The 72,089-nt window shown below is 42.0% G+C and overlaps 3 protein-coding genes across 17 annotated transcripts in view; 1 reads left to right on the top strand and 2 right to left on the bottom strand.

Moving 5' to 3' along the window:
- Nucleotides 1–2,624: 2,624 nt before the first annotated feature.
- LOC306926515 (uncharacterized protein) lies at nucleotides 2,625–7,257 on the bottom strand. 4 transcript variants are annotated; one of them, XM_079505858.1, is made up of 3 exons: nucleotides 7,186–7,257; nucleotides 5,300–5,324; nucleotides 2,625–4,310 (listed from the first exon to the last, which is right to left on the bottom strand). In XM_079505858.1, the coding sequence occupies exon 3, from the start codon at nucleotides 4,288–4,290 to the stop codon at nucleotides 3,205–3,207; it is 1,086 nt and encodes a 361-aa protein (XP_079361984.1). In that variant the 5' UTR covers nucleotides 4,291–4,310; nucleotides 5,300–5,324; nucleotides 7,186–7,257; the 3' UTR covers nucleotides 2,625–3,204. The 4 variants fall into 4 exon arrangements, with proteins under 4 accessions (XP_079361984.1, XP_079361985.1, XP_079361983.1 ...); XM_079505859.1 differs by having other exon boundaries at nucleotides 5,300–5,321; nucleotides 7,186–7,207; XM_079505857.1 differs by lacking the exon at nucleotides 7,186–7,257 and adding an exon at nucleotides 5,516–6,074 and having other exon boundaries at nucleotides 5,300–5,321.
- On the top strand, nucleotides 5,335–48,840 carry atp8b3 (ATPase phospholipid transporting 8B3). 12 transcript variants are annotated; one of them, XM_079505844.1, is made up of 32 exons: nucleotides 5,335–5,592; nucleotides 11,621–11,806; nucleotides 15,715–16,177; nucleotides 16,347–16,662; nucleotides 17,370–17,536; nucleotides 18,696–18,764; nucleotides 20,713–20,798; nucleotides 20,958–21,071; nucleotides 26,284–26,382; nucleotides 27,167–27,234; nucleotides 27,746–27,818; nucleotides 28,471–28,541; nucleotides 29,622–29,713; nucleotides 30,283–30,441; nucleotides 32,314–32,402; nucleotides 32,749–32,942; nucleotides 33,661–33,866; nucleotides 36,570–36,601; nucleotides 37,098–37,254; nucleotides 38,691–38,879; nucleotides 39,627–39,739; nucleotides 41,190–41,357; nucleotides 42,438–42,549; nucleotides 42,769–42,844; nucleotides 42,993–43,116; nucleotides 43,829–44,015; nucleotides 45,201–45,424; nucleotides 45,586–45,669; nucleotides 46,371–46,595; nucleotides 46,904–47,042; nucleotides 47,540–47,664; nucleotides 48,411–48,840. In XM_079505844.1, the coding sequence occupies exons 6-32, from the start codon at nucleotides 18,734–18,736 to the stop codon at nucleotides 48,669–48,671; spliced, it is 3,498 nt and encodes a 1,165-aa protein (XP_079361970.1). In that variant the 5' UTR covers nucleotides 5,335–5,592; nucleotides 11,621–11,806; nucleotides 15,715–16,177; nucleotides 16,347–16,662; nucleotides 17,370–17,536; nucleotides 18,696–18,733; the 3' UTR covers nucleotides 48,672–48,840. The 12 variants fall into 12 exon arrangements, with proteins under 12 accessions (XP_079361970.1, XP_079361969.1, XP_079361975.1 ...); XM_079505843.1 differs by having other exon boundaries at nucleotides 15,715–16,173; nucleotides 16,331–16,662; XM_079505849.1 differs by having other exon boundaries at nucleotides 15,715–16,173; nucleotides 16,331–16,597.
- Nucleotides 48,841–56,992: 8,152 nt separating this feature from the next.
- onecut3a (one cut homeobox 3a) overlaps nucleotides 56,993–72,089 on the bottom strand; it is a gene marked incomplete at both ends in the record, with an annotated part of 16,318 nt that continues 1,221 nt past the window's right edge. The window contains one exon of the mRNA XM_079505141.1: nucleotides 56,993–57,324. Within this exon, the coding sequence (XP_079361267.1) occupies nucleotides 56,993–57,324 (332 nt within the window). The remainder of the gene's footprint in view (nucleotides 57,325–72,089) is intronic.

A 72,089-nucleotide genomic window follows, 5' to 3' on the forward strand; every position in this document is an offset into this window, starting at 1 on the left:
TTGCCCCCGTGACATGCCTTAAACTATCCATCTCATATGCTTCTATTGATTACTTTTTATATGGCATATCTCAATTAAACCCAAGCTTGCAATGTATGATTTATAATATCCATATAATACATCCTTATGTATTTTATATAAAACCTACTGGATTTTCTATCAATTATTTACGGTGTCTAAAATGCAGCAATGTTCTGGTCACAAGGTTGCAAAACTGCAATAGGAAATTTATTAAAAGCCTACATTGTCATTGTCATTTCGAGTAAGATTTTGTTCACAAAATTTGCTTGAGGATTTTCAAAATTGTACAGGTTTGTTTGTGGGTAGAACTCGTTGGTAACATCTAAAATGACACAGATGCTTTCAGGTATGCTTTAAGGTATAAGGTATGTATAGGCTTTCCCGGTCTTAATGGGTTAATATAGCATCGATCATTTTAACCACTTTAACTACATTTTATACTTTTCACTATTCAAAAATGTCCGATCTATTGTACAAGCTCACTGAGCTATTTTAATTATTCAAATGTTTTTAATAATTTTAGAATCTTTTATAACACAAATCTTCTCTTTTGGGCCCTGGCACAAAATATTTTGAGATGGGAGTCTGCGGCCAAATACATTGGGGGGAGTCCTTAAAGGTTTGAAAACCACTGTCTTATGCTACATGTACATGTATGCAAACAATTTGAAATTTAACCCTGATATTAAACCCCCAATACGAACCATGGTAAAAACAACTTACCTACAGCGTGTTTTAAGTCACAGATGAGTGATGCTACTCGAGCTACAGTGGTTGTGGATCACCTAGAATCTAGATGTTGGATTGACTCTGCAAATGACAGCAGTCAAGCTAAGCATAGAAGGCCTAAACATTGTGAATTGCAATTAAAAAATAAATGTGCACTGCAACATACATATACACACTGTGAGCTATCTGAGGAGTATAGGCTCAGTAGTCTGTTTTGTTTAATATAAATAGCATATGGGGGGGGGGTTACATAATTCAATATTTTTACAGAGGTCGCAAAGTTCCAGCTTGTAATTTATTTGCTTAACTTTTTGTTTTGTTTTTTTGTCTTTTACTACTACTTTCTGTTCCACAACTTTGAATTGTTTAAAGCCTACAGTTAGGGCTGTCATTTAAACATTGATGGGGTAGAGCAGCTTGGAAGGGAAAACATCTGTAGTCAGTTCAGCCTGCTACCATGTCCACTCTTTATGTTGTAGCGCCCTCTGTTGAGTACTTGAAGAACATGCAAGTGACGGTCCTACTTTTTAATGGACGTTTCTCTTTTCAATAGAAAATAATTAAATGTCTTACTCTTAGACTTATTCAATACAATTCTGACTTGAATGACTTGAGAATAGCTGTTACTGTTATTGAACGGCCTAAGAAAATAAACCAAAGGTTGAAATAATTTTCTGTTTTTGCCAAATGTTTCTGTGAGCCTCATGGGGTCACACAGATTAATGTGTTGCTATATAGTTAGCAGGGGGCTGCAAGCTCGATCACCTCAATAGATAGTACTGTCCTACACCAATTTGTGATTTCTGTCGATATTGTGCATATATCTCAAGTTTCACTAGAGCCAGTATGATATAGCACGAATCAAAGAGATTTTTTTTAAATACCTAAATGATGACTGAACATTAAAAGCTTTTGCCTAGCTTCTTTAGTATTGAAACACTTGACCTTGAACGTGATCTAGGTCAATAGATAGTTCTTTCGTTTAGCTGTACTCGTGTGTGAGTCAGAGTGCATTCATTAAATGTTGTCTTTCATGTGATAAAATGGCTAGCAATATAATCAAAAAGGTCAACCAAAGTACAAGATTCCTGTAGGCCTATGCCCTACAGGATCTCCTCATACAAGGTTTCTTCGACTATGTATACACCCCATGGTACCACAGCACATCAAATGCCTTTAAAACAAGGCTCCAGACATCCCAAAACAAACTGGTCAGGCTACTATACTTGGCATAATTAACCCCCAGAGCCCACCTCACCCCGCTCATTTTGATAGGTTGGAATGGCTTTAGTTGTTACAGCAACTTTCAATGAGCCTGGTCTACAAGATTTGCAACACTACTAAGATACCCATACCTGGCTGTCAAAATAGCCACACATGCCTTACTTTCAATCTTCTAAGCTTATCTCCCAGCTATTAATTGTGCATCTTAAATTATGCAGCATAGAAATTAAATTCAGGAACATAAATATCTCACTTTCCAAATTAAAACTCCATAAATGTTTGTACCGGTAATTTCAAATGATTAATGAAGTGGCTTTATGGTATAGGTGCAGACTTGATCCCAACTGGCATGCTTTACAACAAAAAATGATTTTCTGAGATAAATAATATAATGTTGGACTAACCTACATTTATCCATTAAAATAAATCTATGGTGAGTGAAATTACGTGATGGGAATTCAAGGGGATTGCCAACTTAAGGCACAGGCATGCACTTTCATTTCATTAGTAGCCACTGTTTTTCACTTCACCACAGAAAGTCCGTTGGTCTACTCACCAGGTTTAAAATATTTATAAATTGCAGTGTGATTACCCTACAGTGGCTATACTATAGTTAAACATTTGAATACTAAAAGTGAGAAACTCAGATCTGGCCTTGCATGATTTTATTGTAGGCTACACAAATGTAAAATACAAATGTATTCCATTTGTATAATGCACACAATGTACTGTCTGATAGTCAAACACACACACAAACAAAGTAGCCTAATACAAATCCTCATTTGTGGTTATCTCCATATGCAAATATTAATGTGATTATGATCTTCAAAGATGCATTCAGGGTTTTCCTCTTTAAAGAGTAATCCTATCGTCACGCTGTGTATATTTGTGTTCCCTGTTACTTGTGTTTCAGTTAACCAAAATTCAGTAAGTAATTTTTTTAGGTATTTTATAATCATTTCCAATACTTTTACTTGAATTCCACTACATCTTGGATGCACATATTTGTACTTTTACTCCACTAGGCACTACATTTATGTGAAAACTTTTTTGGTACATTACAGTAAGTACTTTTTGATCCAATACTTTTGTACTTTTACTCAAGTACATTTTGAATTCCAGACTTTTACTTGTAGCAGAGTATTTCTATATTGCAGTATTGATACTTTTACTTAATTAAAGAATTTGGAGTACTTTTTCCCACCACTGCCAAATATCCTTCAACATGTCTCATGTCAGCTGACCCAGACACTGCCCCTGGTTCTGTATCTCCTCCATGGACATGTAGAAAGGAAGGCTGGAGTAGAGCGCTGTTGAACCCAGACATGGAGACCTCCAGGGTAAAAGAAGATTGCCTTGCACTGCTGGATGACTCAGCCGGGGCATCAGCCAACCTTGAGGTGGTTGTGGGGCGATAGGCAGGGTGGCGGCAGGGCGGAGAAAGGTGGGTGTAGGTAGAAAGGCTCGGGTGGAAGAGGCAGAAGGGGAAGATGCATGGGTGTTGCTTGAACGGTCGTTGCTGGAGGGGACCTGCCGGCGTGTAGCCATCTCTGCCTCGGTTGATCTCGCAATCTCCAAGGCACCCCGCGGAGAGAGGAGAGATGACGAGGAGAAGATCGGCGGCATTATCTGCAGGGAGCTTTGTTGACCTGAAGCAAAGCTGATCTGAGGACTGATTGAATCGAAATCCCCAAAACAACCTTCTGCTGGGGCTAAGGAGACTGTGGACCCCAAAGTTTGACTCATTATTTCGCCATGCTGGCCTCTCAGGAAAGAGGCTGGACTACACCAGTTGTTGCCCCACAGACCTGGTGGAAAGAAGACAGGTGTGGGGGAGTGTAGAAGAACTGGCCTGGGTGATAAGGCCAGGGTGGAGGCTATAGAAGCTGGGGAGGTTGCAATGTTAGCGGCTGATCTGCTGGTACCTCTCCCCACGTTGCGGCACTGCAGCGTGAGCATCTCCACCCTCAGCTGGGCATTTTCTTCACTCAGAGTCGACAGCTGACTTTCCTGCATCAGGTCTTTCAGTCTCCGCTTCTCTCTTGACCGCTTGGCGGCTTTGTTGTTCTTCTGACGCTTGTCCCAGTAGGTGGCGTCCTTCATCTCGGCAGGGGTCATCTCCCTCTTGCTGCGCACACTGGGTGGCAGGCGACTGCGGCAGGCCCGCAGTGCCAACAGAGAATACCGCACAGGGGGGGGTAGGAGTCCAGGCCCAGGCTCCATCTCCTCCTCCTCGGTAGCACTGCTCTCAACTGACAAGGAGGGCTGGCCCAGAAGTCCCTGCTCATGGTTCCGTCTGCTCCCTGGTGTTGACATACTGTACCACTGGCTGCAGACTACAGGGAAGATAAGGACATATTATTATGGATGATGGCGTTCAAATGTAAGTTGTGTGTGTGTGTGTGTGTGTGTGTGTGTGTGTGTGTGTGTGTGTGTGTGTGTGTGTGTGTGTGTGTGTGTGTGTGTGTGTGTGTGCGTGCGTGCGTGCGTGCGTGTGTGTTTTTCTAATAATTGTAGAGGAGTAAAATGTACAATATTTGCTTCTGAGATGTAATGGAGTAAAGTGTAAAAAGAAAAGACCTATGCTCAAAGTATGAGTAAGCCTACCCGTGAGTAAATTAATATAGGCTACTTTAAACATCTCACTGATTAAAATAATTAGATTTGGTTAAGACTATACAACCCAAATCAGACTATATGACAATATATGCAATATTTCATTTTTTAAACACATTGAACACATACCCTTGTAAACTCTTTAACAGAAAACCACCTCACCTTTAGCTGTGTCTTAAATGTGTATGAAGTGTCATAAGACATACAACCTATATTAATTCAATAATAATTCTATTTTGACATTGGAAGAGTTATTATTATTATTATTATTATTATTATTATTATTATTATTATTATCATCATCATCTTAACACCTTCACCTCCAACACCAGCACACCATAACTCAATATGCAAGAAGACTTTTGTTATAGGCTAATGGAGCTTGTTTTGGGGAACATAGGAGCTTGTTTTTTTATTATTAAATGGGAATTCTTGTAGAAATCTATTTCATATTTTAATTATTACTTTTAAATTGTCCGGTCAATAATACGTTTATTTCATTTTTAAATTAGGAGGCTTGTGGATTTCTAAAATATATATTTTTCCCTTTAACCTCCTATATGACAAAAAGCAACAATATACATTTCAATATAGACTAACTAACTTAACATTTCATTAGTGGGATGACAGGGAATGTTATATTTCTTTAAAGAGATTTGGTTGCTTGAAAATGTGAAGCAGCAATCAATTTGATTCAGGCCATTCTTACCTGTCAATCACGATGAACGGTGCTGCTGATGAGAGAAGAAAGGCGGTTCATAAATAATAGAGCAAAGAGAGAAAGTCAGAATGCAAAGTAGCCTATCTCAAATACACCAAGAAATCAATGTTCTGCAAAGAAGCCTTGTATTTGCATGTAGCCAATCCAATCAATGTCATGGTGCGCTCTGCGCTGGCTGCGGCAAGGAACCTCATGGAAACTTACTCGGGCACGGTGCTGCGCCTTTCCCTTGGAAAGCGGAAGGCCAAGTCAAGAATGCGGTAACGAGTAAAAACCAACAGGTGATATTGAAATGAGTCGATTTGGTTAACTGTCCTAGTTGCAGTAACGTTAGCCCTACTTTGCTGGTTAGCCTTCCCTGACTGCATGCACCTCGATTGTGGCTACTACTGTCTGAAGACAGTTCATTCAAGTTCAGTATGATCTGACTGGTGTGAAGGCAAAAGGCATGTTTGTGCGTAATGCGTATCTAGGCCTACTATACAAATAACTTGAATTAAGAAACCAGTGCAATACAGTATCTGTTTATAGGTCTACGCTTTTTAAACCATGGACCTGGCCAAGTCTATATCAGTTGGCTCAGAGACGTTTACACAAAATTTGATCAATTTAGCCAATGTGCATCCACTCAGGCTTGATTGTTCTCGGTGAGTTCGAGATGAGTGAAGTGTCGTGTCGGACGGTCGGGGTTTCCCAGATAATGCTGTTCGTGTAGGCCTATAGCCAGTACGAAATTCTACGAATCTTTCCCTTTTCTGACTAAACCACAAAAGCAAACACCATTGTGACTTGTAAGCCTCCAACACTGACTCACGATGAGCTGACAAAACTACAACCTCACATTCCCCTGATGATTCAGATTCCCCCTGATTTCATAAAGGCTACCCATGCAGGGGGCACATCCAAAACTTGAAATTAAGTTTCAATGAAGTTGACAACTTGACATAATGGCATTTTGTGATTAAGCATGTTGCTATTGATGTTTAATTCTCATCACCAAAATCCATAAAGCTTTCACCACTTGACACAAGTTACACTTTAATAAGTTAATAATCTCTAGTGCATGAGTTTTCAGAGTTTATGCTGCCTTGCTGTAGCTAGAAACTAAAGACTGTCCTATTTTCCTGAGGATGACTCATTGTCATGAAGTCTTTGTGGTGCATAATGGTGGGCCTATAAGTGTTAGCCTACCTCAGACAGTTTCTTATTGTCTCACAACACCACATCCTGGTTGATACTTGTTGTGAGATGATGTTCCTCTGTGTTTATCATACCGGTATATGTATCATCCAATGTAAAATGTAGGTTTTACAAGGACATGTTGTCAATATGGATGCTTTTGGTCAAGAAATGTGTATATTGTGCTGTATACTTTTAAGTCGGTCTGGAGTGGAGTCGGTCTGACTGACTGACCACTGTCTTACATGACCATTTTCATGCAAACCCTTTGTTGTTTCTGCCATGTACGTTTATTATCCAATGCTTGACATTATAAATGCCCCTCGGTGCCAACTCACTTGCCCGCTTGGCCTGTTAAAATATTGCCTTAAAAATCAGCATCAACAGTGCAACACATTGGGTGCAACACATCAAACACTAAATGCATACTAATGTTATCACAATATTCCTGTGATAACATTAGTAGAATTTTGACTATCTGTGCAATTGTCTCGTTAATTATGTTACACATCCTCAATGTTTCACAGTCGGGCTCTATGTTTCATAGTTGAAAGGCAGCTCCATGCCTGTAGTTCACTGCTGTCACTCCTGCAAGTGGCGTGCGCTCACCTCACAAAGAATGCTTTGGCCCTCTGGGCCACTTAACCGTAATGTCAACCCCTGCAGCCCTAACCCAAAGAAGAGCTGCTGCTTACATGTAGTTGTGTGGGCCTTCCTCGCTCACCTGTGTCAAAGGACTAGGTTTCTCCTCGAGAACCAGGTCACAGTTTATTCACAGGCCTACTGTGGTTTAAATCACCCACACGGTTCTTTCCGATAAGTTTGGGAGGATATGGGGTCCTTTCTTTCAATTCATTCAGAAATTGAATCAGTCTCTGCTTGAGGATGTGTGAGGTCTGCTGGACTTTTGATTTAAAAGTATACTGTGATTGGATTGCTGTGATGTAATGCAGATTATGGATGTATCATGTACTTATAATTGTTTGTAGGATGTTGTGTACTGTTGTTTTGTCTGTTGTTGTCTGCCTTTTATTTTTCAACTTTTATTGATCCTGTATTTAAGGTTTGTTTGTTTTGTTTTCTGTTGTCCTTTTTCTTTGGGGTGACAATTCAATGTATTTATTCTTGTACGTTATACTTGTGGGGTTTATTAAGAGAAGCTGTTAATGCCACCACTTATTATTTCTCAACTTCAGTATTTAAATAATGCTTCTGTGAAAAAAAGAAAAAAAAGTTTAAAAGAAAAAAAATCACCCACACAATTTATAAAACTGTGATCAACAGGTAACTCATAGTCGGGTGTACCGTGAAGATTTTGTTACCATAAACATTGTTATGCCAATCCATATCTCCCACAGTTCAACCTCCCTCTCAGAATTACACTCCTTCCCCCAAAACCAAGATCTACTTTTAAAGAGGCAAGCCACTGTCCTCTGTCACTACATTAAATTAGTCCACTTAACACTTCAATTGGAATACCTAAATACTAAAATCAGTGCTGGTTGTATGCACATATTTCATCATGCAATAATGCAGTATTCTACTCTGTTATTTTACAGATACAGTACTCTTCTATCATTAAACTGTGCATCTTTTGGGGGACATATGATATTAGTTTGTTTGAAATCTGGAGGCTGCCTCTTCTTGCAATATTGAACTTTGGTAGAACCTTGGGTTGTATAGATAGAGGGTATGCGTGTGACATCATCAGCATACCCGGAAGTTATGCGGGAATGCTTACTGAGTGGCAAAAAACTACTTTCTGGCCTTGACAGCCCATACATCCAAACAGAAAAGTGGAGGTGGGTTATGGGGTCATAAATGATTATCATGGATTAGGTGAAGCAACTCTGAATTTACGTATGTAAATTTATGTAATGTGTTGTGCAAATACTATAAAATGTACTTAATTTTATTTTGGAACTCATTGATATCCCCATAACTGTCTCTGAAAGCGACGGTTTGAACCCTGATTGACCAGTTGACAAAATGTGTTAATGTGACACATTCTGGTGGGAAACGCCCATGGACGATAAATCTGACACCACATGAAAGCACAAATTCCAAACATTTTCTCTTTAGGATGCCCATTGTTCCCAATGGGCATCCTTCCCAACAGGCAGCCTACTTTCCTAGCCTACTTTCTAACGAGAAACACTAAAGATCTTTAGGATGACAAAAATGACAACTTGAACTTGGGCTGCTGCCACAGCGTGTGACTGAATACCAGTTTTGTGTCCTCGTGATTGACCAAAGATTGGCAAGGATTATGGGTAGAGCTGGTATTATTATTCATGGAAAGAAGTGAGCTTTATGAAATAAAACACTAACTTTGACCTTTATTGGTTGTAAAAGAATTAATGAAATATGCTATACCTTCGTCAAAGATTATTAACTTGGCTGATGATATACAGTAATAGAAGTGCTGAGTCATTTTGAAAAAGCAACGGTTAATTGGGAAACTCCGACACTCAATGGCCAACCAATGGTGTAACTTCATTGTCGCCAACATTTGTCGTCGTTCTTTCTTCCCCCAACTATATCACACACTGCCATTGTTGTCACTGCTTTCACATTAGACTGGTATTGGTGACCTATTTTCTATGACGCTAGAGAATCTACATTGACGGTAATATAGCATGAATGCAGGCATTTCACTTTCTCCAAACTAAGAACTGGGATGCTTTTATGTATATATGGGAAGCAGAATATTGTTTGTTTGCATTTGTTTATGCTCTAAATGTGTGATTTTGAGACCTGTAAACTTGGCCATGCAATACGGTATAAAGCTCAATGACCGTAAGCTTCCGGTTTCACAATCACCACACACAGAAACAACAGACACAGATGATCCATAGTAATTGGACATACCGTATATCCGACTATGCCCCGGATCGTTACACAGGTTCTATAAAAGTTCATCATTGCTCGAGGCCATGAGCTCAGCTGTTAACCACTTTTCACAGGAGGTTGAGCCATCGGTGAGCTCAGAGTATTACCTCGCCTGTCAGCTGTAGTGTGACTGCTGTAGTCTGATCTAAGCTTACGGTCACAGCAGCATCAGTAAGCCCCATGTGAGGCCCTGCCTGTACCGAGCCTGCAGTGTATAGGCCTGTCTCACAGTAATGGATGAGGATAATCTGTGTAGAGAGGAGGAGATCCTACAATTTCAGAGTCATCACACTCATGTGTAACATACACTAGAACAGTTTTAGTTTTTCTTAATCCTTTTTTCTATTTTCCACCTGACACTAGGTGCGTTTCCATAAAGCCGTTTCTTTGCGCATTAAGGCTCTTGCGCAAAATCTCCTGGATGGAAACACATCAACATGCGAATAAGTCTCCATTTTTCGCAAAAACACTTTTTCGCTTGGAGGTTGCGGATTTAGGCTTTTTCGAAAAAAGGGAAATGCGCAAATAGTGTATGGAAACACTTGCGGAAAAGGTTTTTAATTAGAAAGCATTGAACTCGCATTATATCGCTTTTGAACAGTTGGGAAATAAAATAAAACAACGATGGGGAGGCAGTGGAGTGAACGGTGCAGTGGAGTGAACCTAAACGTGTAGGCTATAGGCTATATAGCCGATGAAACAAGTTATTCACAACTGTTTGCAGCTGCAATCAATCAATTTACAGTATAAACGACCAGTATGCTCCAATCGAGTCCCGTGACATATAGGCTACATGTGCCCCGAATATATTAAGACAAGCATTACACAACAAATCGTTCTTTGTACGTTCTTTGACTGTAGGTGTCGTCAATACTGTGAAAGCAGCAGACGGTCGGTCAGCCGCTGACCAGGGATCAGATTACAGCGCAGTATATGGGGTCCCGTCCGTTAAACTGAGATACATACAGCATACAGCATACATACAGCGCATCAAATCAATGGTGTGAACATCGATTAGGACTACTTTACATGAGCCTCACTTAACTGGCAAAACAGTGCAACCTACTGCACATTTCATGAACTTATTGCATATGCGCATTTTATCAGTTTAATGGAAACACCGACAATTCGCTTTTCTTTTTTCGACTTAATGAACATACGCTTCCTTTTTTCGCAAAGGCTTAATGGAACCGCACCTAGTGAAGAGTTTGACCGGGAGGGCATAACACAGGCGGAGGAAAACCGTATCCTTTACAGTTCGCGCCCTGCTGAACAGGTGCCCTGACCAACCTGTATCTAGCTCTAGTGCAGCGACAGAGGCACCATTGTACAATCTGATGGCTGTTGGCACAAAGGAATGCCTGAACCTCAAGTTTTCATCTGTGGGGAACGAGCCTCTTGCCATATAGCTTGTCATAGAGGGGATGGGAGGAGTTGTCCAGTGATTGTCCCTTGTCCTCTCTGCCTCCGGTCCAGCTGAGGACCGGCTGTTGGTAAGCATGTCACAGTAAAGAACAGTGTGCTAAAAGCAAACTGGTAGAACATCTTCAGTAGGCTGCTGCACACATCAAAGTACCTGAGTCCATTTTGTTCAAGTGCACACACAGCAACTTCAACATCCTGACCAGTTTTTTGGTTTTGTTCTCTGATTTTCATCTCCTCAGACCATCTTTTGAATATATATAGTATAGTGCATGACCTGCTAAGGCCTATTAATAGTCCAGCTTTCGGTGATGAGGCGACCACCTCTTCACCTAAATCTGCACTATGAATAGGGCTTAACACTCTCCCTAATTGGCTCATTTGAAAGTTTGGCCTGATGGGATGGCACTAGACTCTAGGGTAATATAATGTCTAAGGTAATGGGGCCAACATCGATACGTTTCTTCCTCTTGGGAACATGAAGGTGTAATGCAAATTTCATGGCATTCGAGTCATTATTTTTTTTTAAGATATACATTTGTGTTTTTCCTGCCTTTATTTGATAGTATACTCTACAGTAGAGTAGACTGACAGGAAATGGGGAGAGATGGGGAGTGACACGCAGGATTCAAACCCGTGACACGCTGGCATTAGCAGCCCAGATGGCCGGACTGCTACGCCAGCTGCTCGGGCCCCAGTTATTACTTTAAATATTAACAATTGTGCCCCCTTTAGTTGTTGTTGGAATTTGACAAGTACATTTAATTTGCACAGACCGGGAATTCATTGTCTGCATTTACCCATGCTTTTTAACAGTACCCGGAGTGTCTCGCTCAGGGACACTGTCTTCAACAGGAAGCCTGGAGGAGTCGAGGATCAATCTGCCGATCTTTCCGTTTACCAGAGGGCCTCTCTACCTCCTGTGCCACTTCTGCCCCAGCAAGATATGTTCGAGATATATGGTGGTCACAGATGAAGGAGAGAACAACCCCCTTGACACAGGTATAAGTGACAATCTTCGTTGTATGAATACTTTTTAAATGAGTAGAAATGAAGAAGAGTATTGTTGGATGTGATCGCAGTCCTGGGGTCCCCTTTTGCTCCTGACCCAAATGATTCATGAATGAAGTTTCATGATGCTGTTCAAAGCATAACATCAGTACTTCTGTGCACTCCACAAGTTTCATTCTTATTGTCCCCATTTGTTTTATTGTGATAGATCTCCTGCTGACTACATTTGGCCACATCTGTGAACAAATCTGTGGGTTTCTTAACGTGAAATGTCAGACACCCTCTCCCAGGTGACCAGGCCCCATATCTTGTCCAGTTATCATGTTTCCTTTTGATCCACAAACCAGCTATTTCAGCTCTCTCCATGGCACCTAAAATGGCCTTCCTGGTGCAGGTAATTATTGAACCTGTGATTAATTCGCTTCATTCACTCCAGCAGGGAAAAAAGCTGACATAACGACCAATCGTGGTCAGCTGCATTGATGCCAAGTTACCATTGACGTATTGCTTAATCCACACTGGCCCCATTTACATGCAGAACTTCATTCGGAATGAATGGATTCATTCCAGTCATCAGAATAAAAATGCTCATGTAAACACCTCAATTGGAATAGAATATCCCATTCCGAATGAATTTTCATTCCGGTCTGGATGGGTGGTATATACCGTTTGAATCGGTATAGATCACCATATAAACACTTTATTCCGAATGCTACTGGAAGTTTGGAATACATGTATTATTTTACACATGTCTGCCCTTAGTAGACTATAGTGCTTTATGCCCATGTCCAAGCAGGGATGGCCATTTGGAGACATTTTATGTGCGCAGAAATGCGCTATTTACCCATTAGCACATTTTATTATGGGGGGGAAAAACGGGTGTATTTGTATTTTTCTATTTACAAACCCATCGGCGAATTACAGTGCCATTGCCAATTGCAGTGTATGGGTGTATGGATGCTGTGTTTTTTATTTCTGGGTTGTTTTGGTATGGTTGTAGGGACTGCGTTTCAAAATATATTGTTATTTTATTTTATCAGATAATAGCCGTTAGTGTTTGTCGGTTATTCATGTCTTAAGGGATAACGGTTATGGGTTGGCCATCTCTCTAGTCCAAAGTTATATTCCGAATGAATGCTTTGGTCATGTAAACAATTGAGGAATAGGAATACTTGTATTCAGGTTCCATGTACAGTTGGGTATGAATCTCTGTCCGGAATGAATTCATCCATTCTGAATACATTTTGTGCATGTAACTGAGGCCACTGTAAATGAAAAGGGTAGGGTTGAATAGCATAGGGAACTGGTTAACAGCAAGAATTTGTTTTTCTTTCTTTTACGTAACAGTATAGGAATTGTGGTGAATGAGAAGTGGAGTGGAAATGGTGAAACAAAAACATGAGTGTTTGACGCTCCCGCTTCACTGCGTCATTGAAACACTTTGAAACCTGTGCTGGGTGTCAGTTTGTAGCTTCATGTCACCGACTTCCACGTAACATCTCTTGTAGCCTGTTGCTTTGTCACTGCCACTGTGAATGCAGCATGACAATGCACAATGTGACAGGCACATTTTGTTATTTGGTGCATTCTGAGTTTCAAATGGATAAATTAACTTTTACTTTATTTATCCATTTGTGGTTACTTTTATTGTGTAATGTGTACCGTGGGTGTGTGTGTTTACTCCCCTGCAGCATTCTTTAACCTGGCCCTCATGTACTTGACCCCCTTAAAGGAGAATTCCATGCTAGAATGCTTTCTTACCTTTCTTTGTAGTTGTTACGTCCCCACCAAAGAGGTCCAGGTGTTCTTTTGTGCAAAAACTCATTATTGGCTATTTCACCTACCATAAGCCCTCAATGAATTGCATTGCATTGAATGGGAATTGAATGGGGCTTTGGGGTGTTATGCTAATTCGCTTATTTCCATCGAAATAAGTAGTAAAGTGTGCCGCTTGGGATATTATTTACATTATGAAGAGATGATATATATACAAAATAATAATTTTGAGCGATGGAAATAAGCGAATTAGCACAACACCCCATAGCCCCATTCAATTCCCATTCAATTAATTTAGGGCTTATGGTAGGGGAAATAGCCAATAAGGAGGTTTTGCACAAAATAACACCTGGACCTCTTTGGTGGGGACGTAACAACTACAAATAAAGGTAAGAAAGCCTTCTAGCATGGAATTCTCCTTTAAGTCCACTTGTTTCACATACAGTAGATACTTTATTTATAAATGTTTGCGCACACATACACTGTCACAGCAGATGGGCAGTATTTGAATAATTTGACTGATGGAAGTCTGTTTTCCACATTCATATTTTACCTTTGAAATATAAAATGTCTATTTTCATAATCAAAGCAATTTTCATGCATTTGTGACAATTACAGGTTTTGTTTTTGCTCCATTTCTCAGTTGGACCATTTTCAATGTTTCTGTTTTACAAAAAAGGAAAAATCAGCACAATGCTGTGCAAATTCCTCAGTCCTAATCTAAATCTGAGAGCACCTTTTTAACTCTTCTGACTTAGATGAATGTACATATGCAGACAAAAAAATAGAGGTTTGCAACTGACAATAAACACAAGCACCAAGAGTCTTTGTTTCAGAGCGTTGGTGGCTGTGAGGGTTGGCAACCGTGCTGGGCTACAGTTAAACTGTGGTGGGAAAAACCTGGCCTTCCGCATAGGCTTGCATTGTATGCAGAGGTCTAAGATCCCCCAACGCAACGCCACATCTCACTAACCACTGCTGCACAGACAGCCCAGCTGTAAAAATAGATAGGAGAGATTGCTCTAGATATGCACACACACACACACACACACACGCACGCGAGCGCGCGCGCGGACACACACGGACAACCACACACACAAACGTGCAAATACTGAGTTTGATGCAGACACATCCAGGTGTTGAAATGGGGCCTTTGTGGGGATGCTCTCGCTTACAATGGTAAAGGAGAAAAAAGCAAGACAAAGTGAAATTAAACCACAAATGGTGAAAATGTAACTGACATTGAGAGTGTTTGTAGATTCACTGAACAGCCTTTTGTTGAAATCCTTTTGACCTTGGTGTAATTATTAACTTGTAGTGTATGTTTTCCTCCACCAGGTGGCATTGGATTCATAAAAAATTACAAAGCTTTGGCAAATGTACACATTTACTAGAAATTGAATGGTCATTTTAGGTGAAACAACATGGAAAAGGCTGAAAGCTTAAAATGGACACACATTTGTTCTATACATAAATTGTTGATACTCTCCAACCATTTAATAATGGCTTTTTAAACATCTGTTCCTTGATTATACCAAATGGCTTCGTTTTCATTTTAATATAAATGATGTCAAACCTTTTAGCCAAGCAATACTAGAATAATCTTGTAACATACTAATAAGGCCCTAATCACACTTCATATTGGTCACATACTGTACACATTTCTCTGTAAATGCACACATTTAGAGATCTAGGACAGGGCTCCTTTTCTTGGTACAGCATAATATACATTATATTATAACAACCACATTCCAGTGACACAATGTCATTTCATTATTTGTCGTAATGAAGATGCAAGTCAAAACATTGATATAAATGTTTTCATTGAGGCTTGAGGCTGCAACTTTTTTCCTGCAGCATTTTTCTATGCCCCCCCCCCCCCCCCCCATCCATATTGTAACAAACATCAATAGAATGCAAATCTTACTAGTGTTACAACTCGTTATGATTAACGAGACTGAAAACTGCCACCGGTAACTTTAGAAATAATAGCAGTTATAAATGGTTATTGGTAGAATTTACAAAGATGCCCTTTGTGAAAACACTGTAAATTGTAGTTCCCTGTGGAGAGGGCTGATAATGCTGTCCTGGGATGAATGATGTTCTTGATGTGTTATTTACAGTCTATGCTCAGCAGGCATCAGGTCCCCTACAGACCCCCTGCTGCTTGGCATGCACTAATAGGCCTGCTGGATGGATGGATGGATGGATGGATGCAGCCAGTAGCCATGTGGAGCACAGAGGGATGCCCCGAGAGACTGGAGTGACCACAGGGACCTTTAGGACAAGAGGGTGGATAGAGAAAGATCGGACAACATAGAGAAGTGATTAACACTCTTGTGCAGCTAGACAAAGTGACTGAAAAGACTGCTACTTAACTGTAAATTGGAGTCGGGAGGTGCTCGGTTCAAATACAAAACACTTTCAGTGCCGCAAAATGCCTCTCTGCAGATACTCCCACTACTACCCAATACTCCACAAGGCTATTATGTTTGGAAGAATTACCATACTGTAACAAAGAGGAACCTACTGGATAACTGTTTTCCGGGGTGACTAAAATGTCATGGCCCACTTCTTCATAGGTATGTGTTCATTAGTTTTGTGTCGTTTTATTACTTACTCTGTACTTTCAATGGAATATACATATACTATGTCTCTTTCTCACCCACGTAAACACCCCCTCTCTCTGTCTCTCTCACTCTCTCTGTCCCCCTCTCTCTCTCTCTCTCTCTCTCCCAGGTGAGGTTCATGGGAGTGTGTTGCTATATTCTGAGCCTCCACCTGGGATCAAAGGAGGCGGAGCCATGGAGCATTGGCGCAAAATGGGGGGGACAGAAAAAAGAAGACAGAAAACAGGTTGTCCTTCGAGAGGCAAGGCAGACAATGGTTGGAAAAACACACCTGTCTGTGGTCAGTGGTGCCAGGCATTGATGGCCCGAGTTTACCTGGCTGCAGGTGTTGTTTAACGTCAAAGGACTACGGCAGGAATCCCAACAGGTACTGTAAGTAAGTTACACGATCGAGCATCTGCATCAACGGTTTGTCCTCGTGACGTTGCTGAAAAGGAATAGGTAAGCGCGGTAATTTGTCTTATTGTCCAAACCTGTAGACTCATCAAATTTGTTTGTAGAGGAAACAATTTGGAGGATTCCCAGTGCTTTCAGTTATTGTGTGGGACCTTCAACCCCATAACTCGTTTGTTTTGGGTTTCTTATTTCACCTCAGCTGAACTTTATTGTCACATGATGACGTCACAGATTTACAGGTGTACATTTGGCTGTGTGAAATGTTTTGTCTTACAAGCTCCATCAAATGTACAAGCAATATTTAAATTGGATGTATTATTATTATTATTATTATCATTGCTGTTTCAAAAAGGTGGAAAGAGATGGAAAAAATAATCACACATGAGCAGTGTAAAATACATGAGGTGCAATTATATATTATGCTGTATGTATGAATGAATGAATGAATGACATTTTTATTTCCGTGTCATGCCACCATTTTGGCCAATCCCATATGGGATTATGACACATTATACAAAATAAAAAGAAAACAACTGACATTAACAATCCTTCCCGTTTATATTATATATATTATATCCTGCCTTATAACAGTTACATAACACATACATAAACATACCTACAGTATATGAACAAAATAAGAACAAATAAGACTATCTGTAAGATGTGTAAGACATTTAAAGAGAGTGCTTTGGGGCAGTAAATAATGTAAATAAATGGTTTCAGAGCATTTTCTGAATGCTCTTCTCTTCCAGGAACGGCACGTGAAAAGGAGTGTGGTTGATACAGCTCTGTACTGCACAGTATACGGTGTAACCGTCTAGATCCACCCATTCGGACCAAATGGGTGGATTTATTCTTTCTCATCGTTGACTGTTCATCCAAGGACACCATTTCGCTTAAAGAGAAATGAACATGAACAGTAGGTGCTTTTCAAAAATATGTACTCATTTGGAAATGTAATATTAACCCCATGTATTTACTTTTTATAGTGTTTATCTTTATGTGACTCGCTTTCTGTACTTTGAGTGGTAAAGGGAGTGAATTATTATATATTATATTATTATTTGGCAAATACATGTTAGCACAAACTTGGAATTTGGATCTCCATTAGGTGGCACGGGAATGCCAGTCTTCCTGGAGGCTTTTCAACAAACGTATAATAGGAACAAAATACTATTCCTTAGAGTAAACATAACTACAACAAATTCAGAACACCTGCTCTCCCCGGTGGTGGTCCATTAAATACTTTATTAGTCAGAAATGTAAACGGCACGAGGTACAGTCGGACATGAAGGCTAAAAGGATAACACAAAAATAGTCCTGGGGACTTGTTAGTGACATGTACTGTATTAACAGTAGTTAGTCCAAAGTAAAGCTATCAGTAATGGAAACACAGTAAGAGTGAAAGTAGGGACACATAAAATAAATCAAATTAAACGTACAGTAAAATACGGGAAAAACGGGAATACCAACATTAGTTTGCTAATGGTTACTTTTTACTTATAATAAGAAGAATTTGTTTCAACTGTCCTCTAAAACTCCCTGTTTCCCAAACAGTGGGTCGGGAGCCATCTTTAGGTCGCGGACCAATTTCTATGGGTCACCAGTAAATATCTCCTTTTGTCCTATTATGTTGCCTACATTAAAACATTTAAAATATATCTATATATTTCAAAAGATTAAAACTGTTTCATAATTAAATGAAAAAATAAATAAATAAAAGTTTAAGAAGAAGTGAAAATAGCAGAGCTAAAAGCTTGCGTCGCATTGTGAGCTTGTATCTGCTATTTTCACTAGTTTGGGTCCTGAGCAAACGTTTAATTTGGGTCTTGAGCTAAATTGCTTTGAGAACCACAGTTCCAAGTCATATTAACTTTTAAGGGCAGTGGTCAGCCAGTCTCATGTGTGGCTTGAGTGTGTCCCTAACATGTCTTTTGTAAATGATTTGTAGAGTAGATTAGAGACTATTAACTTGGTGTTGTGTTGCGTTCTGCAAGTAAGCATGGAAACAATGGAATAGGTGTGTGGGCCTGATTAGAGGGGCTTCAAACATCTTTGTTTTTGTCTTGACCTTCTAGAGTAACCTCAACAGTCTGAGTTTGAAGTCATCACCACCATGTTCAAAAAACGCATTACGAACGATGAAGGTATGTCTCTGTCCCATCTCTTTTTCATTCCCCATCCTTCTTTTTTCAGTGTGGCTCCTATAAGGGCTGAGCCATGTAGAAGAGGGTCTGTCTGTCTGTCTGAGGACAGCTAATCTCGCAAACCACTGAGCCAATCGGTGCCAGATTACTTTTTTTATGTTACCTTTTTATTTGTCTTACCAACTACAATTATGGTACCCCCTATTGTCTTTATGCCAATTCATTCCTCCCCCCCCGATTGTCACTGCTGTTAACTAAGCATTATGTTATACTTTAGCTATTGAAAAATAGCAGATCTACAAGCTCATAGCGCGCCACCGAGTGGCGCGCTACGAGCTTGTAGGTCTGCTATTTTTGAAAAATCGTAAAAATGCGGCACAAATATATATTCTTTCAGAGCGTTTTTTTTATTTCGACGTCGGACCTAAATGGGTTAAAGCGGCGCCTATACTTGCTCACCTGCCAGCAAGGAGTCAACCGGGTGTGATGTTCACCATTCACCTGCCAGCAAGGAGTCAACCGGGTGTGATGTTCACCATTCCGGGTGTGATGTTCACCATTCCCCGCTGACAGGTGCCAGGTTTCTTGTGCACACTGCCAGTAGACCGTCAAAGTCAATCCCTGAATATTTCTCACTTATTTTTCTTTACTTTTTAGAACTTTCAATCGAGGCTGAAACCTTGCCCATTACATCATAGATTGGCCACATGACTTCCGAGATGACATGGGAGCCACACTGTTTTTAGATCCTGTCTTTGTTTTCCCTGCGATGTCTTCTCTCTATTTTTAACTCGCTGTCTTTACAGCTTGGACAGAATTCAGTCTTTATAAGAATGTGGTATCGCTCACCCTCAGCAGGCAGGTTCAATAGCTTAGGCTACTGTACATATGTTTTCCTGTTTCTGTTTATCTCACACACATACTATTAGTACAAGGGAATTTCGCTTTTCGAGCAAATGTTGTTAGTCGCCTCCATTAACGTGCAGTCGTGCACTGTCTGTGCAAAATTTGGGTAGTGCACGTGTCACCTTTGACCTAGATTGAAAATGGCTGTTTTAAGGGAGGGATTGAGTTACGCTGGCAGATGCTGCTGGGGTCACTTCTGCCTTCTTGAGGCTCTGAATGGGGGGGTAGGGTATAAGAATACTCTCTGAGGAATAGTTAATATGGATACAGTATATGTATACAGACAGACACACTTAACACGCAGAGTCGCAGACACTCAGACACGCGCGCACACGCACACGCGCGCACACGCACGCACGCACGCACGCACACGCGCACATGCGCGCGCGCTCGCACACACATACACACACACACACACACACACGCCACCAAAACGGTAGAGAAATGAGAGAGTTACCATGTGGGGGTCCCCGGAACATCCAGACCCCCAGGAACACGCCCAGGGGGCCGGGCCAATTCCGGCGGTTGAGAAATGACAGTTACCGTGTGGGGGTCCCCCAGGGAGTCCCTCTACTGTACTGTCACTGAACTGTACTACTGTACTGTCACACCTGAAATCAACATATACAGTTAATATGTGTGTGTGTGTATGTGACACTTGGTTGTGAAAACCAACCAAACGCAATTTTTGTGCTCGGACACACATAGATACTTAAAAATACCTCAATTGTACAGTAGTACAGTACTTCAGTAAATGTACTTAGTTAATTTACACCACTGCACGCCACGCACACATACACACGAACACAAGGAACACAAAGTCATCCTATTACAATAAGTGTTCATTTATCCATTAGTAAGTCTGACAAGTGTACAAATGAAACCAAATGGACCCTTACGGTTCCACGTGTACACACTCGGTGTTAAATCAACACTAAGGACTTTACTGTGTTGAGCCCGTCTGCTCCAGTCTGTGGAAAACGATACACCAAAACACGGTGTGTCTCCAGGCCCGGCTAACATGACAACATGTCTCTGACAGATCTCACATGGGAGGTGCGAGCCAATGACAGCCACAAACACAAACAGAAGAAATCTTTCATGTGTTTCCGCTGGGGCCAACATGCGGTGAGTGATTCACGGCCACGGAAAGCTGGTAACCTAACACCTGTTGGCACATTGATGCACTCCAGAGCGGGCTAACTGATAACACTCATCTCTCCCTTGTGTTTCCCTCCCTCTCCCCCTCTCGTATCTCTTTCATCCTCCATGTTCGTGGGTTGCCAGGACAATGTGGTGCGCAGCTATAAGTACACCTTCCTGACCTTCGTGCCGCTGTCACTATATGAACAATTCCAGCGCTTGGCCAACCTCTACTACCTCTTTTTATTGCTGATCCAGGTTAGATCTCTCTCTCTCTCTCTCTCTCTCTCTCTCTCTCTCTCTCTCTCTCATTGTCTCCGCCAGGCCGAAGGCATGACAGAGACTATGTTTTTCAACCTTGTTTGTCCGTGTGTCCGTCTGTGAACAACCAATCTGGGAACCCATCGGTGCTCCTTTTGTTGTAGAGCTCTTGAGAGATTAGTGAACAGCTAATCTCCAGCACTGTTGGCTTGATCACAGCGAAACTGTGCACACACAGAGACTGGATGCCAGAGCAGAACCTCTGCCCTGACCTTTTCACTTGGGCCTGTCCTGGAGGACGATTTTTGCAAAACACATTTTCTGACAGAATTCCTACAGAAGTTTGTCCAAATATCACGCACATTGGTACACAGTATCTCTATAGTCATTAATGAAATGGGTCTTTCAGATAGTTCATATTCCATCCTGCTTGTCTAAGATTAGCTTCCAAAGTTGCTCCGTTTTGAAAATCTCCATAGCAATTTCCATAGCAATTTCCATAGTAATTTCCATGAAATTTTGCTTGCACATTCCCACCAGGCTGAGGTAGAAATGCTACTTGAACATTTTCAAATCAGCTCCATGGTGTCGCCATAACAGGCCAATTCGTGTTTTTACGTATAACTACACCGATCTGTGTAAAACGTTGTATGCGCACTCCCTAGAGGCCATGGAAAAACCTTGGATTTTTATATTTTATAGCGCCATCACATTATCTCTATAGTCAAGCGATCAAGACGGATCCATCCGATTTTTCATATTCCATCCTGATTGGCGATTTGGCGAATTCTGAGCATTGCTGGCTGGCCCACATAAACCTGCCTAAAAAGCATTTTGCTCTTACTTCATCCCAAGGCAGGGCTACCTACTCAGTTGCTTACTCATACCAAGGCTATGTATAGAAGGAACAGACATCTTCTAGTCATGGCATGCACCATTGACACACCTGGGAGGCAAACTGGAGCCTGAAGTTCGATGGAATGCATTGACGTCAATGAGAGCCGGCTGACGGACCAACAATATTTTTAAATGATTGTGACCTTTGTCAGATAATTAAGTAGGTTTCTGACTTGATAGGTTTCTGACTGGGCGGTGTGGGTTGTCATCGCGACAATTGGTTGATAGGCTGTCCATAATTGACAGTCTTGCAATGACAGCTGTTACACTGCTTCCGGCTCGGCCAAAGCTGCTGCTTGCCAAGCAGTCGTCTGCCAGTCTGTGCACACTGCACACTATCATTTTATTGGGGTATCTAAAGAGCTCAGAGTATGTTTCTGACTCTGCATCATCGTGAGAATTGGTTGACAGGCTGTCAACGATATACAAATTTGTATATCCTTGGTTCATTATTACCGTTTCATTGATCACATTCACATGGTGGTCATTTTGGTATTGTGTCATACCAAGGCTATTTACAGAAGGAAGTGAAATCGGGGTGCATAAGTTGGTTAGACGTTCGACAACACCGCCGCTCCTGACATGTGCTGCTGGTTAAAACTACTTAGTTTAGACTAGCCGACAAACGACAACCTCAAACCCTAACCTAACCACAAGCACGGGAGCAGCGCATGTCTGACATGCGGGACGCATGTCGGACTAAGGCGCGATTCATACTCCGAATAAAAGTCGGTTCGGCTCTGTAGAGCCTACAATGTGACGTCATTTGAGGTTCGGGGGGGGCGGGTACCGTCCTAAAGTCGGCTCTTCGGTGCTACTGAAAATTTCTGACGAGCCGAAATCATTTCGGCACTACAGCGGTAAAATAGGAGTATGAATCGGCCCTAATGCTCCGTCGGAATTACGTGCGGATCCCCCCGTCCTGATTATGAATTGAATAATCTAATGGAAATATTTTGTGTTATCTTTTCAGCTTTCATTGCGTGCGTATAGGGACGTCTCTGATCATTTGGTTGCCCTACTCGCATATATTTGTGCTACCCCCCCTTCCGTGGAGAGCGCTGCGTTTCCTCATTCAGGCTACTTTCGGCGTTTGCGAGGACGCACACACGGGTGCTCACGGCGGAGCCGCGGAGAAAATTGTTATTATGCGGGTCGGCTTTGGCACTTTCTGTCACATTTTGTTGCCCCCCTCTGCCTTTTGCCCTACGAGCAGTGCGTATTGCACGTATACGTAGCGACGGCGCTGCTTACGTAATTGTACTTCCTGCACTGTTTGCAAAAGTACTAGAATCTCGTGCGTCGCACTCTCGCGTCTCGTGTTGTTGTTTCTCCGTGCCACGCGTGTGTGTCGCAGTGCGATCAGAGTGTGTGTATCTTTGGCCACTGACTGTGTTTTCCATGCTAGGCAGGTTGTGTGTTTTTGTTACGTGTTGTTTCTCTGTGAATGTTGTGTGCCCACTGCTCCGTGTTGTTGTTGTTTTCCGTGAATACCGTGTGTCCGTGCCGCTGTCCATGTATGCCAGCACATCACGGAAAGGGAAACCACGGAGCTGGGTTGAAGACGCAGGGGTCGGGTCGGTGACTTATCGCTGCCACGGACGACGGGCGTAGGCGGCGCCTCCGCATGCTCAGCATGCGTCATGGTCTATGACTTGCCGAACTGAACTGGGCATGAAGTGTGCGTGGCTGCGTGCGCTCACAACTTGTTACAGTCTCAAATGTAACTAGAAAAAGTGCCCTTCTGGGCACAGGTCTCCACCAGGAGGATAGGACTGTGTGAGATGTTTGGCAAAATGTTTAGGAGTAATATAAACATGTTTGCCTTTGATGGCAATTGGATGACTTGAGGCATTTTGTTCCAAAAAAATGTTTTGCAAAAATCAACCTGTTGGTGGCGCTATAACAGGCCAATGTGAAAAGGGTGGGATATATTCCTCAGCCTAGTAAGAAAATGTGTGAAAGATTTCACGTAAATTGCATGCTGCGTTCATGATTTGAGGCTTTTGTTCAAAACGGGGCAATCTTGCAAACTGTGAAAGCCAATTATAGCCAATTAGGATGGAATATGAAATATCGGACAGATCCGACTTGAGCACATGACCATAGAGATAGTGTGTAACGATTTGTGAGATTTTTGGACAGAATCTGGAGGAGTAATATCAAAAAATGTGTTTTACAAAAGTCGGCCTCCTGGTGGCGCTATAAAAGGCAGATGCGGAAAATGCAGGTCAAAGGTTTGTCCTTGGCCTCTAGGGAGTGTACATGCAACGTTTCACACAGATCGGTGCAGTTTTAGGTAAAAAATGTGAAAAGCTGCCTCATGGTGGCGCTATAACAGGCCGTTCTGGAAAATGCGGGGCAGAGGTTCATCGTTGGCATCCAAGGGAGTGTGTGTGCAAAGTTTGGCATCGACCGGGTTTACGGTGCCAGAGATTAGCTGGTAACGGACGGACGGAAGGACGGACGGACACACACACACACACACACACACACGGACGGAGTGCAAAACATACTCTCTCCCCATGCCTTCGGCCTGGTGGAGACAATAATAGATTCATTCAAAAATGTTCTAGCCAAGGAAAACTGGAGCTGGAATTTGATGGAATGCATTGATGTCAATGAAAGCCGGCTGGACCAGCTTATGAACAAAATATTTTTTTATGACTCCGACCTTTTGACCTGTGTCTATTTGAGGAGCGCTAGCCCCTCCTATATTCAGCTATAGTGTAGATTTTTGTCCTAACACAAACATTAAATGACAATGAATGGAGAATTTTACGTCATACTGACCTGTGTCTATTTGAGGAGCGCTAGCCCCTCCTATATTCAGCTATAGTGTAGATTTTTGTCCTAACACAAATTCTCATTGACAATGAATGGATGACATACGATGATAAGAGCGCCCCTCACTTCACACGGGTGTGATTTATTTCTTCTATACTTTACACTATTTTAAACTAAACCATCTACAAGACATTTTTAACACAAATGTTCTTTTATGTGGTTCCCACCATTTTTTTAAGATGAGGAGGTCTGCGTCCAAATACATAGCCTTGACAATGTTTGAGAACCACATAGTTAAGACAAGTACACACACGTCTGTTCAGGATAGCTTATGTTTGAGGTTTCTGTGGCAACCAATGTTACTTGTGAGACCACTCTTGGTACCCTACAAACCCTCCCGCTCACTCAGATCAGCCAACGCAGGGAAGCTGGAGGTACCTTCACTAAAAACGCTGGGACAACGCTCCACACGTCCCAAACTCTTCTCCCTTCTGGCTCCAAAACTATGGAATGCACTTCCCATTGCAGTCAGAACTGCAGCCTCACTCCCAATCTTCCGCCGTAGTCTGAAAACCCACCTCTTCAGACTCCACCATGGCCCGTAGCACTTGCCCTAGCCTAGCCCCTTAGATAGCACATTATGTAGACTTAGATAGTATTTTAAACAGACTTATAGCTTGTTATGTAGACAGCTCTAGAATTGCACTTTATGTAGTCATAGCACTTTATAGTACACATGTATAATATATTATATAGTATAGTATGTATAGTTTACATAGATACTCCACTGTTACGTTCTTAGTTTACGCATGATTCATGATAACTACTTTTTATACATGTGATGTATGCCATGCTTTTTGTTTTTGCTTAATGTAAGTCGCTCTGGATTAAGAGCGTCTGCTAAATGCCTAAATTGTAAATTGTAAATTGTAAATTGTAAATTGGTATGGTCGGTGTGTGTGTGTGTGTGTGTGTGTGTGTGTGTGTGTGTGTGTGTGTGTGTGTGTGTGTGTGTGTGTGTGTGTGTGTGTGTGTGTGTGTGTGTGTGTGTGTGTGTGTGTGTGTGTGTGTGTGTGTGTGTGTGTGTGTGTGTGTGTGTGTGTGTGTGTGTGTGTGTGTGTGTGTGTGTGTGTGTGTGTGTGTGTGTGTGTGTGTGTGTGTGTCAGAGATTAAAATAGGGTGCATTTTGCATCCCAAAACGCAGTTTATATAGTTAAGGGACGCAATAAAACAACGACCTCAACGAAAACAACTCGAAATGGGAGTTAAATGCTGCAATTTGTAAAAATGGCAAAATATGACTCCTAACGTCGTTGAAGTGGGACTCCCTGGGACTCATCTAAAAGACCATCCCTGCATCCTGGGACTCATTACATTGAAAACCTATTTACATCACTGGTGTGTGTGTGTGTGTGTGCGTGCGTGCGTGCATGCGTAGGCTATTTGTCACCTAGTGTTTGCAGTTTGCACTCTTGTTTTTATTCTGCAAATAGCATATGTGCAACTTGTGCATGGTGTGTTCCAGAGTATTCCTGTCATCTCAGCTGTCCCCTGGTTTGTAGCAATCATCCCTCTACTCGCTGTCCTGTCAGTGAGAGGACTGAAGGACCTGCTCAATGACCTGGTGAGATTATCACACACACACACACACACACACACACACACACACACACACACACACACACACACACACACACACACACACACACACACACACACACACAACACCCCACACACTCATCATCGCTGAGAGATGTATGACAGTGTATGCACACACTCACACATGCCCTTAAATTAGCACTCACTCAATCGCAGGGCCGGCCTGGCTCTGGCGCGCTCAACAACACGCCGTTGTTGAGCGTGCCCTTCTCTCCCCCCATCTCTCTCCCCCGTTTCCTCTCCTTCATCGTCCTCATTGACTCCTTGTCCTCTCCTCATTGACAAACCAGTCATCCCAGTAGCATTAATTTTCTCTCCTATCATTAAAGCTTTTCCTTTTTAAATGCAGGCGTGATGTTTTGCATGGAGAATTCTCTGGTTAAGTGCATCACTGAGTTACGGTCGTTAACAGCTTTGGGTGAAACGCTTGCTTGACCCCTCTCTATTGACTAATCATTTAGTGGTGGGTGTAAATCTCCCGGCTGGTGTCACTGTAGAGCCCTGTAATGGCGTTTTCCCCTTTCTCTCCTCTCCAGTTCAACCTTTCATGGCCAACTCCCCCGCAACATACATTTGTGCGCACACATACACACATGCATGTACTGTATGCACACCACCCCCTTGTACGCTCTGTCTATCACTCTTTGTCTCACTCCCTTTTTTCTCCATCCTTGTACCTCTGCTCAATCTATCTCCCTCTTTCTTCCACCTTCTCTCTATCTCTCTCTCTCTCCATCTCTTTTTTCCAGGCGAGGAGACGCAGTGACAAACAAATTAACACTCGAAAATGTGACATCCTCAGCACCAAGACTCAGAGGTGAGCCCAAAGGCACTGTCTTATTCTCTCAGGACTCAACTCGACTCCTTTAGAATCAAATCCCTTAATGAGGCACTAATGAAGTGTGGATGACTGAGTCCCTAGACGGTCACTTTGTGCTCCCATAAGAGGAGGGAGAAAGACAACATGACTGTGAGCTACAGCCATGTAGTGTATAACTTCTGAGAGTATAAAAAGGTCACCAAATGGACCCTGTTACATTTGTATGCTCTCAGAATTACAAATGGATACTCTAAAGAAAATCACTATTGGGAATCCTTGACCTTTCGTTTAACTTGAATTTGCTTGTTTTGATTCATGCTGCGTCCGATGAATGAAGAGTAATGATAACGCTAATCGCTGTTATAAATACACACATGCATCCTCTCTTGCATGCATATTCAGTATATATGTAACTAGCAAATGATATGGGCTTTTACTATATCAAATTCGTATTGATTGTTCTCGTATGTCGGCCCCACCCCTCTCTTCTCATTTGTTGCCGGCTCAGCTTCCAAACAGCAAAATGGAAAGATGTGAGTTTGGGAGATGTGTTGCGGATCCACAAAGATGATGTCATCCCGGTAAGCTGCTCTGGCTTCTGTGTGTACACTAACCCCAGAAGCCAAAAACACCAAAAGGGGTTCCCGTCCTGAATGGGAGCCCCAGGGATCCTTCAGGGGGTTCCTTATAAAAAAGTGCTGATCTGATCTACAAGCTCACAACGCATTGTGAGCTTGTAGATCGGCTATTTTTGGTGAAGAGGTTTGGTGTAGAGGTAAAAAAAAAGAAAACGCAAACCAAGTACAGAACCAAATGTCAAGTTAAGTTTTGATGGTAATAAATATAGAAAATATATATTCTGTAAATTAACAAACAAAAATACTCAATTTACACAACACTGATGATAGAGCTGTCAAACAAGTCTATAAAGCCAAGTTGACTCTGCAACACAATTTTAACATGTAGTGGGGGTCCCTGCTTCATCTCCCTCTCAGCTAAGGGGTCCTTGGACTGAAAAACTGTGTAGACCCCTGGCCTAATGCATATCAAACTGGTCTCTATTTTAAATGGAAATAGATTGAGAATCATTGATATACAGCATACAGTGCCACTGAGAGAAGTGCACAACATCAACATTCAAATACAGTGTGATTGTATAATGTTTGATTAATTCATCCTCTCCCCTCTGCCTTGTTTTCTGTTTTGTGCTGTGTCCTATTTCCTCATTTCCAGGCAGACATTCTGCTCCTGTGCAGTTCGGAGGCTCACAGCTTGTGTTATGTGGAGACAGCTGATATTGATGGGTAGGGACATAACGCCAGCCAGTTGAAACCCCAGGAATTGATTGTGAAATTTGATTCACTGCATTAAACACTTGTCCATGAGCGTCACAGTGGACCCATGAAGAACATGTTTTGCTTCACCTGCAGCTGTGCAATACTATTTGTCTCTTGTCGGGTGGAAACCTCAAATGTAAAAAACTGTTACTTTTCAGGTAGCAGATCTAGTAGGACACCCAGTTACTTTTAAAAGCAGGTGCATAGGCGACAAAATAATAGATGAGAAGAATCTTAAAAGATCATACCCGCACATTGCCACTTGCAGGTTCAAGAGAAGTTTAAGAGACCAGCAACGTTTTGGTCATGTAGACTTGAGGAATGTAAGACCACTTTTGCAGAGGTGTGGGTTGTGTAGTTACCTTGCCATGATGTAACTCCAAATGTGGACAAGAAATAAAAAATAATTGCTTCAGTGATCATTCAAAATATGTCCGGGTTTTCTTGAAGTTTCTTAAATGTTAACATGAAGCATTTTTATAAAAAAAAGTAAAACCACATGAGTTTTGGTGATGTAATTTGGAAGTATAAATCAGTGTAAATCAGTCTACTCTACTCGTTCTTGGAAAAGGCTATAGAATATATAGGGAAGTATTTGGACATTGCTACCAGTTTCACCAAGACTGTGTCTTTTGGGAGAAGAGCACGTACTCTCCAGATCGAAGATATGGTAGAAATAGTGTCATACGGATGTTGGCAAGATTAAATAATAATGAGGGCGTAAAATGGAAATGGGCATGTGCTTTTTTGCTCATAGTAGGCCTGTAAGCATATTACTGATGATAAAAAGAAAACATCTTGTTTATGCCCAAAATGACTGTTCAAGCATGTTCTAATCAGATATAGTTTACATTAGTAAGACAATCTTCCAAATATAAACTTTTTTGTATTTGGAAAACATCAAGGTGCCCAATCTCCCTTGGTCCCCACTGCCCACTCTACCGGATACCATTTCCATCACATGTTTTGCATAGAAGGCTATGAAGTATGGCTACAGTTTTTATTCATTCATTCATTCATTCATTCATGAATTCATTATCTGTACAGAGAGACCAACCTAAAGTACCATCAAGCCCTGACGGCTACGCACGAAGAACTGACCACTCAGCCCTCAGAGAAGAGCCTTGCTGCCTTCAACGGTAATGCACTCACAATCTGATAACCTTTTTATGAGATAACCAGTGTGACATAGAAATACTCTGTTACAAGTAAAACGCCTGTATTCAAAATTGTACTTAAGTAAACCTATAACATTGGCATCAAAATATATTTACAGTGCCAACGTGAAAGTACTCGGATCTTTCAAAATTTGTCAGAAATATTAGCCAATCTACAAGCTCACATTGAGACTTATAGCCGAAGTATAAAATAGGGCTTTGCTGCGTGTGGACTAGGCTTTAGTGTTTGCTTCAAGCAAGTCGTTGCTGTTGGGTACAAACCTCTTATCTCCATATTTTTTATGCCCTATACTTGATCATACTACAGTGTCACACAAAAGTATAAAAAATAACAGATCAGGCTCAAAACGTATTAATCTGCCATATTTGCTATGTTTTTATATTTGAATCCTGAAAAGTTACAGTTTTGGAGATATGACGTTTCCAAGATAGATACAGTAAAAAGTAAACCAATGCAAAGAACAAAAAAACAAAAACAAAAATCATCAAATACAATGAATTCTGCAAAACAATGTTCCTGCCCCATGCAGGTGTTGTGATCTGTGAGCCGCCCAACAGTCGTCTGTACAACTTCAGAGGAGAACTGCACTGGGGAGGACAGAGTCTGCCGCTGGACACGGGCCACATCCTGCTGAGAGGAACGACGCTACGCAACACAGAAAACATCTATGGCCTGGCCATTTACCTGGGTACTGCTGGAAGAATGTGTGAAAAACACGGTTAAAGTTAAGAAGAAGCAAGTTAAACAATCAGTGTCTATTTGGGTCCTAACTGGCAATAATTTAGCTGGTGATGAACCCCTGGAACTCCCATGTTGAGAAGCAGTGGTGTTCAAAGAGGATGGGACACGGAGATGGAAAGAGAGATTAGCGGTTTCATAACAGTGAGCTATGCTGCTTATATCCTTGAGCAATTTGTCTTGCCATGCGTTCTGTCCATTCCACCTTCTGAATTAGCCTCCAGTCATTTCAATGACAAATTTGTCTTTTTTGTATTCATGGTACTGCTAATTATGAACAGTACTAACTCTTGTGTCCGTGTCCTAAATGGAGGCCTATGCTAATATCAAGCTGATGGCAGACCGTCCCTCTCCCTTTTGTCCTTTAAGTAATCATTGATCGGATATTACTGGATTGGTGAGAGGTGTCATGGAGCCTACAGCAGTGACCCTTTCAGTTCTGGTAAGGTGGATCAATAGATCAAACGCATGCAGAGAGGGGTTTAATACCAATCATCAGAAGCTGTCTATTGGTGTGACCCCAGTTCAGCCCCATAACTCTAACCCTTATCACATTCACTGACACGGCCTGTTTGGAAGTCGCCATGGCCATGGCTGACATACAATTAAAAGACCCTGAAAAATGATTGTCGTAGGAGGCCTGTAAATCGGCAGGCTCAATCCCTCTGTCCTTGAGGAGCCCAACGATAAATACAGACAAAAGGCCAGTACTTTCAGATTTACTTTTGCTGTTGTAACAATCCCTCTTAATTTTAATAATTTATATATCAAGGTTGTACTTTATTGTTACGTCTTGTGTACAGGTACGTAAGAGTAAAACCTATTTTTGTTTGGCTTCCTTACAGACAATGCAGCAGCATATAGAATTAGATGGCATAACATTCAAACAACAAAACACAGAAAACACATGGATAGAATAAGAGTGCAAGAAAGAGCATTCAAAGAGTACAAAATCAAATAGTAACATATGTGCATGTGTCCCTGTAGTAGCAAAGTTAGGTAAACTTTATGTGAACAGCTTCATAGTATAACACAATTTAGTTTAAGAAGGTGCAATTTGAGGTTATGTTTCGTATACACAGCAATTTTAGTTTAAAAGGTGCAATTACAGCCTGATAGAGCAAGGAGGGGGGGTGGTCTCGTTCATGTATCTGATTGTTCGGGGAAATAAGCTTTTTTGCAGGCTGTTTCCAGTCTGCGGTTGGGATGGCTTGGGTCTTTCATAATTCCACGAGCTTTGCTGACACAACGATAGTCGTACAGGGCTTTGATGGGGGGGAGATCACATCCGCTGATGCGTTCGGCTGTTTGCACAACCCTCTGCATTGCTTTGCGGTTGAGGTCGGTGCAGCTGCCATACCAGGCCGTGAAGCAGCCAGTCAGAATGCTCTCTGTGGTGCCTCTGTAGAAAGGACTTTGGAGCCCATGCCAGCTTTCTTGAGTCTTCTCAGGAGGTAGAGGCGTTGTTGTGCTTTCTTCACCACCCGCTCTGTCTGTACTGCCCAGGTGAGGTCTTCAGTGATGTGTACTCCCAAGAATATGAACTCTCTGACCCTTTTTCTACTTTGTTTACCAAGGTCCCCAGTGGCAGTGATCTGTACTTGGGCCCCTCTTTTTGTCCCCTCTAGACAAATATATCCGATCTACAAGCTCACAACGTGTCTCGTTGTGATGCATTGGGGGCTTGTAGATTTGCCTATTTTCACTGAACATTTGCCTATTATATGCCCAGAAGAGGAAAGGTAGGTATCATTGGATTAGTATAGAGATCGCATCAATGAAATGACAACATAATAAGTACAGTACATTTACTCTCTTTTAGGCGCCGACAGCAAAATCTTCAAGAACGGTGGCAAACTGAGATTGAAACGGACACAAGTTGAACAGATTCTTAACAAAACAGTAATTGGGGTGAGTGAGGACATGCGTAAATGTTTTCAAATCATGATTTTTAGTGCAAAAGTATTCTACTATTTCTTAGCTGTCAAGTTCGTATAGTATGTGCAAGTGTTATCTGTGTGTGTGTGTGTGTGTGTGTGTGTGTGTGTGTGTGTGTGTGTGTGTGTGTGTGTGTGTGTGTGTGTGTGTGTGTGTGTGTGTGTGTGTGTGTGTGTGTGTGTGTGTGTGTGTGTGTGTGTGTGTGTGTGTGTGTGTGTGTGTGTGTGTGTGTGTGTGTGTGTGTGTGTGTGTGTGTGTGTGTGTGTGTGTGCTTCTGTGTGAGCATTCTGACGTGGGTGTGTCTCTTATGCACCTTCAGATAGTAGCCATGATACTGTCGTCGGCCCTGCTCATGTCTATCGGCTCTGGGTGGTTTGAGAGTAACGTGTCGTCCAGGATCGAGAGTCTGTCCAGCATGTGGGTCAGAAATGATCCCATCTTCACCGGCTTCCTCAACTTCTTTAGTTACATCATGCTGTTAAGCGCTGCTATGCCCATAGCACTCTATATCACGTTAGTTGACCAACCCTTATGTGCCGTTGTTTACGTGTGTGTGTGTGTGTGTGTGTGCGTGTGTGCGTGTGCGCGTGTGCGTGTGCGCGTGCGCGTGCGTGTGCGTGTGCGTGCATGCAATAAAGTATTATTAGGTCTGTCACGATTACAAATTTAAGTTGACGATTAATTGTCACACATAATTGTCATTAAAGGATTTTTTTTTTTTTTTTTAAGATATTTTTTTGCGGCTTACGCCTTTTATTGGTTTTTGAAGGGACAGACAGTAGGCTGACAGGAAACGGGAGAGAGATGGGGGAAGACATGCAGTAAAGGCCGTGTCGGGCTCGGGAGTCGAACCCGCGGCACACTGCGACTGGATTACCAGTCGGGTGCCCAGACGGTTACGCCACCGCCTGGGCATCATTAAAGGATTTAATTGTGTTTTGGCATTGGAACATTCTGAATAGAAATTACACATTGGCGTTTCCATTCCTAATCAAAAAGTGCACAGGGCAGATACAGGTATGACAAATAACTGAAATATACCAAGAAATTACTGACATTTTAATCAATTTTATACTTTATACTATACATTTTTATACAAACAATTATGTAATAATTGTGACAACCCTAATTATTATACGTGTGTGCGTGTGTGGTTGCAGGCACATGCACTTCATACGTTTGTATTGTAATTTGTGCACTTGTGTGAGTTGACATTTGTGCATATCCACAGGTTTGACATAATCCACGTGATACACAGCAAGTTCATTGGCTGGGATGTGGAGATGCGCGTACATCCTACGGTCCCTGCTCAGGCCAGGAACACATCCCTGAATGAGGAGTTGGGCCAAGTTGGTCACCTGCTGAGCGACAAAACAGGGACACTAACGCAGAACAGGCTGCTCTTCAGACAGTGCTGCATTGCTGGAGAAATCTATGGTATGAGATCATGAGGAGCTTTGATAATAATCTTTATTGTAGAGCTTTCAAACATAGATGTGGTTCAAAGTGCTGTACAATGAAACATAATAACGGCAATAAAAGGTAGGATCTATTAAAAGGTTAAATAAAAGCAGTAATGTTATGAAAGGATAAAATCAGTTCAAAGGAAATCAATTAAAAGAGAAGTCATGAAAGAGGCAGAAGCTTTGCCTCTTAAAAGAAGCAGAAGTGTTGCCTCTTAGAATCAGAAGCAGCTTTATTGGCAACTTTAAGGCCACTTGAGATAAGATGAATTAAGCTTAATTAAAGGAAACCCTGAGCTGATTTTGTTGTTGGTTTTCCAGTTCAGGTTAAAAACTACAGAACATTCAATTTCATCTATTTATTTCATTTCATTTATGGGATTAGTGGGTTTTGTAAGCAATCCAGGTTCAGCTAATATTAATAATGGGTGTGTTATATTTCAGGGGGCTAATGTGCAAGCAGACAGTACTTTTGACTTTATGCTTGCACATTGGCACACCTACTGTATATCTAACACACCCAATGATTTGTTTTATTAGCTGCCTGCCATGTTTTACTCTGCTATAGTTTTTAACCTATAGAATAAAACATACTACAACATCAGCCTAGGGCAGTGGTCGGCCTTGGCTGAGTTTAGATCCATTCGATCATGTCCCAGAACATACCTTATAAAACATTTACACCTTAGTTATAAAACATTTACATAATAAATGAGCTATAGGTGGCATAATGAACTAGATGGATAGATATACCTTTATTGATCCTGCGGGGGAAATTCAGTTGTAGTGAAAACGCCATTGACAGGCCACTTGTTTATGATTGTTCAAATCATCTAATCGAATCTGTATTTAGCTGCAGACCACAATCCTTTTTTTTACAGATTGGTCAAAGTTACAGATTGGTCAAAAAAATAGCAGAAACATACAAACAAACAAAACAAGAGACTTACAATAAAAAGAGACAAAACATAACCGTCAAAGAAAAAGACGAAAACAATAAAATAATAACTGACATGGCTGATGACTACACCGCACTCCGAGGACAGAAACAACATCACAATAAATTCTAAAAAACATTTCTGATATATACATGTGTACCCACAAAGACAATATAAACATACATACACAATCTTTTTTAATTCACAGACAAATGAAACTACGGACTTGGGCTTGAATGCACGCACGCACAAATGCTGGGACTGTTCTTGCGTAGTCGTTGCTCTTTCTCTTTCTCTCTTTTCTGTGCGCTTTGGCACCACCCAAGCACTCTTGAATTTATGCAGGGATGTAGCTACTTTTGTACCTACAAGAGTATATAGGATTTTGTTACGGCACCTGCAAATGAAAAAGAAATACACAAAAATGTCTGTCTTCCTGTCATGGCTTTTTTCAGAAGTGGACATGATGCTGTTCATGTGCGTTCCGAATTTTGCACATGTGCAGTACAGGTGAAACCATAATGTGGGGCTTCCAACTTGGACATTTTTGCTTTTAAGCCATTTGGTCCTGCCCAATGAGCCAAGAGCCATAACATATGAAAATGTTCACCACTTTTGATGCGTGTGTGTGTGTAAAGTTGCACCAGTTTTTGGCCCTCAAAAATGCAATTTATTTGTGCATAGAATAATAAATCCTTCCTTGCATTTCAGCAGGGTTTCGCACTGGTCCAGTGCTCATGTTTTTTTAATAACACTACTGCTACTATCCACAAAAGCACAATGTCTCACAGAGAACAATACATTGTCATTGTTGCCCCAGCTTGCTCAAGCATGCTTATTTGACACCTGCCCGTGCACGTGCATACTTGTACAACTCGTGGCTCCAGTTACATGTTTGTTTTGGCACCCAAGACTGTACCATAACAGCTGACCTCACTGATGTGCCTCCTAAAATATTTACGCAGACACTCACATAAGTGTGAGATCAACAATAATGCACCGAATCTTCACTTCTCCTGTATAATATGGAGCATAGCACAGGGAACTGCACAGCAAAATTCGCCATGTTGACATAACCTTCCCTTGCATTGGTTTTCATAAATACAGAGAGTAACATGTGCGTCATTTACATTATTGTAACTAAACCATTAAGAAAACAAAAGCTTCAACAGGGAATTTATTCTTGTATCCTCCTTGTGAGTTTGTTCTTCTATAGCCAAGCCTACAAGCCTTGTACATTAGGCTAACATGACCATGCAGAAGAGAATAAAGATTACACCCATACTAGGTATCCTCTAAAATGTAGTTACCATGGGCAGGGTTTGGATGACAATATAGCCTTTGCAAAATATAATTTTAATAATTTGTATCCTCAAAAACGATTACTGTTAGGAGTGCACGATTATGAAATTATGACCAATATCCGATCTCTGATTATTTGTAGGGTCATATCTGCTGATACCGATTCTGATAATCTGGATTATTTTTAGACTGATCCGATACCGATATGGCATTTCTATCACCGATATGGCCGATTTCGATATGCTACCGATTATATTGTGCATCACTAATTACTGTATTTGATTATTCTGACCCATCCCTAGGAGAGATATATACCCCTATATTTTTTTATACTCTTTTCGAATCATTCTTTTCCTTCTCTTCCCATCATTGACTCCAGACCATTTAAGAAAATGTAATTTCAGGCACCTTTTAATGTTTAATGTGTGTTTTCACAGGTGATGCGTGCATCAGTGCTGAGAGTGTAAAGGTAACAACTCACATTGTTACGCACTCCATGACATCCATAGGAAAGTTGCATAACACGTATGGTTTATTTTGAACATTCTCTACCCCCTTTTTCCACTTTTATTGGTACTTTGTGCATTGTAAACAGTAATTTCTGAAATTGTTTTGGCAAAAACAAAACCGTTTTTGTAAACATAAATTCAAAAGAAAATCACGTCTAGTGGTCTGGTCACCTAGGCTCCAAGTAGCCTGGGTTCGAGTCCCCATCCCGACGGCCTTTGCTGTCATTCCCCATCTCTCTCACTCCCCCTTTCATGTCTTTTGTCTGAAAATGAAAGATTTACTTTCTTGTTTTGTTGTTTGACATACGTTATATATGTCCTGTATACTGTCCCTGGCTTGTATGAATTTATGGTGTCATTAGCTTATGTCTGCTGACCATACAATATAATAGAATTTCATTCATAAAGTGACAATCATCTGTCAGTCCTAAAGGTGTCATTCCATCCTGTCCCTAGCCAATGGACCTCAGCTGGAATACCTACTCCTGCGGAGGTATGGCCTTCTCAGCTCCCACCCTGGTGGAGTGTCTGAGAAAAAATGAGTGTCACCTCACTAGAGAGTTCTTCAATGGGCTGGCTCTTTGTCACACTGTCATGGCCGAGTGGAAGAAAGGTGAGTGCTCATGTGTACATGTGTATTTCATGCATTTAGACTAGAGTTCGACAAAAGGAGTTTGTAAATTCTGCACAACTCTCCCCTATACATGTGATGATTTGAGCTGTGTAGTTCTCCTTCAGACACTGAACCAATAGAGCGTCGCAGTCCCGCCCCCGACGAGGGCCCAGAAAATAATTCCCCTCATTTCCCCATAGACTTTTCAAAAAGTATTTATTTAAAGACGTTTACGCCGCGGACAGAGCCAACTCTTGTTGTGACAAATCATGACAATCATTTGGGCAGATCAAATAATTAGTAAGAAGAAGAAAAAGGCAGGGTACAACACTTTTTGTTTTGTTTTTCTTCTTTGTGTTTATTGTCATGATTTGTCACAACAAGAGTTGGCTTTGTCAGCGGCGTAAACGTCTTTAAATAAATACTTTTTGAAATGAATGGTGAATTATTTCCTGGGCCCTCGTCGTTCTGAAAGGGGACGGGACTGTGACGCTCTATTTTGAGACACATTATATTTTTATTTTTTTATTTTTCTACCCATAGAGTACCCGTTGTACCCATCTGTCTGTGTCCCTTTTGTGCCCATATACAGTATAGAGATATCTGTTTCTGTCTGTCTACCTGTATCCCTATGTCCATATGGATATCTCTATTTGTCAGTCCTTGTCCCTTTCATGCTCATATGGAGATACCTGATGTCATCAGTATATGCCCATACTGTATATTGGAATGCCCATATATTGGCATATTGGTCGGAGTATCGGTTCTGGATAAGTGGATATCCGAAATACTGGACGGCAGACACCGCACTCCCTCGAGTCCTTGCCGCTGCCTGCATGCGCTGAGTATGAAGTCCACGGTCCCATACAGTATGGGCATAGCATATCTGCGGCTCTGGACAAGCGGATTGATTGACTGATTGATTGATTGAAATATGTATTAACAGTTTGCAGAATTACAGTACATTTCAAGCACAAACTCAATACAAAGACTGTTAACTGTGAGTGGACGACCCAATTAAGCATTACACTTGTTTACAAGAGGGTCCACCATGTTCAATTCATCAAAACATTTAGAGACGTACAAATAGACACTTCTATATAGTCAAAGAACAGAAATCAGGATCTCTGTATCCGTATTAGTCCTAGTCTCTTTTATATGAAGACCACTGATGTCATCAGTTATGGGCATGCCCTCTTTTGTGCTCATACTGTATGGAGCTGACGCAATGACGATGAATTGAGGTTAGATAAAAACAACACTCCATATTTTGTCTTAATAATCTCCATTGGGAACTAGTAGTTTTATTTCGCTTATTGAAAGCAAATCAAGAAGTACACTGCATCTGCTTTTGATATGAATCAGTAGAACATACTGTAGGCCGTAGGTGTAGGTAGGCTGAATCCATGGCTATACTGTACTGTATATTGTTCCAGGGGCACCAGTCTACCAGTCTGCATCCCCTGATGAGGAGGCTCTTGTTGGGGCAGCCAGGGAGCTGGGCTTTGTCTTCCTCTCCAGGACCAGAGAGTCACTGACCATCAGTGAGATGGGTATCACTAAGGAGTACCAGCTGTTGGCACTGCTGGACTTCACCAGCCAGAGGAGGCGCATGTCTGTACTGGGTGAGAGAGGACCTAGAACACTGGTTCCCAAACAGTGGGGTCGGGACCCATTTGTGGGTTGCGGACACATTTTTATGGGTCCCTTTATATTTTGTTTCCTACATTTTGTTTTTAATTATTCAAAACATTTTCGACTATATTATTGTTCTGGTGTGTTTCCTTGCAGAATGAACAATAATTGGTATAATATTAAATACAATTATTACATTACATAAGTATTAATCTGTACATCATTACACTGAATGTCTGTATTATAATGTGGTGCAAGGCATTAACAAACATCTCTTGTTTTAGTGAATTTATTATTATTAATTGCATTCATTAATAATTAATTCATTGTTACAATTTCCTGAGTTGGAATGCAACCAGACATTATTATTGGGTTGATGCGCTAACCAATGTAGTACCAGTATACGAAAGGCCTTTATTGGTGCATTAAACAAGTAAAGGCAACATTTTGAAAGCATAGGTTAAGCATGTAGGGGAACCAGGTAAGAAGAAAACTGCTGCTCGTTTATAATATACAATATTATATAAATAAAATACTGTATCCTACTGTGTTTTCACAGACAATTTTAGCGCTACTACCGTACTTTAGAAAATTGTCACATTTCTCTCTTCTAATCTTTGATCTCCCAATCATGCTAATGCACCCCTCTCTCTGTCAATCATCTTTTGCTATTGATGAATAGTCCATAATGTATTGATGTATACCAGCGTGACTGGTGCTCTGTGCATTGTTTTCAGTGCGAGACCCAGAGGGACGGCTGAAGCTGTACTCTAAAGGGGCTGACCTAGTGATTCTGGAGAGACTGCAGATGGACGATCCACATCGGGAGAGCACCGACAAATTCCTGGAGGTATACCAGGGATCCTCAACCTGTTATGCAATATATTCGCACAGCGGCCATCTTGCCATTAAGTTAATGAAATGCCATCCCGTTGCCACCCTGCTTTTTCAGTGCAAAATGCCAACATGAATATGGTCTATTTCAAGTGGGCCCCCAAACAATTGGCAAAACACATAAGATTTGAATGATGTAATTAAAAACATGAATGTTGTAGGTGCCAATGTCCCCAAATTACCTTGCACGTCTTTCAAAAAAAAATATTAAAACAAAATAAAAAACTCCAAAAGTGGCCTTGTGGTTAGAGTGTCCGCCCTGAAACTGTGAGGTTGGGGTTCGATCCCCGGCCAGGTCATACCAAAGACTGTAAAATGGGACCCAATGCCTCCCTGCTTGGCATTCAGCCCTGCTTGGCATTCAACATTCAGTTGGATTGGGGGGTCAAATCAACTAAGCCGACCGTGGCACGGCCACTGCTCCTTGGCTGCGGCTCACCGCTCCAAGAGATAGGTCAAATGCGGAGAACAAATTTCACTGCGTTAACGTGTGACAAATCGTACGACTTTGAAAAGGTACCTAAACAGATTTTCTCAATCTAATAATTACAGCAGAAAAACATTATGCAACGTTACATTAGGCACAGTTCACAATTTCACATACTATATAATTTGGCTAAACAAAACACTGAAAATACAAATAAAGTATACCTTGTTACAAAACAAAACAATAAGTAAATAATTCTCACACATAGCATAATGTTTTCACATGCATGATCCCACAAATGTAGATAGTTTATTTTTTCTTCAAAACCTAGGAAAGAAAATGTGTTTTCATTCTGATACCGATAAAGTATACTGGTTGTTTTCATTTTGATAGCGATAAAGTATACTGGTTGATCATTGAAATAAAATCTACAGATACATAAAATGTATCTGACCACTCAAATGCTTTTGAGATTTAGTGGTTCCTGATCCATATATATATATATATATATATATATATATATATATATATATATATATATATATATATATATATAATGAGCATCATCATATATATATATAATGAGCATCATATATTATCTATAATGAGCATCATCACACTCTTATGGTACTTTCCATGTACTCTTCTTTGAGCTTGAAGCTGAACTAGTCCTGCAAATCATAGCCAGCTTGTCAATCATCACCTGAGAGTATGAAACGCCTAATTAAGGATCAGTTAAAACTTTTACGTCACAATCAATACAATTTTGAAGCCCAAGATGAGGCGTGTAATCCCTGATCAGCACTCCCACTGAGGCATTTGATGCATACCTGCATAACATATTGAAGATCTATCATGCGGTGTTGGTTTTTTCCCCTTTCTATTGATAAAACTCGGTACCTCGGAGGAGATCCCACAGTGTAACCACAATTTACAGTTGTAACATATCAATATAAATGTGTTATATTTCTCGTGTCAGTTATTCGCCCAGGTCTGCCTGAGGACGTTGTGCGTGGCGGTTCGATCCGTGCCTGAGGCATTGTGGGGGAAATGGAGCAAAACCCTCACCTCCTCTATTAACATGGTGACCTCTGACCGTGAGAAGACACTGGAGGCGCTGTATGATGACATGGAGAAAGACCTGCAGGTAGCTTCATGCCCATCGTCAGATAACATGTCTGATGCTCATCTGTGGTGTGTGAACCCTGCATGTGCTCAGCTTACAGTACTGTGCTTTGGTCTTATTATTAAATATAGAGTAGGATGTGCAGACCCAGTGGTTCTCAAACATTTTCATGTCAAGGGCCCCAAATTGATGTGTACCTGTATTTCAAAGATAAAAGTTTGGCCGCAGACCCACACCCACTGGCATAGGGTCCATTGGGCCATGCGGGCCGTGGCCCAGTCAGTTTAGAGCTGGCCCAGTCTAACTTCGACACCTATCGCATCGCATCTCCGGATGCGCTACACCCCCCCCCCCCCCCCCCCTTCGATGCTAATTTGCCCAGTCAATCATTTGACCCATGCTACACGCCTGCCCACACCGTCGAAGATGTTCTGCCAGGGACCCCCTTAAAGAGAAGATGTATGTTAAAATCTGATCTACAAGCTCACGATGTGCACATTGTGGCATTGTTGTATCAAACTTTTGTTATTGTTTGTTTTTAGTATAAGACAAAAAAGGTAGGCACTATAAGCTATGGCTTCAGCCTACATCTTTGCAGTCCAAATATTGTTTGTAAAGTTTGTTGTGAATAACCCTATACATGGCAGTGGATCATGGGTAGAGTGGCCGGATGGTAACCGCAAGGTTGCCAGTTCGAACCCGGGCTCCCCCAGAGTTAGTGTCGAAGTGTCCTTGAGCAAGACTCTGAACCCCTAATTGCTCCTGATGTGCTGGCTGGTGCCTTGCATGGTTTCCGCCGCCATCTGTGTATGAATGTGTGTGTGAATGGGTGAATGTAATGCACAATCTATGTAAAGCGCCTTGGATAAAGGCGCTATATAAATGCACCATTTACCATTTTATTTACCATGGTTTAAGACCAAAATAAACTATATAGAAATGCATTCCTTCATTAATTCATTAATTCAAAAAGACCCATCGAAAAAAAGAAGATGCCTGCTGCTCATATACTTTTTCTTTTCAAAGTTGCTCAGCTGATGTGTGAGGAACAAGGAAAGGACAGTAACACAAAAACATCTTGTTGTTTGTCCTCGAGTGTAGTTGCTGGGAGTGACGGCCATAGAGGACCGGCTTCAGGAGGGGGTTCCTGAGACCATCGAACTACTCCGACAGGCCGGAATAAAAATATGGGTGCTGACTGGGGACAAAAAAGGTACTGTAAAGAAGCAGGAAGGAGGAGCACACGAGGGGAATAGGTTTCTCAGTCTCAAGTATCATTATACAGTGACCTCCTGTGTCTGAACATACAAAGTCTCTTTAGCCTTTCTCTCTCCTTGTCTTCCTTTTCTCTCTCTCTCTCTCTCTCTCTCTCTCTCTCTCTCTCTCTCTCTCTCTCTCTCTCATTTCCCACTCCCTCTGTCTTTCCACACAGAGACGGCGGTGAATATTGGATACTCTTGCAAACTACTGGATCCTGATACCAGATTACTGGAAGGGCAGGAGCTGAGGTTAGCAATGATAAAAATACACACACACACACACACACACACACACACACACACACACACACACACACACACACACACACACACACACACACACACACACACACACACACTCACATTCACATTGATCTTGGTGTGTTTGCTTCCACAGACAGATCCTCCAGTCCTCAGACCCTGGGGTCAGTTTGTCTAAAACCCGGCAGACAGAGATGTGGTCTGCAGACAGGGAGACGGCTGCGGAGAAGACTGCTCTCGTTCTCACCGGAGAACAGCTGGTAAACAATGAGCTTCAAATAGCCTATACTGCTCAAATGACTCCACGTGATAAAAGTCAAAGTCACTCATGATATATAGTTAACTAAAACTAAAACATTTCAGATGACAAAAATATGACTAAAACTAAATAAAGAAAATCTGTAAAAGCCAACACTGCTCTGATGACCCCCTGTAGTTAATCTGAGGACCCACTGGGGGTCCCGGAACCCCTGTTGAAGAAGATGTTATAGAGCAGGGGTGCCCCAAAGGTAGATTGCGATCTACCAGTAGATCACAAAGGTAGACCACATGACATGCCCCTGAATTGATTGATTGACATCAAGAAAGACTTATTGTCAGCTCAACACAATGCAACACAATGCAATTCGTTTTCAATGGTGTTGCTAACAAACTTTAGTACCATTACAAAGTTATATATAAAAAAAAAGCCCTTGCATTTGTTTTGTAATTTATAGAATTTCTTAGATATTTATTTTTTCTTCATGAAATTACTGAAGAAATCTTAAGATTTCATGAAGTTTTGAAATTATATGTAGGAAACCAAAAATAAAGGGACCTATGAAAATCCATCCGTGGCCCACAAATGGGTCCCGGCCCACTGTTTGGGAACCAGTGAGCTAAACGGCCCACCCATAACTCTACTATTTTTATGTGCTGTCCCAGGCAGTGGCCCACCCATAACTTTCCTCTGTCTTTGATGCGCTGTCCCAGATGGATTTCCACCGCCAACCAGAGTGGGGTGCCCGCTTCATGCGGTTGGCTCAGCAGTGTCAGTCGGTTGTGTGCTGCCGGGTGACTCCTCTACAGAAGGCTGACATCGTTACCTTAGTGAGAAAACACACCAAATCAGTCACCATGGCCATCGGAGATGGTGCCAACGATGTCAACATGATAAAGAGTAAGTTGGATGATTTGGATCAAATGTAATTTATGGTGCGGTTGTTTTTTATTTTGTGTTCTCTCTTCATATGACCACCGCGCTCTGACTATAGGACTGCACCACCCGTTCAAAACATATCAAAATAAAGGGTAGTGGGTCGCACACACCAAGACTGAAGTATTAATATTTGGCCCACCATCTGACAGAGCACGTCTCGAAATTAGCCTCTGCCCCCTACGTCCCAATATCAAACCTGCAGCCAGAAACCTGGGTGTCTTTTTGGACTCCGACCTCTCCCTGGAGGGTCACGTAACAAAAGTTGTCCAGTCTTCATTTTTTCACCTTAGAAACATAGCAAAAATCAAACCCTTTCTCTCCCGCCCCGACCTCACTACAGTTATCCACGCTTTAATTTACTCGTGCAGACTACTGTAATTCCCTATACTCCTGCCTCTCAAAAAAATCCATCAACCGGTTACAACTCATTCAGAATGCTGCAGCTCGCCTCCTAACAGGCTCCAGAAAATTTGATCACATCACCCCTATCCTGGCCACCCTACATTGGCTGCCTGTCTCATACAGAATCAATTTTAAAATACTTTTATTCACTTTCAAAGCTAGATCCGCACTTGCTCCATCTTACATTTCTGACCTACTCGACCCCTACGAGCCAGCACGGCCCTTCTCTCAATCAAATCAGGCTGCAAAAAAACTGTAGGCGACCGGGCATTCGCTATCCGTGCACCGTCTCTCTGGAATGCCCTGCCCCAGATCAGGCTTGCCGAGTCTGTGCCCCGTTTTAAATCACTCCTTAAGACTCATTTTTACAAAGCTGCATTTAACCCCCTACCCTTGTGATTTGTGATTTTTTTTATTGATTTCTTCTGTTGTTGTTGTGATTTTGTGCATTTTTGACAATGTATTTTATTCTATTGTGTGCCTCCTTGCTATGTTTCTATATATGTATGTTTGTTCTATATATGTTTAAAGCACTTTGTGACTGGTTCTTAAAAGGTGCTATACAAAAAAGCTTTATTATTATTATTATTATTATTATGAAGGCTGGATAGCCGAAACGTTTGTCCTTTGTTTCAAATATGAAATAAACTATTTGAACTGCAGTCTTGGTGTGTGCGACCCACTACCCTTTATTTTGATATTATTTTGTGTTCTGTAATGTAATTTTCTCTCTCACCTTCCTAGCGGCTCATATCGGCGTAGGGCTGGTGGGAGTCGAGGGAGGTCAGGCAGTGCAGAATGCAGACTTTTCGTTGGCCCAGTTCAGATTTCTACAGAGGCTGCTATTGGTCCACGGCCGCTGGTCATACCGTCGCATTTCCTTCTTCCTGCGTTACTTCCTGTATAAGACCAGCTGCTTTGCTCTCGTTCACATCTGGTATGGGTTGTACAGCGGCTACAGTGCTCAGGTAAGATAACAAGAGGCTGAAAGTGAAATGTACAAGCAATTCAGGAATGCCAACAATTTCAACATGTAAAAATGTTATAACTGACACTGCTGCAGTGCAAGTTTTCATTATGGGCACAGTCGAGCTGACCTTGACCGCATTCCTCTGTTCCTCTCCTGCAGACCATGTATGAGTTCTGGTACATTCCTCTCTACACATCCTTTTACACGTCATATCCAATTTTGAGCGTGGCCATCTTTGATCAGGTGAGACAGAAACTGAGAAGAATAAGTGAAACCTGCAGTCCGGTCCAACTGCACTGGCCATCTCCTTGTGTCCCTTTTTGACTCATTGAACATTCTCCAGTCTTTAAGATATTAGCGTCAGTGGTGGAAAAGGTATTCCCATTTTTTACTTAAGTTAAGGTATGTAGAAATACTCTGTTACAAGTAAAAGTCCGGAATTCAAAATGTACTTTACCAATAGTCAACAAAGTAGAAAGTATTCATTATGCTGAATGTCCTATTTCACAAGTTTTCAAATGTGTAAATTGTGTAAAAATCTTTTGAAAACCCTTTTTAGGTTTGAAATTATTAATGGTATGTTTTGTAATAATAATCAAAATCTACAAAGTAATTAGTAGGTCCAGCTTCCCTGTGTCCTCGCTGCCTATTGGACAAAGACGGGTTGGAGAGGGCCTTAGCAAAGAGCTCATTGTAACGGAGTAAATTACAATATTTGCCTCTGAGATGTAATGGAGTAGAAGTAAACCTACAGACATTTTAAAATATGGTACTCCAGTCAAATTTGTACAATTGTACAATAATTGAGTAAATGCACTTAGTTACTTTAAATCACTGATTAGTGTTCAACAGTAACATGAACAGACACAAACAAAAATAATCTTCCATTCTGTCTGTCTGTCTGTCTGTCTGTCTGTCTCTCTCTCTCTCTCTCTCTCTCTCAGGATGTCGGGGTAGAGGAAAGCCTGAAATGGCCATCGTTGTACCATGCTGGACAGAAATATAAGCACTTCAACTTCAAGCTAATGGCAGCAACACTCCTGTATGCCGTTTACACGTCCCTGGTGCTCTTTTTCATCCCCTTAGGAGTCTGGCAAGACTTTGGACGCGACTACCAGACCATGGCTTTCACCGTCGCCATGGGAGCGTTTTTTGCCACCAACACTGAGGTCAGAGGTCAAAATGTTTCTTGAGTTGGACTGAAGCTTCTGTGAAGGAGTTTTGCTTTGCTGCTAACCACTTGAACCCCAACGTGCCTATTGTAGGGGGAACATTTGGCAAAAAATAGCAGATCTACAAGCTTCACAAGACAACTATTTTATTCGGCTGCTGCTACATTGATTGGACTAGGTCTACAACTATCGATCATTTCCGTAGTTATTCTATCAGGTATTTAATAATAACCGGAGAGGGAAGACATCAAAAGCAGAGGCGTATCGGTAAACGTCAGCGTGGTGTTTGTGATTGTTTGTGTCAGGTGATGCTGTTCATCAGACACTGGACAGGCTGGAACGTAGCGGCTGTGGGCATCAGCATATTGCTCTTCTTCATCGGTACCATCATCACTCAGAGCACCCGGATGTTCCAGAGGTCACCCAGGGAGTACTTCTTCATTGGTACGTCTCTCCTCCACTGGCGGAAGAGTAGGGCTGCCTGCAACTGTCCATTATTTTCTTCCTAGCGATCATGCTAACTTTTTTACATCGAATAAATCAAAGAATTATGAATTATGAATACATATCGTTGCTGTCGGGCAGAAACCTCTGATCTTCGTATTCTAACTGTGTGTTTTTTTGTAAATTAGTGCCCTACTTGATCATAATACAAGCGTCACACAACAATATCAATAGTAGCAGATGTGTGAGCTTGTAGATCTGCTACTTTTGATATTGTTTTTATTTGAATTCTGAAAAGTAACCCGTTTTGGACATATGAGGTTTCCACCTGACAGACGATGTATAAAATCCAGTATATTGGTAATTTATTGAAATACACGTTTCCATTGCGTTTTCAGCTAAGTGTGTGTGTGTGTGTGTGTGTGTGCGTGTGTGTGTGTGTGTGTGTGTGTGTGTGTGTGTGTGTGTGTGTGTGTGCGTGCATCCGTTCTGGACAGGTGTTTCTTCTGAGGCCTTCATTGATCCAGTTATGTGGCTCACCGTTCTGTTGACAGCCTGTGTGGCTGTGCTGCCTTCAATAATAACCAAAGCTGTCATGATCATCACTCGCAGCAGACACAAGGTAATGTGCGTGCGTGCGAACACGCATTTGTACCCCGTCATATGAGCATTGTGAAAACACAGGCACATCACCAATCGGCATGGTGTCCAAAAGCAGCATCTACAGTATATGATGCTAGTGGAAGAGAGACTTAACAGACGGACCTGTAATAACTAGCCTACATTTGATACCTTCCCATGGCTCCAATGTCTGTCACCTGTACATGTACTAACTACCCTAAGCCTCATTTATACTTGTTGTGTCGTGAAGCACCGCCGTTGTGTTGCATATTAGGTCCCCTTGGGGACCTAATATGCAACTGTATTCGCATGGATTCAAGTTCTCAGTCACCACAACTGATTTCAGCCATTTGGATTCCACAATGAAGGCAGCATGTCTTCTATGGAAGCATGTTGCGCGCATTGAGAGCTTGTAGATTGGCTATTTTCGGTTATTATTTTAAGACTAGAGCATTTGAAGTGGTCATGCTAGCAATATGTTCAGAAGCATCTTTTATAATATCCTAATAGTCTGTGATATTTCATTTAAAAGCAAAGGTTAAAGCCCCAATCTGTGATTTCCTTGGTTGGCAGTGGCACTATAGAACACTGTAGATTATAGAACACTAGAATTATGCTAATTGTTTAGGAATCAGTGGCTGCGTGCTCCTTTCGCACTGTTTCACAAATCACACATATTAGGACTTGGGTCCTACAAACATTTTCAGCCGTGAGATTTTATTTAGCTTGAATCCATTATATTTGTAGGTCCACAGCCAGCAGCAGCAGCAAGTGGAGTTGAAGTCACATGCCTTCAAAAGAGGCGGTCGCAAGCGGCGCTCTACCTATGCCATGTCACAGAGCGGAGGAATGGGACGGATCATCACCTCAGGGACCAGCCTCCGCCCTGCAGTGGAAGGACAGGAAACTGAAGGCAAGGACAAACGACAGACTGGCACCTTGGAGACTGGGGATGCACCACCAAGCTACGACAAACAAAACGCTCAACCAATATTAAGTGAATTATGATTATGAATGTCATGATTTAAATATGTGACATTTAATGTTCTTATATATTTTACTAACTTGATATGGAACAGATTGTCATATAGGCATTCCAACATTTTTTGCAGATTTGTTAACTTGTGTATTCTTCCTAATCTTTTGTATGATCACATTTTCTAAGTAAATCATGAAATATAAGACACACAAAGGGACTCGTATTTCGTTATTTTCATACACGGGCAGTTTGCCATCATACACAGTGACTCGTCAATCTTTTTTTCCTGTTGTAAGGCACATTTCTTTGCTATTTAAGATCTTCAAGAAAACCAACACACACATCAACACAATATGAAGTGAGTGCTGGACGAAATAATGCCAGTAGATCCACAGTGAAATCCTGAGTGTTCCTTAATCTCAGAGTCTGGACCCTTTAGAGTTAAAGTTTTAGCCGTGTAGCAAAATAGAAAGGCCCACTCCCTAAATGTACTGCAATTGTGCTGAAATAACAATCAGACAAACTGGGCAGGGTTGTTTTACAATTGTTTTTATTTGTTAATTTATTTCAAAACACGCAATTTTTACCCATATTATCCTTTTAAGTTTTTATTTTTCTGTAACAGTTATTACTCAGATTTTTTCCTTCTCAAAAGTCTCAATTATAGAAGCGAACCTAAAAGTCCTCCACAGGCTCTCCGGCTTCTGCAGAGGGAGGAGGGAAAAGAGGCTCTCTGTACACACGCTGTGTGTGTGTGTGTGTGTGTGTGTGTGTGTGTGTGTTGTGTGTGTTTGTCCATCCTTCACACCCTGTAGGACAGTATGTTGCGTATGTGTGCCTATATTCTTAGTTGGTGTGTGTGTGTGTGTTCTAAGTGCAATAAGTGGAATGTCTACATGCCCGTTGAAACACAGGACCCGTAGAGAAGCCCAGAGAGCTGAACATTGTCTTATTGGTTCGGTAGCCAGATTGTCATACCTCTGATTTCATCTTTGGTTTTTTAGCAAACGCTCTCAAAAGGCAGACTCAACTGCTTCAGCATGTGCCTGTGTGTCTATCTGTCTGTCTTGTCAGTCTGTCTGTGTGCAATATAAGCCACCTTCTCCAAATGTCGTTGTAAACTAAGTGTACAATGTAGGTGTCTTTGCATTGATTGTGGCCCTTCCTTGGCTCTGGGGACAAAGACAAGCAAACATTGTAACCTAATGGAGCCATGAGCGAGAGAGGGGGCGGGGAGCAGGGTTCATCTGTATGCAAGCATGGACATGGACTCCATTTTGATGTCAATGGCAGTTGGGGACATTTATGTAAAGCTAATATAATGCGACATCAGCAGTCTGGTTTGGTGAAACACTGGGCATTGTAGTGCTTCTCTTTCCCAGACACCATCTACTAGTCTCTACCCTGAGGGACTGCTCCACCCACCTTGGGCTTTGGGTAGTAATGTAGAAGTGCAGGGGTATGGGGTCATGGAGGCTAAAGTGTATGTTGAGGTGAGGCGGGGTGGGGGGGGACGGGTTGTACACTCTGACCCAGCAGCAACGATTAAGATTGGGGGGTCAGGTGTTTGCATAGTTTTCTGTGCAAAAGCCACCAACCGGAGCCACTTTTATTCCTCGCGGCTGGCTACATCATCGTAAGATCAGCAGGAAACAGTGGTGGGAAATGTGGTCTTTATATAGCAGGGCTTTGTTTTTTTTATGCTCATGCACTGCACTGCATTGACTGGACTGCGTCCCCTTGACGCAGCACTAGGCAGCGAGAGCACAGGAGTGCATGGTGGAAATGTGACGGGGAGTGGACGATGTTGGGATTCAGCATGTCTGAGCTTTGTTCTGGAGTGTAGTGGTGCTGTTAGCATGGGGCGTTCAAGTAGGATCATGTCAAGGTATAGAGGGAAACTGATGATGCGCGCAATTGCAGCACGGCTCTGCTAAGAGCCGGGCGGCAATGAGCTGATGGAAGCTACACGGGTGTATGTGTGTGTGTGGTCTGGTGAAGTGACAATGGCAGAGGGGCAGTTGTTTTGGCAGTCGGGCACCACCACAGCTTGGCACAACGCAGAGAGCCTCTTTTCCTGTGATTATTTCTCTTTTCTTTTGGTTTGTTCTTTTTCCTCCCTACTGGCCTGCCCTCTCTCTACCTTTTTCTTGTTTTGAAACTGATTGTCTTCTACCATCACAAAGACACTTGGTTCTGATTGATTAACAGGTAACAGAAGAGGGAGAGCACAGTGCGACTGGGGGTGTCTACATCAGTCCCATTGGCAACCTTCTATCCTACAGGGAAATGACACATACATATGCTGTTTGACAGTAGATGATGAGAGCATTTCATGGTTGGAGGGGTCAGTTGCCAAGTAGTACTGTGGTTGGTCGGTCATTCAGTCATTTAGTAAGAAATGGTTTTTTCGCAAATTTTCGCATGACAAATATTGCAACCCAAAGTAAAGGAACATTTAAAAAAAGAAACAAAAACAAATCAAAAAATAAATTAAATTCACTTGTTTCCACATAGATACAAATGCACACACGTACACTGATCAAAAAAAGCATGTAAGACAGACAAACAGTTATTTGGGGGCTGCCCGGGCCTGTGTGAGTGTGTGTCCCTCTGATTAACTCCAAGCAAACAACCCGTCCTTGGAAAAGCAAGACACACATTTCAGGAACCCAAGTCAGGACCCCAAGCTGAGGAATGAAGATTGAATGTTATTGATTGGAGGAGAGGAATTTGACCTCCCCCAGCACACACTGCCCCCTACTGTCTGGATTTATATACATCAAAGAAACATTGGGGGAGGAAGGGGAGAGGGTTGCAACAATACATGCACACAACCAGTGAATCGACAGAAAGTCTAAAAACAAGGACCCCTCCAACGACTAAAACCCAAATTCCCACCCACTTTTTTCCCCCTTTCTTTTTTTTCCTTTTTTCTTTTTTGATAACCAAAATATTCCCCAACCCACCTCCACCCACTTCCAGGCCTTTCCTTCCTCCTCCTCCTCCTCCTCCTCCCCACAAAAATCACAGGTCATTCCTGTTGGTCTATACAGTTATACAATATCCATGCAGAAAAGAAAAATGTGCACCTCCTTTCCAGTAGGAGATGCTGGTCTTAGTCTAAGAACACCAGGAGCACTTGAACACACCCAGGAACCTTCAAAAGTAACTGTGAAATCTTTTTTTGTTTTTTTCTTTCTTTTTCTTCAGAGAAAAGACTTAAAGGCAGAAGAAAGCTTACAATGAGTAAAAGATTATTCCTCCTATTGATTATTCTTCAAATGTTTTGAAATGTTTTTAATTCAGGCCAAATCCATTATTATTTGTATTTTTTGTTTTGTTTGCTTTTGCCTATCCCTGCCTTTGAGAGCATCAAGCACATCATCTGAATTGTAATAAGGTTATCTCTCTCCCTCTCTCACTCACCCTCTAGCATGCCTTCTGTCTCTTCTTTTCTCATGTTACCTTTCACAGAAACATTCACAATGTCTTTTCCATTTTTGAAAACAGTTAAGTACATGCCGTAGCAAAACAAAATGAGAGAGAACATACGAGAGAAATGAGCAAACGGATAAAAATAATTATAACAGTATAAAGCTTCAAGTCACAAGTTCCAAAACTAACTATCATAGTATCATAGTTTCATAATCATTGTTATCATTAGCAGTATTATTTTCAGTTAAATTACATAAACTTTACATGAAAGGTTTTTGAGGTATTTCAGAATTAATTGTCAACACACGCCTACCGAGTCTTTAACACTAGCCAGGGGGAGAGGTTCAGATGAGGCGAGGAGGGAGGAGAGGATTTGTGTCTTAATTGTCAATGACTGTCCCACACTATTCTAGTGCAGCCACTGTGCTTGCACATCGTAGAAAGAAAGAGAGAGAGAGAGAGAGAGAGAGAGAGAGAGAGAGAGAGAGAGAGATACCTTTAGTGGTAAAGTATTACAACTACAATGTGCTTAACAGCCTCTTACCATCTTACCTCCCCTCTCTCTGTTACACAAAAATATCTCTGTGGAGAGAGAGGTAAAGTGGCCAAGAGACGGTATTTAAGCAACACTGGACAATGGAAAAAAATTAAAGGCTGTGAGCTACCATAAGGTCAACTATAGTAACAAAGACAATCGACAGTTTAAGGAGTAACATTATTTTGCTTCAAATAAATAGTGTATAGAAAATGTTTTATAGACTTTCTACATGATAAAGTGCTTGTATTCTAGTGTATGAAGATGGAAAGTCAATATAGAGAAAATGCTGACACAGCCCCCACTCTGCGTCCCTCTCTCCTCCCCCCTTCAGTCCATCTAATTATGGGTGTATTGTCTAAATGTATGTTTATAAATGGGTGTGCAATGCATGTGTGCGCATGCACGGTGTGTGTATCCGGTGCAGTCTCACCCGTGGTTGAAGGGAAAAGGCACTCAACTCTTATCTGCAAGGTAGCCACCTCCTCTTATATGGCACGATGCAGTCTGACTGCACTGTATGTGTGTGTGTGTGTGTGTGTGTGTGTGTGTGTGTGTGTGTGTGTGTGTGTGTGTGTGTGTGTGTGTGTGTGTGTGTGTGTGTGTGTGTGTGTGTGTGTGTGTGTGTGTGTGTGTGTGTGTGTGTGTGTGTACAGTAAAAACGTATGTGTTAAGTTAGTTAACTCTGAGAGTATAACATTTTACATTTGCACATTTACAAATGAATAAAATAAAACCATATGGATAAGGATTTAGCTGTGCAGGTTTAGATTATAATCAGTGTGTCTATCAGCTATGGTATTGAACAGGGGGGATCTCTATTTGGTTTTTGTGTCCCCCTAGGCAGTTTAGGACCGGTAGGCAGGAGTATCTTTGGTATCGGTGGCGGTTTCACAAACCACTCAGCTTAGTGAGGTAGCCACATTGGTTCTCACTACAAACAAATGTCATTTCGTCAGCCTATAATATCTAGAGCTGAATCTAGCTATGTACCTATAATGCTCGCTGAACTGCGTATCACAAATCTATTTAAACTCATCATCCTTTGGTGACTTTTAACTCACTGCTTACAGCAACATGAAGTTAGTTAGTACTCCCTCCCCCTCTATCACCCCCCCCCCCCCCCCTCACAATGACCATCTCTTATCTAATCGGCACAGCTAATCTGATCTGACTACATTGTTGGAAATGCTACAGTTGCATTTTTTTAAGACCATACAGATAGCTTTTAAGTCCCTCCCTTCACCATCTCCCCTCGCCTATCACCCTCCCCCTCAATGCACACTGAATCAGCAAGGACATTTGGAGGTCATGTTTTGTACCCCCCCCCCACCCCTTCCCACACACTACCCCCTCCTTTTCATTACACCCCTTTTTTGGAGCTCAGCTTTAAAAGGCGGCTGAAATGACCACAGTTCAGACATAAAATGCCAAAAGAGAGAGAGAACACATCCGTCTTTCATTCTTCTCTTCCACAGCTCCCTGTTTTTTTGTTTTTTGTTTTTTTCTCTCATGGGAAATGTCTCCGCCGAGTCAATATTCACATAGAATGCAAAAAATATGTCCTTCATTGGCCTCGGTCCTTGTCACTCCCCTCCGATTTTTCTCCTTTTAAAAAGTCCTTTCTTTTTCCCTTTTTTATTTTGATTTATCAACAAGGTGCCTTACTTCTGCACAACAGAGCACAATAGTAACAAGAAATAGAAACTTTGTGTCTATGGTACTAATTAAATACCCGCATCAATATTATAGAGAGAAAGAGAGAAAGGGGGGAGGGGGGGGGGGGGGGGGTATTTAGAGGGACAGAGGAGGTAGAACCAAAGACAGAATGAGAGAAAGATTTTCTTCTGTTTCAAAATGTGTGTCCAGTTTGGTAACACATCCTTGTTATACCTTTTGTCAGCTGAGGTTTGGTATTGTACGCCTTAAAATCTCGTTCATTGTTTTTCCTTTGTTTTACTAAAAAAGTATATTCTAATTCGGTTAAAAGTTGATTGTTGGTTGCTATGGCACATACCGCCCGTCGTCAGTAGTGGGGACACTCACACTGTATAGCTGTGTGAACGTTGTACCATATTCTCTGATTAGCATTAAGGCAGTTAGCATTGGCACACATTTTTGTAGCATTTTGACGGTCAAGAGTGGTGTAGTTGATTACTGAAAACCCATGTGTTGGCGTCTGTCCAGGAGGCGATTTGCATTTATAGATCAAATCTTATTTTCATAATTCACTGCAAATCCTGATTGTTTAATCTGAGAGTGTACAAATGTAACCAAATGGACCAGTAAGAGTCCATTTGGTTACATGTGTACATTCTCAGAGTTACACATAGATAAATTAACACTCAGGATTTGTATGTGTAGAAGAACATTAAATTAATAAACAGATGATGGGATTTGGGTCAGAAACCGTTGATTTGTCAAAACATTAAGCCTCCCAAAAAAATTGTGATTGAAATCATGTCAAAATTAAATCTCCACAGCTCCTCGGGTGTGTCAGTGTCTAGTAATACCCTCAGCGCCCTTCTATCAGTTATTTGTTATACTGTGTGTGTGTGTGTGTGTGTGTGTGTGTGTGTGTGTGTGTGTGTGTGTGTGTGTGTGTGTGTGTGTGTGTGTGTGTGTGTGTGTCGGTGTGTCGGTCCTATCTTCTGCACTGTCTAAGATAAAGCTGTCAATTTTTATTCTTTCGTCTAACCATGTAATGTTTGTGTTTAGCTAAATCCCTGCTTTTTACTTCCCAGCATTTTCAGCATTGCGTTTAACCATCCCCCCTCCTCTGGCTTCACCAGTGCTGGTTGGATGAAGAACAACAATAGGATAATGGTTTGTTATTGATCTGCCTTCACAGAGCTGTGAGGGCCTGAACGTGTTGTGCCATGACTTTTCCAAGTGGCTCTTCCCCTCCCTCCCTCCCATCCTGCCTCCCTCCCATCCTGCCTCCCTCCTCCTCTCTGCTCTTCCTGGCTACATGTCTCTGCTATTAACAGTAGGGGGCACTGTTGCTCCGCCAGCTGCTCGGACAGAACTGGGGAGGGAGAGGTGCCACTGCTACTGCTGCTGCTGATGCTGTTGCTGTTGCTGCTGTGAGGCCTTTGTGTCCCCATCTCCACTGGGTTCTGTGTGCTCTTCTTACATTCTGCTTCCTCTGTGCAGCTGTAATGCAGTTGGCTGGACGCCCGAGCGCGTTGTCGTCGCTTGGTTCTCAGTTATTGATCAAAGGAAAAGCTCCCAGCAGAACAAAGAGCATGTCCAGACATATCACCCGCCTCTCCTGTCGGTCAGAAAAACACAGACTCTCGGCTCGGGCGCTCTTCTCGAGAGCGCCGACGACAGTGACAGTCTCCCTGCAGGCCTCCGACATCTGTGCAAAAAATATAGACCTGGTCTGGGCAGACCTGAGTATCTTCACTGCCGAGCGTCTTGAGTTTCACCTTCAGGAGGGGTCGAGGTCCCGCTCTCTCTGTCTGCATCGATTCATTTTTCAATTCATTAGTTTGCAGTATGATCAGACCGAGCTGCTCTCTGAAATGGCTGGCCAGCAGGGAATACCTCTGGCCGAGGAGTGAAGCAGAGTACAGGAGGGGAGGGGGGAGGTAGATGGAGAGGAGGAGGAGGAGGAGGAGGAGGAGGAGGAGGAGGAAGAGAAGAATCGGACAAGCCTTGTTATTTTCTTTTCATAGGATCCGTTGTTGTTTTCTTTATGATGGCCTTGTGTGTGCAGGATGGGGCTTTGATAATAGGGCTATGTGCTGTTCCATCAGGTTTATTGCCACTCTTTCTTTTTTCATCATCTTCTTCTATGCCCTTGTTGCATCCAGGGGTGCAGAGGGATGAGAAAGAGTCGAGAGGCAGACGCAAAGAGGAGAGTTGGGAGAAAAGCAGAATCTGAAGGAAATAATGTGGACAAGGAGGGCCGGCATTTGCCGTCTGATGGTGTCCAAAAAACAAAAATGTCATATCTTTGGTGACTCTTTAATTGCTAGCAACGCAGATGTCATAAAACTGGAGTTTAGTTTTTTCTTTTTTTAAAGACACAATGATTGTCCATGTATGTGTGTGTGCGTGTGTGTGCGTGTGCGCGTGTGTGTGTGTGTGTGTGTGAGATGTGAAGTGGACCTGACTTTTATGTTTGACCTTTAGGTTTTCATAACAGTCCAGTGGATGGAGGAGCTGGAGGTTGTGGTTTATTGTGTTTTTGTCACTGACCAGGTGATTGCATGGCACAAATGAAATTGAGGCATGAGGACACATTCAGATGGTCCAGGCCAGGTAGGGGCAACAATCCAGACAAACTATAAGCATGGATTCCCCCCACCTGACCCGCCTTCCCAACCTGTGTCCCCAGCTCTCGGAAGGCCCCTCTCCTCCTCCTCCTCAGGCCTTCGAGAAGGTGGTGGCGGATGTGCCTGGCTGCCCGGGACTCGTTCCGTGGTCGTCGTGCCAGCGGTCCACGCAGCGGCGGCGGGCGTTCATGAAGAAGTTGCTGACGGTGTTGAGCTCCAGGCCCAGCTGCTGGGAGATGGTGATCTGCATCTCCTTGGACGGACGCTTGTTCTCCTTGAAGATGGCGATGAGCGTGCGGCGCTGCAGGTCGGTGAACACCAGGCGCTGCTTTTTGGGCGCCATGTTGCGGTCCTTGTGTTGCTCCTGCTCTTTGCGCTTGCAGGCTTGGAGAGGGTGGTGGTGGGGGTGGGGGTGGTGGGAGGGATGGCAATGGGGATCAGGATAGGAAGCAGAGAAATGGAAGAAAAACAGACATCAAGGTAAATACACAAACTTCATTCTATTCATATAGTAGCAGCTTTGGATGGGGTTGGTGGGTGGGCGTAAAACAACTGCACACATTATTAGCATGTGCTTAAACATGTAACAAGTTAATACACCAAGAGAGATTCTACGGCTCCATCTATATGGTTTATTAAACTTGATTTAAAGCTAATCCATGCCTTCTGCCCAGTGGGACTATTCCTTCCATCCTGCAGAGTGCAGACAGGGAGCCAGCCCGCGGTGAGAGAGATAGAGATAGGGTGTGTGTGTGTGTGTGTGTGTGTGTGTGTGTGTGTGTGTGTGTGTGTGTGTGTGTGTGTGTGTGTGTGTGTGTGTGTGTGTGTGTGTGTGTGTGTGTGTGTGTGTGTGTGTGTGTGTGTGTGTGTGTGTGTGTGTGTGTGTGGGAGGGGGGGTGAAGGGGCTGCTAGCTGGAGACACTGCTGCTGTTTGATTCAATATTAATGCAGTTTGAGTCGCAATGGGGGACTGAGTGACTGTTGCACAAAATTGAACGTTTTTTGTGTGTCTGTGCATGTGGAGCTGTGTGAGTCTAGGTTAGGAGGGAGAAAGAAAGAAAGAAAGAAAGAAAGAAAGAAAGAGAAAGAAAGAAAGAAAGAAAGAAAGAAAGAAAGAAAGAAAGAGGGATGAGTCAAAGTGAGCACATTTGTGTGTCTCAGAACCCAAAAGAGAGGGGGAAGGAGGGAGGGAGAGGAACGAGGAGTGAAAGAGAGGGAGATATTGACCCACATTGCTGTAGGAATTGGGGGGGGGGGGGGGTGTTCTCCGCGGGGACGGAGGCCAGAATCCCCCCCCAGCAGCTCTGCAGTCTGCTACTTCAAAAAGAACCCCACTGGAGCCCACTCTATTGAGCTCCGAGAGGGTATTTATAACCCACTCCTTTCCACCACAAGCACCAGAGAGATGCATGCATGGACTCGCTATGAGCGCCCGCAACATACACAGAGCAATTTTCAAAAGAAAACACATGGAGTGGCCCCATGGGAGTTGGTGGGGTTGGCGGGGTTGTAGCCAGGGAACAGAGAAATTAATAGTTAATAGAATGTTGCATGGAGTGTAAGTGTGTTGTTATAAGTTGTGGTGTATTTGTAGGGGATGGGTGAATGGGGTAGTAGCGGTACATGTGTAGATGAAAGGGAGAGACGGTGCTCTGAGATGGTGTGTGAAGTTCAGACTACCCAGACCAGATCTGTAGCCACACTAGCCCTGCTGGCCCTGGGTTACTTCTAATCCTACCAAAGACATCTCTCCTGCACTGTGTGTCCCTCTCAGCTTCCATATGGCCTCACTGAGGAAATAAGACAACATAGCAAGATGGCTGTCTTCTCGGATTATGCCTTGTATCTTGTATCTATTTCTCACTCTTATGCTGTGTGTGTGTGTGACTGCATGTATATAAAGCACTTAAAGCTCATGTGTAATTTTCCTATAACATATGCTGTGTTTGTGTGTGTGTGTGTGTGTGTGTGCGCGTGTGGGTGTGCACGCGTGCGTGCGTGTGTGACAGAGATTCTGCAAGCACACGCGTGCATGCGCATGCACCTGTGTGTGTGTGTGTGTGTGTGTGTGTGTGTGTGTGTGTGTGTGTGTGTGTGTGTGTGTGTGTGTGTGTGTGTGTGTGTGTGTGTGTGTGTGTGTGTGTGTGTGTGTGTGTGATTGTGCTGAAGTGGCTGGAGCCAAGCAGTGGCGCTGTGTGTCTAATTACAGTGGAGCAGAGCCCATTGATCAGCCATCGCAGTCCAATCTGTTTACTACAGATGTCTAACCTGCACACAGGCCCATCCATCATATTCATATTTTACATCAACACTGCAGCTCTCTCTCTCTGTGTGTGTGTGTGTGTGTGTGTGTGTGTGTGTGTGTGTGTGTGTGTGTGTGTGTGTGTGTGTGTGTGTGTGTGTGTGTGTGTGTGTGTGTGTGTGTGTGTGTGTGTGTGTGTGTGTGTCTCTCACTCACTCACTCACTCACTTGCACTCACTCACTCACTCACACACATGCACACACACACACACACACTCACGCATGCAAGACCACATACTGTACACGAACACAAAGATTTGCACACAAAAATAAGCACGCTCATGCACATCTTGTATATGTATATGCAGCAGAATCATATCAATCACTAACGTGTATATTTGGAGACTAATGAAGGCAGGGATGAAGTGTTGTTGTCCAGTAAAATACTGTTAATTTACTTTAGAAGTTAAATCAACACTACGTATTTGACTGTGACGGTAATATTATCAGTGGCCAAGATGATGAAGATTATTAGCTTATTGCGTGGTTTGGATTTTCCTAAAGTGATTCAAAATGTGTGAATGTTTCACTTCGATCTGTGTGAAGTTAATGCACAAAAAGGTACATTTAATGAATGAATTATTGACCTTCATGTGGATTTGTTCTTGCTCAGATAATAACATTCACTGGATATTTTCATGTGGGAAAGGTCTAATTTACAATACAATATTATGTAGAGAAGCAAGTAATTTAAGCGCTATATATTTCTTTGTGCAACAAATAGCTAAAATGTCTGACCTGTGGGAGTGTAGCAGTGCTATCTTTTGACATGTTTAAAGATTTCTGAAAATGTGCCCAAATTAGGGATGCCATGCAGGGTTAATGTGGTGAAAATCCTGCAACTCGACAATAAGAATTTAACCCAATATAATGCTAGGGGATTAAATTGCTAGTGAATAATATGTGATAAATGTAACTCTTACGAATAACTATCTGGTGTTTCTTTTTCCCCCACTCTAAAAAAGCAACCCCACCTTGCCATGAATTGCATCCCCTTGGTTTCCATTCCCACATTCTGTGACTTATACTTTTTTATCCTACAGATGGTGGAGCTTTGTTTTCACTCATATGACGTGCAGACAGTTCACACACCCTGACCAAACATTTCCTAACATTTGTGATATTTCATATCTTTTAGCGTTATCTGTTTTTGTGCCCTTTGTCCTCTGCAAAGCTGTGATGACAAGCATGCATGCCAGAAGCCTTGTAAGCTTATACTTTTGATTGTGGTGCGTTTTATTAAGAAAAAAGGTGTTTTTTACCTTTTCGGTAATTTTACTACGGTCATGGTGTGTATCTAGAAAAAACAAGGAAGGAATAAGATGTGTGTTATTGATGGAAGGAAAGTCTTACACATCCATTTTCTTGTTTTCTCAAGTTGTCTGGACAAAATATTATTTGAATCTATTCCCATAATGTTCTATAAATATATTTCACAAATCTCGGCTAAATTGCAAATAGGGATTATCAGGTAATATTATAGTATATTTCTCATACTTATTCTTGAAAATGTTTAAAAATAACAAACCTTCCCCAATCCCCTCAGATGTGTTCCAGTTCCAAGAACACTATTGCTCTCTGACTCTCTGCCAATATAGGGCTCACAAAACAAGAGAATTTCCCCCTCCTCTTCTTCTCTCCAGCTTATTTCAATGGTGAGTCATGCCCTGCCATACAATCAACCACTGTGGGAGTCCAGCTTGGTGCTTTATCGTCTGTCTGTCGGTAGGTGTCACTCTCGCTGTGCCCCGGCTGCACGGGGCGCCATAGTGCGCTGCCTTTGCTACAGGCGCTGGATTTAGTAATCAATATCGATCGATTGGTGAGGAAGGGGGCCCTGATTACTGAACCAAGCTCGGCGTAGAAAAGAAAAAAATCGATCATTGCAGCTTTTAGAGCTACAGTAGGCACCGAGCGAGCGCACAGAGATGGACACAAACTCATGCACAAAGAACAGCCCACGCTATGAAATCCTATTTTGGGTAGTGTTTTCTTAGTTAGATCTCGTATGTGCTACTCGTATCGTATGGAGGTGTAAGGTGGTCATATCTGTATAGCAGCTTATATGGAAATAACTCGGGCCATTCATTAGAAAGCAAGTCATTCATATTAAGCTAAACCATATCAACCTTTAGGGTTTATGGGTTATTTCATTCAGGCATAACGTTGGGCCTATAGAGTCGCTATAGACTATATTGAACCTTTTTGTTTTACATCACTGTTAATCAAAGGCCATTATTCAAATGTCTTGATTTAAATAACATTATAGGAAGCATACAATGTTTGTCCTCAAATTACTTTAGGCCTAATTGTTGACTGTAAATGTATAAGTTCACATAGCAGAAAAAAACTAATATTTTCCGATGGCATTAATATTCTTTGCATCACAACACGCCAAGAGGGGTTAAGAGAAAGGCCCTGTGTGTTCAATATCGATCGATGGATTCGTGAATAATTCGTGTGTGAAATTCAGTTCGTCCAATTAATTATGCCTTGCAGGGGGAGTGGGCCCATATAGTGCACATTCATGGAGGGGTGGAGACAAAACACTCTGGATGGAAAGGAAACGTGCTCGTCAACCTTTCTCTGCCCCCTCAGTTGGCACACGATGGTATATGGAACAGCATAACCCACTATTACAGACTGTCACATATTATATTATTTCTGAATTGATAATGCCAAATATATTTGCCCTACTCTATCTTCGTCTTTTGGACTTTGCCTTTTCTTTAGGCTAGCTAGCCTATATACACATACTTCACATTTCATCGTCCTTTGCATTCTATAAAAACATGTTGTCTTTGATCATCTCATGCAGGCATTCATGCATTTGCGCTTCCCCAAACCGCCACAGTGCTTTCAAATTAAATCCATGTTAATTGTAGGCCTATACTTATTGTCCTTTTATGTACCCCATAAGGTATAAACGTGGATGGTTATGGCCCCAACTACTCATTTAATTAAGCTACCAATAAACACGTTTACTGGTTCGGCGTGTTATGCTTTCATTTGCTTCCACGATACGTTAGCTATACTGAGAGAACCTATATGAACATTTTAGGCTTCTATATAAGCCTTATATAGTGTGCCAGTTTCCATTTCAACCCTGTTACTTCAAAAGGCACGGGATTATGTTTTTCTTTACCAATTGCTGTTAGTTTGAACATTCTCAGACTATTCGATGAAGATTGATAGTGTGGTATCGACACGACTACAATTTAAAAGGCTGTTTGTACAGTATTTATTCCATTCAACCTGCGGGGCAGTGCCAAGCTCTCGCCAGTCCAAATCACTTCCAGTTCAATACTCCTTAATGTAATGAGAGAGAATTGGTGTTAATATACTGATAAAGTGACACAGTTTGTTTGTTTGCCTTCCTCGCTACTCAGCTGCAAGGCATTCCCCACTACTTCAATAACATTCAATCTGAAGGGCGCATGATGCAGCTCAGATTCCCCTATACATTCCACTATGTTCATCATTGTTCCGAGGTGTATAGCCTTTAAAACAAAAAGTAATAATAATGTGTTTTTATAACGTTATATAATTTTGTGGTCATTCTCAGCCTTAAATTCAAATCTTGAACACGATGCACATAGTGAACATATATATAGCGAATGCAGTATCGTTAAAAATATGCTATTTCACAGATGTCACATGGAGCTCGCAAGTTATATTTGTAGGGTCTACACCTTGACGGCCAAATAGCGCATATATATATATATATATATATATATATATATATATATATATATATATATATATATATATATATATATATATATATATTATATGCATGCCTAGTGTTATTCAATGCTATATTCTGTTTTATACACGCCTCTATGTATAGCCTATAGTAGTAATAAAGCCTGAGAAATTACAGCGCGTCAACGATTCGATAATCAATAAAGATGGCCGTTTGCGATCATCTCTCCGCTTATGACTTTTTGGATAATGAAAAGCATTCAGCCATTTAAGTGTATGATTGAGAGAACTGTATGGCTGAATTCTAACCTGCATTATTTTGTGCCAAGTTAATAGTAGCCTGCACTCCGCGCAGGAGTGCATGGCTTCGCTCATGATATTCTATTATCTAAGATGATCATTGATTCCGCTCATAATTGCTTGAACCAGTTATGCGTGGTGATGATGATAATTATAATGCTTTATTTTCTAAGCTTCACTTTCTTTCTCGTGTTGCTTAACATGTGCAGAGTCAGACATAGCCTTTTATTTATGGTTGTTGAACTCACCAATATTAGCCTACTATATAATTTTGCGAGATATAGGCTATAGGATTGTCATTTGACACAATGTCAAATCCTCAGCTTTATTTGAACACTGAGAGTGCACAAATGGAAACACCAGAGTTACAAATGAATCTAACACTAGGGATTTTAACACTGCATGTGACATTTTATTTTGCACACACATATAGCCTAAATATTTCTAAATAATTTGAATGTATGCTATATGCCTTGTATGTTCATTTAGCCTATAGTCAACAGACCGAAAATGCACACTCGTGCAAAGAGGCACGCAAAACAACAAATAAAGAATGAAATGTCAGAGCGTGTGAAAGCTACCTCAGCAGCGGGTTGTGTTGTGCTCTCTCTCCTGCTCTGTCGGATTTGAAGTGGGAGAGTAGAGGGTGGTAAGGCTATGGGGGGAATCGATAGGTAACCGCACCATGGGCCTGGCCAGCCGGCCTCACATAGATCGATGCCGAACGGGGCTGATGTGAAATTGGGTGCGGTGCGACTCTCTCCCGCAAAGGCCAGGCTACTGCCTGTGAGAAACAGTCTCCCTGTCACCCATGGGACTCAACCTCCACCATACTTTTTTTTTCTTTTTTCTTTTTAATATCTACTTACTAAGCGGCAGCGCCTTCAGACTGAATCAGACATATCCACTTTATACAGTATAGGCTATAATACTGAGCCACTAGGGCGCTACTGTGGGGAGTGGAAGTTTGTGTAGCCAACTTGACACTGTATATGCCTATAGCCCAAGTTACTTTTCAAATCATTGCTGCATGCATCATTATGTGTCTATAGACTAACATAACAGATTTATTTATCATAAAAAATGTTAATATTTCACCTTTTTTACGTTTTTTTGTTGGCCTACTTTAGAACTTACGACAAGGCTATTTGCGCATTTTATATAGCAACAAGTCGGTGAAAACTTAAACAGATAACGGCTTCAACGGTGTTATTTGGTTTTGGAAATCAGTTTAGTAATTAGTCTATTTTGGACTAAAATACACTGCAGGGGATCACAAAACACAATAATTTCCTCTTCTCTCAGATCTTTCGTATATGAGTGCCATCATTATTATCCATGCACTAACAAATAGAATTTGGAAGATCAATATAAAAAACATGTGGGTGAACAGTATTTATTCATTTTCATATTTTCACATCACATGCAGACATTTCGTCTCAAAGCTCGCTCTAGTTATAGCTTGCACGTCCTGCAATTATCAGCGTGAAAACATCTTCAAGTATCCAAAAATCACGATAATATAAATTCAAATAATAATAGTTTGTAACTTGAAATTACAACATTGCTGCTTTCTGAAAATCTAAATTAAATTATTATTATTATTATTATTATTATTATTATTATTATTATTATTATTATTATCATTATCATTATCATTATTATTATTATTATTATTATTATTATTATTATTATTATTATTATTATTATTATTATTATTATTATTATTATTATTATTATTATTATTATTTTAAATAAAAAGTAATGTTAGGAAGCCTAATTTATGTGGTTGGCCTATAACGAAAAGTATATTCTCTCTCTCTCACACACACACACACGCACGCACGCGCGCGCGCACACACACACACACACACACACACACACACACACACACACACACACACACACACACACACACACACACACACACAGGCACAAGCCCACATCAATACTTTAGTTGAAATACGTGTATAATATCAGTAATCGTGAAAACATTAATAAACAATTTTGGCTATGAATCAATCAGTCCATATGATGTGATTATTCAAATGGGAACGGCCAAATCGCAGTGTGTATTAACATGCTATGCAAAAGACATATATATAGGCTAACATTGATTAATTCATCAATTGATTTCACAGTCGTTTTGTTCCTTTGTTGATTTGTGTGGGTTTGCCCAACTGGAGTTTCAGGTTGCACTTGCGGGTACGGCAAGGTGTGTGTGTGTGTGTGTGTGTGTGTGTGTGTGTGTGTGTGTGTGTGTGTGTGTGTGTGTGTGTGTGTGTGTGTGTGTGTGTGTGTGTGTGTGTGTGTGTGTGTGTGTGTGTGTGTGTGTGTGTGTGTGTGTGTGTGTGTGTGTGTGTGTGTGTGTGTGTGTGTGTGTGTCAGAGAGAGCGAGACAGTGATTGCGGTTTTGTTGTGATCGACCCTGTACTGTAGAGTGGTTTACAGAGGTCCCATATCAAACCATCTGCTTCCATCACAAAATAGAAAACATCTCTGATCAATTAATACGACATTTTATACAGAACACTTCTTGCCTGCGGTTGGTTGGCGGACAATGCAGGTGGTAGGCTATATAAAGATTTGAATAATTAAAACGTTCAAATCCCGACATTATCTTATTCTCAACCAAATGTCCTATATATAGACGCCGGACACCTTTTTAACGTGTCCCACTTAGGCCTACTCATTATATGTTATTCCTTTTATTTCCCACCAAAGGGATAAGCAACGATTAGCACGCCACTACTCTCTTGGGTAACAGTCTATGGGCAACCTGATTTAATCAGGCCAACACAAACCATTCTTATCAATCTACCTCTCGGTGAGTCACCCTTAAATTGAATATGCGCCTTTTCTCTCCTTTAATTGCGTTGACAATGTCCTTGCCGCGCGTTTCTTAGCATGCGCATTAAACAAGCCATTATCGGGCCTTAATAAGCAATGGCCTGTCAGGGCTTCAGATAAGCGGCTACCGCGACGCGGCAGAGTAGATACTTTGGTGTTTCAGCGCCAGTGTGGCCAGAGATTTATAATTTTCTTTGGACCAGTGGATAGGAACAAGGAGCCTATGGTTTTTGTTGGTAGCCTACGCCGTGCATATATATAGGTTAGTAGGAATGTTTTGGACGGTCAACATTCCTATATTGCACAATAACACCAATCAATGGCTTATAAGGAGCCATGATATCAATGGAGTCCATGATAGCCTTTGGCGACTATCGGGTCAAAAGCCATCGAAATACAGTTTTGTATAATTCGACATTAAATAGTATCCTTTATCCTGCTATACAGCGTAGGTTGAACGCGCAATTTCTTCATGATTAGAACCCTAAGTGCTTCGCAGACAGTAGGCATGCTGTTTCAGATTTAGATTATAATATGTGGTGCATGCACGCAATGGCTTTTAACTCTTTGATGCTAGCCTCGTGCATTCAGCCGAGTCTGTGAGCAATTTGATTTAAAGGTCATTCTCTCCTATCGATCCGGTTTGGCGAGGGGGCGACGGAGCAACATAGGAATTGATCATCTAAAATAGAATAGACGGTGTTCTAGACTGTACAGAGCCACGCTGCGCAGACCTCTGCTCTGCTGCATTTATAATTGCAAAGTGTGTGTGTGTGTGTGTGTGTGTGTGTGTGTGTGTGTGTGTGTGTGTGTGTGTGTGTGTGTGTGTGTGTGTGTGTGTGTGTGTGTGTGTGTGTGTGTGTGTGTGTGTGTGTGTGTGTGTGTGAGAGAGAGAGAGTGTGTGTGTGTGTGTGTGTGCACGCGCGCGCGCGTGGAGTCCAACAGCTGGCCGTTTCCAGTAACACAAAGGAGGTGATGACGTGTGCGGGACAGTGTAAGGCAACTTTAGTATTTTGAATTCTACTCACGTTATATTCTGCAACAACAACAGCGTCTGGCTGTCTCATTTCATGTGTGAAATATCTGCACAACTACTACCTTTATGGTTGTGAATGTAACGCCTGCACGGCTAAGAAATATTGAGATATATATAGGCTTGTGTCCATCAAAGGTAAAAGACACCGCGTGGCTGTAGTTGTTGCAGCATGCAGCGACCTGTGCAAACCAGTGTAAGAGCAAGTGTTTATTAGTCATTCTGTTTTGTGTTATGAAGGGTGGCTGGGCTGTTAATGGGAGAAATGGTGTTGCACAGTGGAGAGGTATAGGGGCGGTGGGGGGTGGGGGGAGGCTAGCGGGAGTTGTATGGCTGCATGGCGCAGCTCCAGAGATGGAAAGGAGAGGCCGGGGGAATGGAAATCAATACAGATTCAGAGCTCGCCAGATCGGCCTTAACAATGTGTATGGCGCAGACGCACTCTATATCCCGATCACATACACACGGCAGAGAGAGAGAGAGCGAACTATGAGGCGACATGCCGGCTATAAATGCTATATTGGCTGCACGACGTGCATGCCGTTTTTCATCCTGCATGGGTAGCAGATAATGTTCCAAATCCCAAATTGCTATCTCATCTATATAGGCTATCACAGATAGCCTAAGGAAAATGCCTTAAGAAAGGGCTGTTCAATAACCGTATATAGTGCCCCTATAGCGTCGAGGATGTGTGTGCATTACGTCTCCGTATTTACAGCACACATAGCTGTGCTTAACGAACAGCGAGTCTGAAACCGCAGCTGCACCGTTCACTCGCCAGTCTTCCCCTTGCACATCAATTATTAAAGTACCAATCGATCATTTCAGGCTAACATCAAGCCATCTCTTCATGAAAAAGCCTGTTTTAGATGATCCCACATCAATCACATCTTATGCCCTTTCCAATTAAAACCATTATCCTCGGCTTAAGTGACCTACTCCGTACTATTTATTTGTTTTGTTTTTTTGTCGGTGAATAGCTTGCTATACTATAGCCTGTATAAACCGTCTTCCATTTCATATCATTTGATTCAAACCCCCATAGACCGACGTTTGATTTCTCAGTTGGTTTTGGACTCAGATATAATCCTATAAGGATAGGGTTGTGAAGCTGACGTAACTCTGATATTGATCCATGGAAGCCAATGTTGGATGATAATGTGTTGTTTCTGGCCTACACGAAGTGTATACTCTGTAGGCCTATTGGCGAAAGAAACTGGAAGATGCCCTATAGTTTGGAATATTTCAGCACGCCGGACAGCGCCATGTTTACATACATGCCCATAGTTTTGAACATTTCAGCACTACTTGCCTATGGACAGCACAATGCGTACAGGGAGCATTTCAGCACCATGGACAGCACCACTGATATGCGAAGTAGGCTAAAGCCAAGGAAACGACTAATTATTGAATAGGTCAATAAAAATGTATTTACTATTGAATAAATGGAAATGGGCATGCACGCTTCGAGGAGAAAGGACGTACGCAGCATTGTTTGTTACGGGCGGGCTGGGGCAGGAAGGGGGGGTCTGCCCTATAGTATTAGGAGGTCTGTAAACGGCGTGTGTCCCATTGAAACGTGAATAAAGGCGGCCCACCCTCGCGCACCGTCTTTTTTCCTCTTCGGGTCTTGTGGGTCTGACCTACTACACACCCTGGCACGTGCTCTGGCCATTCAAATGATAATGAACCAACATGCATGCGCTTTTTTCGGTGCAGGAGGAAAGAGGAAAGAGTCCTCCTTTACTTGGCATATCATGGCATGCAGTCCTACACTCCACCACAACACGAAACCATGCAATACATGCAGGCAATGCATTGCTTTGGATTTCGATTTGCTTGCTGTGTAGACTTAATCAGATTCCATCCATGGGAAAAAAATATTTCGCAATACCAAGAAGAAAATATTGCGCCATTTATGCATTGCATTTGACAATTCGTAGAGGTTTCATCGATGATTTCTTTGCAATAATAGCGTATAGTGAACGCATGTTCACACGGTTGATGATTGTGTAACCGAAACCCCAAAGGGCATATTGAGAGTGAGCTTGCTTTCCACTCAACAAATGTAACATGATTACAGCAGAGATAAAGAAAAAGGTGTGCAATAAGGCTTTTTTTAAGCGACCCTCTTTCCGCCTTTCCTGGCTGTGAACCTCCCCCTCTACTCCGGGGAGAGACCAATGGGAGAGAGTGCTGAGGCGGGATAATTGATAGATGCACTGGCTATCCTTATCGATCACAGCTTTATTGACCCGACCAAATACATTGAGATGGAGTGTGGAATTCAACACAGATGCAAAGACGAATTGTTTTCATCGTTAATGCAATCTTTAAATGCCTCCCAGGCCCTACCTTGCTGCGTCTTCCTTACAGCCTCTTGTTTACTAAAAGGTTAGCTTAGGTACAGGTATATAGGTCCTATTTATTAATAGCCTTATACTCAACCAATGCAGTTGCAATTGCGAGGTGCAAGGACAGGGGCTATTTATTTGGCCTAGGGTTAGGCCGCCTAATCCATATCTGCACCTTCCATTTGGACCTGGAGGGAGTGAATAGGGTGAGTGGGAAAGCGTTGCCCTCATTCCATTAGCAGACGTCGAGCGTGAAGGGCACGCGCCACATTCCCCATGTCAGAACCCCCCATGCACCAATAACGTGATAGCCCATAGGCCTATCTCTCTCTACTCTGTTTTTCGTTCCGGGACTGGATCGTCATGTGAGTGTGCAGACACTGGCATTTTCACATTAGCTAAGCAGGGCAGCTGCATTGATTTGTGTGACTGTGATGAATTTGGAATAGTAATTTGAATTTATTGATTGATGTGGCCGACCGAGTATTGCCCAGCCTCCCTTTCAGCATCACAAACCCTCCAACTCCCACTCCCAGCCCACATGCGCACCGCGGATAATGGCGATTTTAAATGCAATAAGTAAAATGTAGCTCGAGCCATTTACATACAAGTCATTTGTCATTTTGCCCAGCTGTGTTCTGCCTCAAAGGTGCTGACAAGCAGGTAGCTCACAACACACAACAAAGACTTGTGCTCCTAGCTGTTACCACTTAAGCTAGGCTATATACATTTTTTTCGGGGGTTTTGTGTGGTCACATCAATTCATATTCATTTACGTAGACCTTTTCATACTTGGCCACCACATAAACATCCTAAATGGGTACAAGTTTGTTTTCTGTTGCAGTGTTTGTGAATATGACAGGGAATCAACTTGGACCCTTAAGCTGTTCCCTAGCAACCCTATTCCAGTGTATATAATAGCTCTATTTTCTTCTATTTCGGTCACTGTACGGCAGCATGTGTCAACTGAAACAGAGTTTTATCCCGGCGCATGCAGGGTGTGGAAGATATAAAACCCCATTGCCCAATTAGCTTTAACAGCAGTGGCACTTAAACAGACAATTGTGGAGTGTTTAAATCTTTATTTACCAGAACCCCACTAAATGCGCAAAGGAACAATTTACATTCCATTAAGTGCTTTTCAATAGGGCATTGACTGGAACTAAAATATGCCACTATATCTGCTTAATTGAACTGTCCGCTGAAATACGACGCAGAAGCGCTGATTGACGTTTGGAATCGCATGTCTAAACGGGGCCTTTACACAAACATCAATGAGAGACTCTCGTCACTGTTTTTTTATCCCTATTGTAATGTCTCTCGTTTTCATTAAAGTCCCATTTAATCGGTTTCAAAGTGTGCTGTACTAATCTCTTGTGGACCACAAGTTGTGATGTCTATAGTCTGACTTCTGAGATGTTTTTTTAGGCCCTATATCGTTTCGTTATCCCTCTAGCTATTGCACAAGTGAGTCTGGACACCAAATTATATCGATCATCATTCCGAATGCCCTGTCACAAATTAACAAACGTGCTTAGAATCCTGCGCGTGTGTGTGCGTGTGCGTGTGTGTGTGTGTGTGTGTGTGTGTGTGTGTGTGTGTGTGTGTGTGTGTGTGTGTGTGTGTGTGTGTGTGTGTGTGTGTGTGTGTGTGCCGTGCGCGCGCGCGCTTGGCTGGCCTTCCACAATAAATCTGGTATATTTTATTCATCCGTGCTGCAGCCTGCTGTATAATTGCTGTAATTGAAATAGTTCATTTCACAGTGCACAACCCACACAACACATTTCCACAAGCAGATAAAACACGGGGCATAAATCACGTTTGGAAATTAACAGTGTGCCAAGCGTTTGCGGACAGCATGCATGGTGTGCCATATATGAATATTATTCAACACGGGTCCATGCAGAGGAAGACGCATCTGTTTGTTTCGTTGTCTTTCACATTCAAATCGATCATTTATCAGTGCGCTACTTTGAAAGGGACGCTGGGACCTGGATTATTGATCCACAGGAGGTCACGCTCCTGTGACTCGTTGGCCAGGCCCTTACGCCTCAGACGCATCTTGTTTGCGCCTCGCGTATTTGACAGGGGAACACAGTATAGCAGCTCTTCATGGACACACAGGCCCAAAGTCACTAGGTGTTTGAGGGGGGGTTGATTACACAACGTAAGAAGTGGGAGCTTGCTAAAAGGTCAATCATGTATATAGCTTTATTTCACCGTTAAAGTCACATGGGTCTCAAGATGCAATCATTTTAATCCGCAGCTTGATTTGATTTCCTTTGTTTGTACTCCTCTCTCTCTCTCTCCCTCCCTCTTCCATTGTATTCTGTCTGTCTGTCTGTCTGTCTGTCTGTCTGTCTGTCTGTCTGTCTGTCTGTCTGTCTGTCTGTCTGTCTGTCTGTCTGTCTGTCTGTCTGTCTGTCTGTCTGTCTGTCTGTCTGTCTGTGTGTCTGTCTGGGCTGTGCGGGTGTGCGCCTCTGTGTTTATGTGCGTAAAACATAGCCAAATAGGTCTTTGCAGAGATTTGTTTGGTTGAAAGTATAGCAACCCTATATCCTTTGTTTTTACAGTCTAACGCTTGCCCTAGCGCTTGCCAAAGTAAAGCGCCTGTTTACACTATCATGGATTGTAACATCAATCA

This window comes from Electrona antarctica (genome assembly GCF_951216825.1).
Source record: "Electrona antarctica genome assembly, chromosome: 7".
NCBI classification, from domain to species: Eukaryota; Metazoa; Chordata; class Actinopteri; order Myctophiformes; family Myctophidae; genus Electrona; species Electrona antarctica.

Excerpts from the sequence above, each read along its gene's own strand:
- atp8b3 (XM_079505844.1), top strand. The coding sequence starts at position 18,734 with ATGTTCAAAAAACGCATTACGAACGATGAAG. Across the intron at positions 20,799-20,957 it reads TCCGCTGGGGCCAACATGCG|GACAATGTGGTGCGCAGCTA; the intron begins GTGAGTGATTCA and ends GTGGGTTGCCAG. Across the intron at positions 21,072-26,283 it reads TCTTTTTATTGCTGATCCAG|AGTATTCCTGTCATCTCAGC; the intron begins GTTAGATCTCTC and ends GGTGTGTTCCAG.
- LOC306926515 (XM_079505858.1), bottom strand. The coding sequence starts at position 4,290 with ATGTCAACACCAGGGAGCAGACGGAACCATGAGCAGGGACTTCTGGGC.